This window comes from Brassica napus, chromosome A4, assembly GCF_020379485.1.
Source record: "Brassica napus cultivar Da-Ae chromosome A4, Da-Ae, whole genome shotgun sequence".
Classification (NCBI taxonomy): domain Eukaryota; kingdom Viridiplantae; phylum Streptophyta; class Magnoliopsida; order Brassicales; family Brassicaceae; genus Brassica; species Brassica napus.
Genome location: NC_063437.1, coordinates 8,595,799 through 8,662,289, shown reverse-complemented (window position 1 = coordinate 8,662,289; position 66,491 = coordinate 8,595,799). Strand labels below are relative to the sequence as shown.

At 33.1% G+C, this 66,491-nt stretch overlaps 9 protein-coding genes across 20 annotated transcripts; 3 read left to right on the top strand and 6 right to left on the bottom strand.

Annotated features, from left to right (window-relative positions):
- Positions 1–2,336: 2,336 nt before the first annotated feature.
- Positions 2,337–3,574, bottom strand: LOC106444894 (ribulose bisphosphate carboxylase small subunit, chloroplastic 1). The gene is made up of 3 exons (XM_013886318.3): positions 3,125–3,574; positions 2,828–2,962; positions 2,337–2,733 (listed from the first exon to the last, which is right to left on the bottom strand). Exons 1-3 carry the CDS (start codon positions 3,293–3,295, stop codon positions 2,494–2,496), a joined length of 546 nt encoding a protein of 181 aa, XP_013741772.1. The 5' UTR covers positions 3,296–3,574; the 3' UTR covers positions 2,337–2,493.
- A 6,935-nt stretch (positions 3,575–10,509) lies between these two features.
- Positions 10,510–11,701, bottom strand: LOC125607892 (ribulose bisphosphate carboxylase small subunit, chloroplastic 2). Its single transcript, XM_048777400.1, has 3 exons — positions 11,309–11,701; positions 11,000–11,134; positions 10,510–10,905 (listed from the first exon to the last, which is right to left on the bottom strand). The coding sequence occupies exons 1-3, from the start codon at positions 11,477–11,479 to the stop codon at positions 10,666–10,668; spliced, it is 546 nt and encodes a 181-aa protein (XP_048633357.1). The 5' UTR covers positions 11,480–11,701; the 3' UTR covers positions 10,510–10,665.
- A 2,052-nt stretch (positions 11,702–13,753) lies between these two features.
- Positions 13,754–15,290, top strand: LOC106444892 (probable E3 ubiquitin-protein ligase RHC1A). Of its 2 annotated transcripts, XM_013886314.3 has the most exons (2): positions 13,786–14,865; positions 15,071–15,290. In XM_013886314.3, exons 1-2 carry the CDS (start codon positions 13,902–13,904, stop codon positions 15,103–15,105), a joined length of 999 nt encoding a protein of 332 aa, XP_013741768.2. In that variant the 5' UTR covers positions 13,786–13,901; the 3' UTR covers positions 15,106–15,290. The 2 variants fall into 2 exon arrangements, with proteins under 2 accessions (XP_048633355.1, XP_013741768.2); XM_048777398.1 differs by lacking the exon at positions 15,071–15,290 and having other exon boundaries at positions 13,754–15,000.
- BNAA04G08550D lies at positions 15,255–15,954 on the bottom strand. The gene has a single exon (XM_013886317.3). It carries the CDS (start codon positions 15,779–15,781, stop codon positions 15,422–15,424), a length of 360 nt encoding a protein of 119 aa, XP_013741771.1. The 5' UTR covers positions 15,782–15,954; the 3' UTR covers positions 15,255–15,421.
- A 10,814-nt stretch (positions 15,955–26,768) lies between these two features.
- LOC106447711 lies at positions 26,769–27,984 on the top strand. Its single transcript, XM_013889695.3, has one exon. The coding sequence runs from the start codon at positions 27,105–27,107 to the stop codon at positions 27,888–27,890; it is 786 nt and encodes a 261-aa protein (XP_013745149.2). The 5' UTR covers positions 26,769–27,104; the 3' UTR covers positions 27,891–27,984.
- A 19,445-nt stretch (positions 27,985–47,429) lies between these two features.
- Positions 47,430–49,197, top strand: LOC106449468. Its single transcript, XM_013891225.3, has one exon. It carries the CDS (start codon positions 48,355–48,357, stop codon positions 48,916–48,918), a length of 564 nt encoding a protein of 187 aa, XP_013746679.2. The 5' UTR covers positions 47,430–48,354; the 3' UTR covers positions 48,919–49,197.
- Positions 49,198–52,466: 3,269 nt separating this feature from the next.
- LOC111213525 lies at positions 52,467–53,468 on the bottom strand. Its single transcript, XM_022715308.2, has one exon. The coding sequence runs from the start codon at positions 53,366–53,368 to the stop codon at positions 52,637–52,639; it is 732 nt and encodes a 243-aa protein (XP_022571029.2). The 5' UTR covers positions 53,369–53,468; the 3' UTR covers positions 52,467–52,636.
- Positions 53,469–56,243: 2,775 nt separating this feature from the next.
- On the bottom strand, positions 56,244–58,952 carry LOC106438319. Of its 11 annotated transcripts, none has more exons than XR_007338950.1 (8): positions 58,276–58,952; positions 58,023–58,143; positions 57,863–57,927; positions 57,546–57,789; positions 57,422–57,459; positions 57,239–57,334; positions 57,014–57,176; positions 56,244–56,585 (listed from the first exon to the last, which is right to left on the bottom strand). XR_007338950.1 is itself a non-coding variant. In XM_022716862.2 (8 exons), exons 4-8 carry the CDS (start codon positions 57,693–57,695, stop codon positions 56,531–56,533), a joined length of 429 nt encoding a protein of 142 aa, XP_022572583.1. In that variant the 5' UTR covers positions 57,696–57,789; positions 57,863–57,927; positions 58,023–58,143; positions 58,276–58,939; the 3' UTR covers positions 56,244–56,530. The 11 variants fall into 11 exon arrangements, 2 of the variants coding, with proteins under 2 accessions (XP_022572583.1, XP_022572581.1); XR_007338949.1 differs by having other exon boundaries at positions 57,046–57,126; XR_001287396.3 differs by having other exon boundaries at positions 57,046–57,176; positions 57,239–57,331; positions 58,276–58,947.
- A 5,474-nt stretch (positions 58,953–64,426) lies between these two features.
- LOC106445889 (uncharacterized acetyltransferase At3g50280) lies at positions 64,427–65,999 on the bottom strand. Its single transcript, XM_013887532.3, has one exon. It carries the CDS (start codon positions 65,945–65,947, stop codon positions 64,541–64,543), a length of 1,407 nt encoding a protein of 468 aa, XP_013742986.2. The 5' UTR covers positions 65,948–65,999; the 3' UTR covers positions 64,427–64,540.
- Positions 66,000–66,491: the final 492 nt, after the last annotated feature.

Below are 66,491 nucleotides of genomic sequence, written 5' to 3'. Positions count from 1 at the left end.
ATTAGTTTAAATATGTGTTGTCACCAGAAATTACAAGTTAAGGGAATAATATTCTCCTTCTTTACTCTCTCTCTTACGAACAATTTTCTACACTCAAATCTATCTCTCTCTTGTTCTTGGACTGTTCATCCTAGTTACTTATTTTCTTACAAATACTACGGAATAGCACAACACAAAGAATTCGCAACTTTGTGAAGAAATTAAGATGATTTATTATTACTTTAAAAATGATCAAGGGAGAATAATAGAATGAGAGTAGGCTGAGCTTATATAGGTCGTGGCTCATTTCTCAAAAAAAAAGGAAAATAAGGAAACAAATCAATAAATCTAAAAGCTACCGTTACGTGTGGTTTAAGGGATAGTGCTGAATGGGATTCTGTAACTTCTTTATATTCTGGAAAGCTTTGGCATAAACTGATGATGTTTGAGAACGTTCAGATTCGTTGCATGTTCCTTCAAGACTCCACTGAAGAAAGGAAAGAGCCGTTGGAGCTTTTGGACCAATAATGTGCATGAATCCAAATATGCAAGATCGGTCCATGTGAAGTTCAAAGTAATCACGTGTGTTTTGGATGATCTTCTAATGTCTTTTGCATTACTTGGTTCATGTTGAAAGTCTCATTGTCGCCAAATCTTGGTTTGGAATTGATTGAACCAATGTGTTGACCCATTTTTCTTAAATAGCTCCGGGTTGTTTAATTGGTGTTCATTAAGGATCATCCTGATCTAGTGTGTGATGGTGCTGCTTAGGATTTTGTAGAATGCTTCTAAAAGCTGAAAAGGTCGCATTGTTGCCAAAATTGATTTTGGTTTGATGTCAAATCCGAATCTTCCACACAAGGCAAGTGTGGAAATTTTTTGAACCATCTGAATAAATGGAGAATATTTTGAGATTTTTGTGAGTGTTTCTCTTGATATTGGACTTGTTGGATTGCAAGAGAACCATATTGTAGACCGTGATTGGATTTTGTGCTGTATGCTTCATGGTTGGGTCTGTTACTTCTTCAATAGGCTAATACTGGCAGATGGACATGTTAAGAATTATAATTACCATATCTTTCTGGATCATGCAGCTTTTAAGATAATTTCACTTGGCTTTGAAACATTATTGAGTACAGAATTCAGGACAATTGACTTATGCACGTATGTCTTGGTCAGTCCGTTGGTTGTTTGAGTGGATGTCTGATCGACCTCTGATTGAGCTAATGTTCTGAATATGTCCTTACTTAGACTAACTGTTAGAAATCTTCCATCATTTATATGGTATTTGCATTCATTGTAAAAAACAAAAAGAATTACGGTCAGTTCCATTTGCATGGGCCACAACTTGTTTTATCTCCAATACTTTATATATTTTTATTCTAACTTTAACTGGATTATTTAAAATTCATTTGATATATTTGAACTATTTCTATCGAAAAACAATATTTTTTATGTCACAAAACAATCTTAAATAGTCTTACAACAATATATTATAAATTTGAACGACTATGCCTATTCAATTAGATTTAAGAGTGCAGAACCAAAGGCAAACCAAAAATTATGTATATTTGAATGCCTAAACGAAATTTTTGTTTTGGTTTACTTTTGAATTTTTAGCTTGTTTTCCTACAAAAAATTTCTGGTTCAAATTTGCAACCCAGAAATTTTTTATTTAAGTATCATTTAAAAAAAAAATACATTTGTTCAAAAATTAAGAAAACTGTAGAAGGATATTTTACTCTTATCCGCATGCCTATCTTATATATGAGTGCGTCCACAAATTTGCTATCACAATTCACACATTTCAAGTGGGCTAATCCTTACCCTCCACTGATTAACTATGTGTGGGAGTGAGATGTACATGCATACGTTTTTTTAGGAAATCGCTTTGATATATTATATATAAAGTAGAACATTTAGTTTTTTTTTTTGAGACACCAAGTTTTTTTTTTGGAAACACTAGTAGAATATTTAGTTAACTCTTGAAAACAATTATAACAAAAATATAAGAATAGAGTTCCATATCTATATAATATGTCTTATTTCCAATGATAATATACAAATAATATGTATATAGGTCTCATAAACTCCACGTTAGAAGTGTGAAACATCAAATGATGAGATTGAAATCTTGTTGAAGCCTTACAAATTTATGGTAAATATGTATGCGGGTGTGACGACCATATGATACAATGATTCTTATGTGAATCTTTAGTGAACTAATTAACTGCATGTAACAATGTTTTCTTCGTTCTAGAAAAGATTATCATGCATAGCGTTACTTATTCCGTTTTGTAAAGTTAGTTTGACTGTTTCTTACTCTTATACCAGTAAAAATTGATAATAACCATCGGTAACCAAGAAGAAAATATGCAATATAGAGATTACATGTTCATAAATCAGACACTTGACAATCCGATATAACATGCCTCAGAAACAAAAAGCCAAAGAAAACAGACAAATGGAAATGAAATGAGTAGATATTATTTATGAAATGTCTTACAACGCGAATTAAGCACCGGTGAAGCTTGGTGGTTTGTAGGCGATGAAACTGATGCACTGGACTTGACGGTTGTTGTCGAATCCGATGATCCTGATGAAGGCGTTAGGGTACTCCGTTTTGCACTCTTGGACTTCCTTCAACACTTGAGCAGAGTCAGTGCATCCGAACAAGGGAAGCTTCCACATTGTCCAGTAACGTCCATCGTAGTATCCGGGGGTGCTTCCGTGCTCACGGTAAACAAACCCGTGCTACACACACGTGAGAATTCCAATCAAAATCAGGATTGAGATTATGTGATAAAAGATGTTTAGATCCATAAAACAAAACTTCTGTTTTTATTACCTCCAACTCGAATTCAACACAAGGAATCCACTTGTTGCGGAGAAGGTAGTCGACTTCCTTACCCAATTCAACTTCGGTAAGGTCAGGAAGGTAAGAGAGGGTCTCAAACTTCTTCTTTCCAACTGGTGGCCACACCTACGAAACGTATTTCCAATTAATGAATATTAGTTCACTTTTGTATATACTGTTTAACGATTCTAGGTATCTAAATGTACTTTTGAATAGGATTCTGTTCGAATCTACCAGTTGCGTGTAATAAAAGACAAGCCTAGCTCTAGACTCTCTAGTGACATTTACCTTCATGCAGCTAACTCTTCCTCCGTTGCTAACGATGGAGGTAATGTCATTGTTGGCCTTGCGGGTGACTGGGAATGCAGAGGAAGACTTCAAGCCGGTGAATGGAGCGACCATGGTGGCTTGAGCCGGTGACGTAACCACAGCTGCGGAGGAGAGCATAGAGGAAGCCATTACTACTTCTTCTTCTTCTTTTCTCTTAACTTACTTGTCTGTCTATTGCTTTGGTTATCTATATATAGTGAGAAGCGCAAGAGGTATGAAGCCCTAATGATCGAAGGATCAAGATTTCATGATATCGTCGTTAACTGCCACAGGATTAAAGAAAGGTGTAGAAATAACATTATCTTATCTTATCTTGTAAGAAAACGTATGAATGTGTATGGTTACTCGTCTCAACTTGAGCCAATGCTTTTGGCTCCTTCCTATTAAGAGAGGACAATTCTGACGCATGATCTACATTTCAATGTTCGCGGACCTTCTATTTATATGAATTAGTTTCGCTTAATTTGATTAGGTTCATTATTAAATTCACAATTGAAATTACTATACGAAATGTACTTGAATTATACATGTATGTCGTACTAATTAACTTATGAGTAATGAGACTACTGTAATGGTCATGTCCATATTCAAACGAACAAAAAAAAAAGAATAGTGGGTCCGATTGGTAAGTTAAAAGTAAAACCGTATAAAAACTGTTACTTTTTTTTTTTGACACGAAAAACAAACTGTTACTTAATAGTTAAAAACTATAAACTAAATCAATAAAAGTGGTACCAAAACACTAAATGTAACGTTTTTAGGTAATGCTTTGTGCATCTCTCTGTGATGGGTAACTTCCTGCGGATTCAGGTAGTTCGGTTCGACTAAAATCTTGTTGAACATAAAAAAAATTCAGTTCAGTTTGGTATTTGGGTAGTTTGGTTTTTAAAATTTTACCGAAACTAACTAAAGTTTTTGGTTCTGATTATATTTCGGTTAAAAATTTGGGTAAAATTGGTTAATTCGGTTAATTCTGTTAGTTTGGTTAATTCGGTCCAATGTTTTGGTTTGGTTAATTCTGTTAGTTCGGTTCAAAATTTTGAGTAATTTTAGGTAGCTTGGTTACTTCGATTCAAAATTTTGGTTAGCTAGGTTAGTTCGGATTGAAATTTGGGAACAAAATTTTTTTTGATACCGATCTAACCGATTACCGAACAGAACGAGCCAAAAACCATTTTCTTATAAACATGCTGAACCGAACCAAACTTCTCAATTAAATGAAATTTCGGATGCCTTTATCGCAATGATACAAGATTACCAATTATATTTAGCGCTGGTCAGATAGTGTTGTATTTTTTTATGATTTTTTAATGAATGTAAAAGTTATTAATCCAAAAAATCATCCTTACATTAAAAGCAATGTTTTATAAGATTAAGTTTGGGTTAAATGTAAGATTAGTTTTTAGATTTTTGAGTTACTTTTTGATGTATAATGTATTACATTTGAGTTACAATTTTGAGGGATTCCTTTGGTAAAATTGACAAATCAAGTGGTAATTCAACATCAAGAAAAATACGGTGTGTTAAGATTTGAGTTAGTATGTTTTTTTTGTTTTTCAACTAAAACCCCACGTTCATTTTTGGCTATATTAAACATTTTGTTTTCTAAATTAATTTAATTGTTATATATGTTTACACTCGCCGGATGAGAGAGAGAGAGAGAGAGAGAGAGAGAGAGAGAGAGAGAGAGAGAGAGAGAGAGAGAGAGAGAGAGAGAGAGAGAGAGAGAGAGAGAGAGAGAGAGAGAGAGAGAGAGAGAGAGAGCGAGAGAGAGCGAGATAGAGAGACGAGCTCTCAGAGAGAGAGAGCTCTCTCGAGAGCAGATCTCTCTTCTCTCGCTCTCTCTCGCTCTCTCTCTCTCTCTCGATCTCTCTCTCTCTCTCTCTCTCTCTCTCTCTCTCTCTCTGCTCTCTTTCTCTTTCTCCTTTCTCTTTCTCTTTCTCTCTCTCTCTCTCTCTCTCTCTCTCTCTCTCTCTCTTCTTCTCTCCTCCCCTCTTTTTTTATATAAAACTTTTATGACGGAAAAGGGTCGTTAGAATTCCGTCGAAATATTTTGGTATTTGGCAGTTCACAAAAATTTTGGTTGTTCCTTTTCCCAAGTACATTAAAATTCCGATGAAATTCCGATGAACTTATATTTTTCGTTGAACTTTGTGTTAATTGGTCAACTGACCAAGTCGGAAACAAGAATATGCTATATTCGTCAGAAGTTTTTTTAGAAAAATACTTTCAAAATTCTGATGAATATAGAATATTCTCTGCATGCTTTTCAATTGGTTGAAAAATAGATCCATCGGAATTTTGTCGGTATATTCCAATTAAAAAGAGGGTTGGGGTTTCAAAACAATTGAAATTTGACCCACAATAAACTTTATAACTTTTTGATAACTTAGAAGGAGTTATCTGCATGTTTAAGTATATAAGTGTTTATACGAGATCATATTACAAATAATTGATATTGTAAGTTGGATTCTCGAAATATGTTTTTTAAGTATATAAATGCTTATGGGAGATATATTTGTAGAGGATTTTATAACTTGTAAAAATGGAATGATTTTTAACTCACATCCTATTATACACTTAATATGTGGTTTTTTGACCTCATAGGTATCCGGTTTTACATTAATATTAACTGAATCATATCGGAAACATTTATTCGCTGGAATTCCATCGGAATATTCCGACAAAATTCCGACGACATTGGTATATTCCGTTGGTATAATTCCGATGGAAATGAAACCCCATACCGAAACACCAATATAAGTGTTTTTGTTGGAATTTCGTTTGAATATACCGACAGAATACCGACGAAATAAAGAAATTTTTGAATATTAAATAATTTTGGAATACATTGTAAATTTCTTAAGGCCAACAACCAAAAAAATACAAATATTTTATTCAACTCCAACAACCAATACATAAAAAAACTACACAATTGAAAGTTAAATATATGATTACAGATTTTCTAAATATGTTAATCTACCCATAATCCGAAGAATAATCAGACGGACATGAATCCGAATCTTCGTCAAACTCTCCAACCTCAGCATCTGACTTGAAGTGTACAACAGCATCATTTCCAAACTCGGTAAAATCGCAACAAGTTAAAAATTTCTAATCTTCAACTAGACTTAAGCTGATTCTAGAGTTTGGTTGCAATGTGTCATGATCAGAACTTCCAAATATAATCTTGATTATTGAAGTTTTGAACACTTATGGTATTCTTTGTTTTATCCTAGAGTTTGAAACTGAATACAACATAGAGTAAGGAGTGAACTCTGGACGAGTGGCTGACTCATTTTGTGCTAAAAAGACAATATTTCAAGTACTTTGATAGTTTGTGTTCTTCTTGTTTAAGACTTCAAGTATTTTCTGTTTCTGGTGTGATTTGAAAACTTTGTTTCATGGAGCTATGTTTGTTTCATTTTCTGTGTTGGAAATTATGTTTTATTTCCTGGCTTGTTTTGCTTTGACATTTTGATTAATGAGTCTGGTTTCATTTAACATTTCATTTTCTAGAGTTTTTTTTTTTTTTGGTTAATCAGATGTCGTTTGGGTAACAAGTCTAGTTTCAGTTTTTAGTTAAATAGGGTAATATTTAACCGAACCAAATTTTACCCATTTTTGGGTTATATATGGTTAGTTTCATCAAAAAATTTAACCGATCCGAAACTGAACAATACATCGACCAAACACTATTTGGATACATTTTTCAAATAACCAAACTACTCAGAACGAACCTGATTACCCAAAATCTCAGGCCTATCGGAAACATGTTTTGATACCAATTGAAAGTGTGAATGAGGCTAGAGTAAAGTGCCGAAAACATTATTTTCCAGTTTACTAGAATAAAAACAAATACAACTAATTTGTAAACCCGTAAATCAAGTACAATCCTCCTAAAATGCCGTTGTTTTCTATTGCAAGAACTCATTAGGATAACCTAATCGTAATCTAAAAATCCCCAAGAGCCTAGAATTCAATTCTAGAATTCTCTCAAAGTTTGTTAACACCTAGCGGACAGCAATGACACCAAACGCTTGATCACACAAGCACACAAATCTCTATCGGTTTTCTTATTCTCCAAAGTCCATTATTCTTTATAAGGCTCATGCTCCTTGTATAGAAAACCTAAACCTGCATCACAAGTTCTTCCCAGAAAATTTTCCTTATTTTTAAATTATATTTCTTTTTTCCTTTTTTTTCCTGCAAACAAACTTCTATTTACTTAAAGTAAATATTCAGTTGTTAAAAGGTCTTGTTTATGTAGATGTTCTAGTTCACATTTGCAACGCAGCAATGTTTTACTTAACTACAATTAAGAAATATATATATATGTGTGTGTGTGTGTGTTTTTTTTTTTTTTTTTTTTTTAGACAAACCTCGACTTTTATGGATTCTTACTCTCAATGACTGGAGAAAGTGTTTATGGAACATGAAAACAGAGCCATCCAGGCTAAACAAACATCTATTACAAGGAAACAAATACAACATAGAAGGATAGGGGCATAAAAAACGCTTAAACAACTAATGACGTCAATAAGTCCTCTGATCTCAACGACCATCGAGCTGTAAAGTGAGACGAAGCCTTGGAAATTAGAGACCACAATCAGTAATATAACTCCCAGGATTGAAGCAGCAGCAAGTGCACAATCAACAATCTTCAACATAGCTACAAAGCCTTTGATTAGAACTTCAGTGTTAGAAGAATTTCTAATCTTCAATATTAGACCCCCTGCAACAAAACCACACAAGGTAGATGATGAAATTGGGAGAGGAACAACCTCCATAAAGGAGGAAACCAGACAATAACTGTCCAACAAAACCTGATTCACATGATGAATTGATATGTGAGGCATCACTCCATTAAGCTGCCACAACTGAACAGATAATGACTTGAGTAACACAAAGGTAGAACTGCATAAAGCAGTAAAAGGACTGCATACTGCAGTAAAGGGGCGCACCAAGGCCAAGGCCAGACACAGAGACAAACCACAAGAGAGTTCAAGATACCAAACTAAGGATATCAACTCATCACCTAACATTAAGTTAGAAAATCTCTGAGATAAAACCTGGATTAATGGGCGAGAAAGAGAGACCAATGTTGCAGCAACAAACACAATGACAAGCCTGCTGGGAAAGGAACATTTAGAACTCCAGTTAACGCACCAGCAAAGAATCATATTACCAACGACAGGTACGTCAGGAGGGTCTGGCGGTTCTGGCGGAGAGAGAGCTTCAAGCGGCAGATCTGGTGGAGAGAGAGCTTCAAACAAGTGTTGTAGCTGCTCCACCGGAACCAGATCTGGAGGCTCCGGCTTAGATGGTAGTGAAGGAGGGCTCTTCGTCACTGAAACGAAAGCAGGGCCTGAGACATTGGAAATGCGAGTTCTCACCGGAGGCAACAAACTAGGCGTGGAAAACACAGAGACAGATGAAAGGCTCGACCTTTGAGCTTTCAAGAGTTCTTCACCTCTCCTTGAAACGCTTCGGGTTAACAAGGGTGGAGTCCCGACGAGGAGAAGCATAGCTTCTTAAATGGAGCTTTGGACGGAGACGATGACAGAGAAGACCTTGCAGTGTGAATCCATGGAGATCGGAGGGTGACCTTGAAACGGCGCCTTGGGCGGTGTGCCAGAGAGAAAAGGTCTCTAGGGCGACTTGCGGGGGTTTCACGTGTGTGTGTGTATCTCTTATATATTAAAAGAAAAGTAATACAACATTTGAGGTAGACATGTGTCATCACCATAATAAGTTTCAGAATCCTAAAAAAATAGATTAGTTCATCTAAATATATAATAAGTTTTTTATTAAACTAATCATAATTCATCATTAATATTCTGCATTCTTTCCTTAAATAAAAATTACAAAATTTTCTAATGTGGCTAAAGTATATATGAAAATTAATAATACAGATTTAATAAAAATTATTTTATCATCTATCATATTTGTTTTATTTAAAATTATTAAAATAAATTAAATAACCACATTAACCATATAATAAAAATTTAGAATTTTCTGTATCTGTTTTTTTTAAATGACTATCAATTATTAAATTTGTTAGAACTCTCACATTCAAATTATTGTGATCCATTGTTTAAGATTTTTGCTATGATAAGATACAAATGATTACAAAATAATATAATTAAAAAGTTTCATTTAATAAATATTAAGATTAAAAGATATATATATTAATATCTTTTAAATTAAACTATATACCATATAAAATACAGAAATATTTTAATTTTGAAATTTGTTTTGAATTTGTTTTTCTTGATAAATATTTGAACAACTATTGAAAAATTAATATTTAAACTTAAAATATTGCATTGATTTTTTTTAAAAAAATATATAAATTAATAAAATTATTAATTTCACAGTGAAAATTTTGTTATCAACGATTTAAAGTTTTTGTTATAAAAATATTTATATTTTTGAAAATGTTTAATAGATATCAATAAATATTATGAGTAAAAATATCATTTAATAGATAGATATCAATATTAAAATATATTATATATATATATGTTAATATCATTTAAATTGAATTATATACCATATAAAATAGAAAAATGATTGTTTGGGTTAATATAATTTATTATACCAGTTTAATTATATACATAATAGTTAATGAATTTTTATTTGTTCTTTATTATTTCATAAAAGGTAAAAGAACATATAATACATAATATATATATTATATAATGTTCATCTGCCGCAAGACGCGGATTTTCACTTAGTATTTGTTAAATATTATGATAACTTATTCTTATCGACATGCCCTATGTATGCACACCGTCCACAAATGTGTCCATCAAAGATTTCAAGTGGACCATCCTTTCCCCCAGTGGTTAACAATGTGTGTGGGTATTATAGAAAAGTAGAAAATTTAGTTATCTTTTTCCTTCAAAAGAATTAACAAAAATAAGAACAAAGATACATATATCTTTGTTTTCTAGGAAGTAGTTGATATATATATATATATATGTATCTTATTTTCAATGTCTACCAGTAGTGTGTACAAAAGATCTCATAAAGTCCACGTAAGAAGTGTAAACTATCAAATGATGACCATTTTATGAATGAATTGTAATCTGTATTAAATAAACATAAACCCGTATATGATACTATTGTGAATGTGATGATAAAAAGATAAATGATTGTTATTTGAATCTTTGATGACCTAACTAACTTCATCTGAAATTATATTCCTAGGTACTGCTGTTTGCCTGTTTTCTTATTCTACAAAATATACCACTAACATTATCTAACCTGTTTTGTTAAGTTATTTTGACTGGCTTCTTATCCCAATAAGAGTTGAAAACCTAATAGCCATCGGAAAGTAACCAAGACGAAGAAGCAATATAGAGATTACATGTTCACAATCACACATTTGACAATCCGATATAGAATGTCTGAGAAACAGAAAACCAAAGGGAAAAGAAACAGACAATTGGAAATGAAATGAGCAGAGATTATTATGTGAATGTCATAGCAAATTAAGCACCGGTGAAGCTTGGTGGCTTGTAGGCGATGAAACTGATGCACTGGACTTGACGGTTGTTGTCGAATCCGATGATCCTGATGAAAGCGTTAGGGTACTCCGTTTTGCATTCTTGGACTTCCTTCAACACTTGAGCAGAGTCAGTGCATCCGAACAAGGGAAGCTTCCACATTGTCCAGTAACGGCCATCGTAGTATCCGGGGGTGCTTCCGTGCTCACGGTAAACAAACCCGTGCTACACACACGTGAGAATTCCAATCAAAATCAGGATTGAGATTATGTGATAAAAGATGTTTAGATCCAAAAAACAAAACTTCTGTTTTTATTACCTCCAACTCGAATTCAACACAAGGAATCCACTTGTTGCGGAGAAGGTAGTCGACTTCCTTACCCAATTCAACTTCGGTAAGGTCAGGAAGGTAAGAGAGGGTCTCAAACTTCTTCTTTCCAACTGGTGGCCACACCTACAAATTAAATCACATTTCCAGTTGGTGAATACTAAGTCACGTTTGTATATATTGTTTTGGACATTTATTGATCCTAGGTACGTTATATACACTTTTCAATGGGATTCATGTTCGAATGCACCAGTTACGTGTAATAAAGGACAGGCCTGCAATTATTCTAGAGATATTTACCTTCATGCAGCTAACTCTTCCTCCGTTGCTTGCAATGGAAGTAATGTCGTTGTTTGCTTTGCGGGTGACTGGGAATGCAGCGGATGACTTCAAGCCGGTGAATGGAGCGACCATGGTGGCTTGAGCCGGGGAGGTAACCACAGCAGCGGAGGAAAGCATAGAGGAAGCCATTACTACTTCTTCTTCTTCTTCTTTTCTCTTAACTTACTTGTTTGTCTATCGCTTTGGTTATCTATATATAACGAGAACCGCAAGAGGAAAAGGCCCTAATAACCAGAGGGTCCAGATTTCATGATAACGTCGTTAACTGCCACATGATTAAAGAAAGGTGTTGAGACCCTTATCGATACTGACCACTATGTTAAGGCCACGTGGCAGAAATGCTATTATCTTATCTTGCATTAAAATGTATGAATGTGTGTATATATGGTTACTGATTTACTGCTGGCCTCCACTTGAGCCGATGCTTTTGGTTCCTTCCTATTGGGAGACGACAAATCAAACACATGGCCTACTCTTTAATGTTAGTGGAACTCCTAACTATTGGCTTAGTTTGATTCAGTTAATTAATAAGATCACATTTAGTATTATAACTATTACAAGTTATGAGCTACTTAGTTGTGAGCAAGGAGTACACTGTTAATGCTAACGTCGATAAACGAAGAAGGGAAACAATATTATATAGTGGGCCCGATTGGTAACTGAACACGGTAGTTAAACTGTAAGTCTGTCTTCTAACCATTGGACATGCTCTTAAACCTCAAATTTAAAGTTCACTAAACTTTAAAAGTAACATTGCTCTTAGAAATGCTCTAAAAGTAACATTGCTCTTAGAAATGCTCTTAAGTCAAATAGAGTAAGTTTTGGGTTTGAAAGTTTGGAAAAACTTAGGGTATCCTATTGGTAATTACTCATTTATTAACATCTGTAACAGTAACCAATTGAGGCAAGGACAGAAAAACCAGATGAAATGAGCATTGCGTTGTCATCGATCTCATGCTTCGTCTTCTAAAGAATAATATTTAATCTATTAAAATAGAATCTATTTTTTTATCTACTATTAACAAGTCATACTAGAACCATCTAAAAAACTACTTAATATGACATATTTTATTATTTACATTAATAATAAAACAAATATAAATATCAATTTATTTTTAAGTATAACAAATTCTATTGAGAAAAAATCTAACAAAATCCTACTAACCTTCTAAATATTTTTATAAAATAACACTTAATTAATTTCGTAAATACTAATATAACTTTATAATTCAATGTTAATTAAAAATTTATTATAAAACAAGAAAATAAAATTCTATACTATTTTTATATATATTTTGTTATATTATGTATTATATTAAAATAGAAGTACTATATGAATTAAATATGGGTAGATTTATCTATTTTATTTTTAAAATATTTTCATTTAAATAAATTATCACTCATCATTAAAATTCGTAAACTATATTACATTTTTTACAAAAATAAATTTATTAACATAGGTTAAACTTTTATATCTACAACTATATATTATTTTATTTTTTTATTTTGAAACTCTCAACAATATATTGTTTAAAAAAAATTAATATACAAAAATATAATGGTTTAATACTAACCTTTAGTTCATATACTATTTAAAAATATATTATTAGAAAACTATGAAATTTTAATAATTCATTCAAAATATTAATGATAAATCAAATTTTAATTTTAATATTTATATTAATTATAAAAATATTCTGAGAGATATATAAAAATATTACCGAAATTAAAATTATTTATATAAAATAATATATTAATTTAGTAACAAAAACATTTCGAAAATCATATAATCTCCCAGCTCAAATATAGTTGTGTAATTTTCCAAACAATTTTGACAAAATATAAAATTTAAAAATAAGTATGCAAACTTAAAATGATAATGTTTAAATTTTTCAAAAGGTATAATCATAGATAATAAAGAATAACTTCTTGAAATGTAACACGAAAAAACAAACTATGTTATAAAAATTAAAGTAATCTAATATTTTGAAGTCTTAATTGAATAACAAAAAAAAACAAAAATTAATATCATAGCATCCAAAAAATATTCTATATCAATAAAATTTATTAAAATAATATGATGGATGCTACCATATATACAATTTACTAAAATAATAGATTTATATTCACAATATATAACACTAAAATTAAAATTATATACTTAAATATTTATAATAAATCAAAAGTATACATTCATAAAATGAAAAATATCCGCACGAATGTGCGGGTCAAACTCTAGTTTTATGTTAAACTCGACGATTGTTTCTTTTCCTCTATATCTACTGTAGTTAAACAATACGGCCAATCTCTTTAATTGACTTGATCTAATAAATGATTCTAGCCTTTAACTTGAGGCAATCTAAATAGAATAAGAAAAACCAGAAGAAATGAGCATTGCGTCTTCATTCTTCTCATTCTTTGCCTTCCAGACAAAACACGACCTCTATATGAACGGAATATGCCTGGCTTAATTGCTTCATTCAACCTTCAAAGATTATCTATAAATGTGCAAGTATTTATGTCTGGTGTATAACAGTTACTTCTTCGAATCATGTCATTGAGTGTGCCAATAAGACGGACCGATGGTGCACCCAATGGCGCATTCAGGACTTTTGGCCTCTACTGGTGCTACCACTGTCATCGTACGGTCAGGATTGCATCATCAAACCCATTAGAGATCGCGTGCCCTCGATGCTTAAGGCAATTCGTTGTGGAAATCGAGATGAGACGGCCTCGGGTGACTTTCACTCATGCCGCTCCACCTTTAGATGCTTCTCCTGAGACACGCCTTCTCGAAGCTCTGTCCCTCATGTTTGATCCTCCAATCATAGGTAGATTCGGTGAAGACCCATTTCTCAGGGCAAGGTCCAGAAACGTGGAACACGAACCAACAACACCCCTACCGCACCATCGTCGACGCCACAGCCTTGACAATGATAACGATGGCGGTTTACCTCCACCAAGAAGAACATATGTAATACTACGGCCCACTGATCCAACCAGTCCACTTGGAAACAGGATTGAGCCAGCACCACCCAGGCGTATGAACCCACGTGATTTCTTTACTGGAGGGTCAGGTTTAGAACAGCTGATCGAACAGCTAACGCAAGACGATAGGCCTGGACCACCACCTGCACCAGAACCCACCATCGACGCCCTACCGACGGTAACGATCACATCAAAACATCTAACCAACGACACGTCCCAATGCACGGTGTGCATGGAGGACTTCGTTCCTGGCGGGGAAGCTACCGAACTACCATGTAAACATATTTACCATAAAAACTGTATAACTCCATGGCTAAGGCTTCACAATTCATGCCCAATCTGCCGCCGTGATCTGCCTCCTCCGGTCAACAACACCGTTACAGATTCTCAGGAAAGGAGCGATTCTACTAGAGAAGAGGTACCTGAAAGAAGGCGCCCTAGATGGATGCAGTTCTGGAACATGGGGCCTTCTAGAGCAAGGTATCAGAGGGTTAGTCCAGAAGAAACAGCGCACAGGAATACTCGAGGTAACAGGAGCTAAAAAAAAAACTGAATATTTCAGGGGAAACAAAAAAAAGTGTCTATCATTTGCTAAGAACATATGTATAGAAGCTGTCCGAAAAACAATAATAATAATAAATTCTGGCTAACGTTTCACCTTTCATGCTAGGGGTAACAGAACTATTTAAATGAGAAAGACAACTAAACTTATATCTCTGATTCTTCCTGCAGCTCAGTTGCAGTGGCGTCACTGTAATATCCTATAGCTTCTTGGACTCGTCCATTACCCAGTGGGAAGAAAATGCAGTGAGCAATTGAGGAAATGTAGAACATAACACTAAAACATATATTAATGACAAAACCTAGAGATTTCACACATGGCATGTCCCATCTGTTATCTGCAAATTCAAAGGAATAATACCAAATAACAACCACTACTTTGGATTCCAAAGTAACAAGTTCCAATCAGAATATAAAATTCAACAAACATAATATGCAAATTTCGCATCGCTGCAAAAACTAGCTTATAGGAGAGTACGAAACCCAAATAAAAGTTGAGTAGATTCAACAAAAGAGATGATTCTACTTGCAGTAGCGGTCGGCCTTCTTCTTGACCCGATCGTCGAGAGCCTCCGCAACCGAATCGAAGTTCGATTTAGGAACGTAACCGAACTTCTTCGCCTCCACGGGGAAAAGCTCATCGTACTTCCTCTTCTTCGCGGCGTCGATTGAATAGATATCGTTGTCTTTACCATCTGCTGCGGCGGAGGAAGTGGCCGGACCGTCGTCGGGAGTCATCTTTTCAACATTGGGGGCGGCGCCGTCGTCGAGCTTATCCTTGTTCTTCTTCTTCTTCTTTGGCTTCTTCTTTTTGATGGTGGCTAGATCGCCTCCTTTAAACGCTAACCTTCCACCCTTCGCCCTCTCGTAAGGATCCGACATCGCTTAGATTCGGTACCGCTGTTCTCTCTCTCTCTCTCCGGAATATTTTTCTTTGAGGACTAAAAGCCAAAGCCAAACCTTGTCTTGTGTTTATATTTTGTTTCCGGGCCGACTCTTATTGTCACTAGGGATTTAGGATGTCCGAATCCAGATCCAACAAGCATTTCAATATCTTTAATATGAGAAACATTCCTGTTTTTTTTTGTTTAATGAAAATTTAAATGATTTCTTCTAAAAGTACCCTTAAATTTACAGAAAGTTAATTCTTATTAATGGTAATTTGTCTTTTCATTTTTTTTGCTTAATATACATATTCGTTAATTTAATTTATTGTAGATTCATTAAAAAAAATTCATTCCAGCAATCATAAATTAAATTTTATTAATAGGTCTAAACTCATAATATGCTTCTGTACAAAAGAAATAAATTATTTACACTAAAACGATAATAGTATTTATCATGACAAAACCTATAAAATGCGTAACGTAAATACAAGAGAAATAAGATCACATGAACATATGAATATTAAAACTTAGTAAATCTATACTATACTAAAAGCAACATATAAAGAGCATAGAAGCTGTCCACGTCAGATTTTTAATTCTGACCAATCAGAGACAGTTTTGTGACACGTCAAATCGATCTTAATCAGATTTTTTTTATTCTTGATCCGTGAATGAGATTTGGCCCATAAGCCCAATCGTTTAGAAAAGAAGAGTAGGCAAGAGACAAACAATGACACATGTCTCTTTATAAATCTCTACGTTTTCGTTTACAAAAATGAAACCATCAAATTGGGTCAGAGAAACATATAAACCAACCTCTGTTATTTTCTTTCCAGCCCAATTTTGACCCATCCGACTCTTCTAACCTTTCGTCTTCTCCGTTGCCCTATTTTACACAGCAGATGTGTAAACGTCTGTATAATTATTGTAATCCTCATTGAAATATGTCATTAAGCTTCTCCCACTACGTAGAGTTTAATTATCCTTTCTCACCACCGCTTCGAAAACCCCTAATGTTTGATACTATAAATAAGTGATAAAGACTTCTCCAAATAGCCCTGCTTCATCCTCTTCATTATACTTCGTCCTTACAAACAGAGATTGCAATAAAGGTGTCCTCTCCAGTCATGTTTTCGGATCTGAAGTCAGGTCGTGCTTTTCAATCGGCAACCAAACCAATCTCAAAGAGGGAGGAGAGCTCATGGGGTTGACATGCTCCTACTTGATGAAAAGGTACGTTTTCTTATCTTCCATCTCCTATCTCATACTATTATTAACTACTCATACTACTTAACTTGACCACGTTCTAATGATTCTTGCTATGTACAATCGACACTTCTCCAAGGTATATCACTGTCCGGGTTTAACACGTATAAAAAGTATATGTGGCTTCAGACCGGGTTTGATACTTTTGGTTTACCTAAACGGCAGAGTATCTCCTGATCGATATAGATTCATTAGACCAGAATCTGGCTTAGAACTTAGCCAGCGACGTGATCGAAACCTGTACGGAAGTGGCGTCCCCAAATCGACGCAGTTTCAGCCGTACAGTGAGGTGTTCGGAATTCAGAGATTCAAGAATGCGAGCTGATGGGTGATGTTCGCCACTTGCAGCGCTCTTTCTTCGAATGGCTCACGGGCGTTACTTGGCAAGACGCCGGAAAGGTACGACTTTTCTTCCTCTAGCTGCCGGAAAAATCCTTTAATTTTGCTTTGTGTTTAGTGTTTGAGATTCTTAATGAAATACCAAAATTTTCAGGTGGAGCTGGTAGATGGATCGTCGTACTTAGCGCAGCCACTACCGTTCTCCATCTCGACGTTGATACGGATCAAGGTGTTAGTGACTGGCTACATCGAGTTCCAACACAATGCCGAGCTTTACTCAGAAACGTTTGTACCCATCAATGTAGTTTAGAAGCATATCAAACGTAACTGAGTGTTTGTTGCTTAAAGAGAAAAAAATAACGTAATTGAGCTTTCACCTTCAGCTTCCTCTCCATTCTTTTTTTATTATTATTATGTTACCGGTGAAATCTATTGAGAAAATATATACCTCCTAGGCTCCTAATGATAAAATATACTTATCTGATTTCGCTGAAAGCATTTACCGTACCTCCACTCCGAATTGTTCTTTAGAGCACCCAAAAACATTTCCCATGAATGCATATGACCACATAAACCAACAATCAAGTAAGCTTTTTCCTGGTGAAAAACTAAGATTATTTGGTCATTGGCTGTAAAAACGTGATTCAAAAGTCATTGTGATATTATCATGTTGGATCCTCTGTTTTCTTGGCTCTGCACAATACAGGTGAGTACTTAAGGAGAAAAAAGAAGAGAATGGCAGTGGAGTGATAGAGAGAAGAGAGGCAGGTGTGTGCTGCTTTAAGAACACTGATTTGACATACCCGATGTGTACGATCCAAACCTCCAAGTGTTTGCTTACCTTCAAATGTCCATTTGAAAGAGTTTATTACAATATAACAGTTTTCATCTTCTAGCTCTTTAAATTTGTAATAACATTTTGGCAATGTGATGACTAGGAAAAATAAAATACGAGGTCAATGTTTTTTTGTTGTATATGTTACATGCATCCTACGTTACCAAAAGAGCAGTAGTTATGTGTATGTTGATAACACAATATTTAATTCTAATATATAAAATATAATATAAATTGAGTTTGTAAATATATTTCTCGCATTCAATATCTATATTATAATACTCATTTTCAACAGTAAAATATGCAGCACTTTCAATAATTTTTTCAAAAAAAAAACTTTTAATAATTAAAAAAATCTTATTGTTGAAAATATCCCTTTGGCATTCATTATTTATACTGTAATACTCTTTTTAAACTTTCAATATATTACACTTTTTAAATAAGAAAATTTCTTATCTGTTACATTGCATTTTTTCAAGAAAAATATATTCCATTTTTCGAATAAAACAATTAAAAAAATATATCATACGAGATGAAAATTAAGCGTTGAAAGCGAAGAATTAATAGATACAAAGAAAAAACTATAATTAACATAATAGAAAATAACCAGAAGAAAATTACCAATATATCTCAACTACAAAGACACAAAAACATTGGCCAACATGGTTCCTTCCTCCCTAACTAGCTTATCTAGGGCCGAGATTTTAAACCAAACCAAACTAAAATTTTTATTTTTTGCTTAGTTTGATTCAAAAGTTCATAAAATTTAAAACATTAGTTCTCGATTCGGTTCGGTTTGGTAACTGATTAGTCCGGGGCTTTAACATAAAATATTTTCAAACAGTATGAATTTTAACCAAAATTTCAAAGTCAACTAACCAAAATATGAATAGAAACAACCATTTTCAGATGTCTTGGTTATTGATGTGTTTAAGAGTTTATCGGTGAGCTTTGGCTATAGCCTATAGATTCTGAATCTTCTTTTACATTCTGGCTGGATATGCGGTGCATGTTCCAGGAGAGTTTAGACTTCATGTGTGTTCTGAATGGGTGTTTAGACCTTATGCAAGCTGAGAATGTTTAAAAACTTATTTCGGCCAAGTCTTCTTCTGCAGGTGCTGCTTTGGAAGGGATTCACGCATCCCTTTGTCCACCTTTGAAAGGATAACTTAAACTTACTCAAGATCCATATGTATTTCCATGTCGGTATCAATAAATTCTTGCATGCCAGCCTGAGCCAATGATGCCCACTTTGAAACTTCCTCAAGAAGAATCAGCCGAGAATTTTAAAACTCTATGGCTACGTAAAAGTTCAATTGGAAGGTCTCCATTCTTTTTGAAGATTGTATCTACATTTTATTATATTTTACAAACAATAATTGTCGATCTTTTTCTTTTGTAAATATTCCGATATATGACATACAAAACAATCTTCCTTGATTATATTTTCTGATGTTATGTTCGAAATGGCCACTGTCCAGATATATTTAAAAAGGTGACTATACAAAATGGTTACTTCTATGTTACCGGATTTCTTCTATGTCAATCTAGGAAGAACTTGAGAAAATTGACATGCACATGTAACGCGAAATTAGTTATTCCTAGATTGACATATGGACACTGACTTATCGAAAGAGCCTGAAGGATAATCAATCCATATGTAATCCCTTTTTAGTTTATGTACACCTAATTTTTTTTTAAAAATCGCATAATGAACTCCCAATAGGGGGTTTTGGCTGACAATGATTCAAACCATTTAATTTCTACTTTCTGTGTGTTTTTATAATAAATAATTTTATTTTAATATAGATGAATGTATTTAATAGCCAGAAACAGTTTAAATTATTCTTATTTAATTTAAATGAATCTTAGAGTTTTCCTGTAACCCTAAATAAATAAAATAAAGAATATTTGAATTGTAAATAAGGCTCACTTATTTTTTATAGTTTTCTCGATACAAAAAGTTATTTTTGATTAATTTTATATTTTATAATCAGTCAAAGCACATATAACATATATATTCAAATACCAAATTAAAATAATTTAATTTAAATTATGACGTAAAGAAAAAACCCCGGGCGTAGCCCGGGGCAAGCCCTAGTAACCATAAGCAGAGCTGGGCGCAGATGCTTGATACTCGGTTTGTACTTGCTACTTGACTCGGTTTGGTTTGAAAAAACAAGTATTTACTCCAATCAAGTCGAGTAACAAGTAAACGGATTTTATTACTCGTAAGTACAAGTCAAGTATCGTTATATCAAGTTCATTTTAAATTTTTACCTACTTGGTTTGTTACTTGGTTTATTACTTAGTTTATTAATTGTTATCCTTTACTTATTCAGTTATTTGTTATATGTTATTTGGTTTATTAAATACTTTGTATATATTTCATTAGTTAATTACTCCCTCCGTTCCTAAATGATGTATGTTTTGGAAAAAAAATTTGTTTCAAAAAGATACATTTTTTACCTTTTCAATGTATGATTTTATGAAAAATTGTAAGTTTCAAAAAAATTAATAGTGTTTATTGAATTTCTATTGGCTAAAAGTTATGGAAAATTGTTATTCACAAAAAATAATGCATATTTAAGGGACATTTGCTAAAACCAACCCAAATATTCAAGTCAAATGTAAAAGTATACCCCACTTTCAGTCAAATGCAAAACCAACCTAAAGGAGTAGTGAAAATACTATTTAACCCTTATGACCAAACAAAAAAAAGAAATGTATTTTACGTTTCTATCCTTTGAAAGTCTACACGTAATAAAAGAAGTCTACATATATATAGACTTCCTACGAAGTCTACTTTATATACTTGTTTTGTAGTCTACACTCTAATTTGATCTAATAATTTAATTTTAAAAATGTATAAAAATAATTATTGTGATATTTTTAACTAATCATCAATATAATGGATAATATGAAGTAAATAAATTAAAATTTCATATAATCGAACAATTTTGAAGAATATATACTAATTTGGTTATCATGTGTTAGACTATGTTCATAGTTTACAAACAAAAGGTTCTAACATGTTATGTCTTTTAGTAGTTGATTTCAAAGGGTTAGATTTTAGATTTTGTTTTTTTTTTGTTTTATTAACTTAAATCTGCATATTAATGTTTAGTAGTTTATATTTTGTATAAATGAGACTTTTTGATTATCAAGCAAAACATTTAGGGTTTGAGATTTGTGGTTTAGGGTTTCGTAGACCTACAATAAAGTCTATTTATCTGAAGACGTCTTTTTCAGTCTATATTTTTCAATTTGTTTTACAAAAAATCATTATATTTAAACTAAGTTAAGTTCCTTACGAATAAAAAAGTGAAATCATATACTATAACTATTAAAAAATAAAAAAATAAATTTAATAAATCATATATTAAAATTATTAAAATAATAAAGAATAAACAATAATAATTAAATTATTATAGTAGACTTCCAAAAAGGTCTACTATGTTAAGGTAAGATCTACTCCAAAATTTTAATTTTAGTAGACTTCAAACGAAGTCTACAGTATCGTAAATTTTAACCTAGTTACATTTTTGTCTCCCTATATAAACAAAATTTATACAATCTCTCTCTAAAGTGGCTACACAAGTTTTTAAAACTCTCTCCTTTCTCTCTAAAACTTTCTCTCTTCTCTCTAAAATTCTCTCAATTGTTTCTAAATCTCTCTCATTATCTTCTTTCTCTCTAAAATTTTCTCAAGTCTTTCTCACAATATTATCTTGTCATTTTAGATATTATGATTCATGGTTTTCATCTTCTCCTTTGAAAAATGTAAGTTTTAGATCTATAGATTTTAAATGTGTATTTTTATGTTTATTTCTCACAATATTATCTTTTTTGGTAGGTATTATCACTCATGGATTTCATCATCTCCTCTAAAAATGTAAGTTTTAGATTAATAGATTTTAAATATGTATTTACATGTTTATATTCAAATAAATTTATAGATCAAGCTCTCTACATTAATTTGCTACTAGTTTACCTTATAAATTCTATTATGTAAAGTATTTTCAGATTTAAAATTATTTTCACATTTCAAAATATATAAATTTTTTCAGATCTGAAAATTATTAGACAGTGTAGACTTCTAAAGAAGTTTATTAAAGCTTGCAGACTTCATATGAAGTTTACTAAACCACAAAGTTTAAGCAGACTACAAAAATATGACTTTAATTTTTTTTTCTATGTTTTTTAATAATTTTATCTTATTTTGCAGGTATTTTCTTCCATAGTTGTTCTCTTCTCCTCCTAGAAATATAAGGTTTACATCTATAGATTTAAAATATATGTTCTAGTATTTATATTCAAATAAAGTTACATATTAAAATTCATATTAATATGTCTTTAATTTATAACTATTTTGTCTATTAAATCATATTTTAAAAGTATTTTAGATTTAAACTTATTTCATATTTTTAATGTATTTATTTTTCAGATCTATTTTTTTTTATAGAGTAGACTTCATTTGAAATCTACTTAAAACATACGGCTGGTAGACTTCAAATGAAGTCTACTACCCTTGACTTTTAAGCATATTTCATTAGAAGTTTACTCAAATATGATTTTAGTTTTTATCTTATTTTTCATAATTTTATTTTATTTTGCAGGTATTCTCTTCCAATGTTTTCAAATCATCTTCCCAAAAATGTAAGCTTTCCATATATTCATTATAAGATATTTTGTGTTTATAATGAACTAAATTTATAGATTCATACATTATCTTTTTGCTTTGTTACAAGGATGACAAAAAACCATTTTTGAAATATTTTCCAGAACAAAGTATTTTCAAATTTTCTAAATGCACACTTTTAGATATGAAAATTTTCCATTAGTGTAGACTTCAACTAAAGTCTACTAAACAATAACTTTACGTAGACTTAATAAAAAGTCTACTAAAATATGATTTTATTTTTTATCTTATGTTTTTCTCATAACTCTATCTTATTTTGCAGGTACTTTTTCCAAGACTTTATTTGAAGCATCAAGATTATGAAAAATCAAACATACTCAAGAATACTTTTTAATATATTGCTCTGTAATAACTTTCATAATAAAATATTAATTTTTAAATAATTTTTTAATGCATAATCTATAAACATTGTATTCATTTTTAGTTGTTTTCACTTGTATGATATTATTAATTTTTTGTTAGATATCAATTTTTTCACAAGATCTAACCAACCAAACAAGTAAAACCACCATAAGCTAAAATAATAACTAACACACATGTGAGACGAAGAAAATCTATACAAAATTTTCCCAAAATTTTTCAAGAATAACACTAATCAAAACAATTTGCAATAAGTATCAAATGTATAATTATAACACATTAAATTGTGAAATTCATCCAAGACCATTAAAATTTTACTAACATACACTGTAAAATAATTAAATCATGAAAAAATATGATGAATAATACACAAATACACTTTTAATAGAATTTATGACGTAGACTTCAACTGCAGTCCACATTTGTAGATTTACAAAAACGTCTACACTTATTATCTAACATATAGTCAATCCAAAAAATTTAGTGTATTTGGCGCATGCTTGATACACAAAGGCGTACAAAGTGTGTCTTAGATAACTCGATCAAGTTCCGTACTTGTCGATTATTCGTGACAGGCATAAGAGGAGTATTTTCCTATTCGGAGTCATTTGTTTTAAATGATGTTTGGTAAGAAATAGGTTAGCACCATCTTCTCAATTTTGTTGTCCAGATCATAATTTTCTTGTGTCATTTCAAAAAGTTTACCATGTGTACAGCCATCATGCATAATGAACATTCTTTAACCTTTCCGATTCTTCATCCTTTTCGAATATTTTGCCATCTAAAATGTCTTTGGCCCATGCTTCACACTCGCTCTAAGTTTCCAACCACATCCTTGAACACAACACTTAGCCACATACAGAGTTTTCGTTGTCTTATATGCTGAGAATGTAAATTTATATTCTACAGTCACCGACTTCAGCTTTGAAACAAGCTCAGCCTTACTAGCAAAACTATAAACGAAGACTTACAAATACGTCTACAATTATTAGCTAACAACATTGTCAAATCAAATGAATTATACCTTCATAATTATAAAAAAAATTCTTTTCAAAATCACTCAAACCCATTAGGATTAACTAACACACACTGTCAAACAAAAAATCTAGAAAAAAATTAATGAATAATACACAAATTCACATTTTTATAGATTTTTCTATGCAAACTTAATATTCAGTCTCTAAAGATGTAGACGTTCTTTTCAGTTTACAGACGTAGACTGTCAAATAGGTCTACTCTTTGGGTTGGTTTTTGCAATTGACCATTTTACGGGTTGCTTTCTATAGTTGAATAAAAGTTGTGATTTTGTACATGTAGACTTTCTTTTCGGTCTACAATTTAAAAAAGTTACTTTTTGTAATTGACCAGAATTCATCCAAGATTTGACTTTCAGAACTAGACTTCATATGTAGTCTACATGTTTGAATTTTTTTGAAAGAGGTTAGTTTTGCAATTGACCAAGTTTGACTTCAAATCAGTAGATTGAAATGAACGTCTACGGGTGTGTAGACTTCTTGTGAAGTCTACTCTCAAATCCGACGGGTTGGTTTTGCATTTGACCAAAATAAAAAAGTAGACTTTATACGCAGTCTACATTTTTTTTTTAAGATAAGAAGACTGCATATGAAGTTTACAATTTAATAAATTTTTGATTGCTTTTTAAACTTTTTTGTCAAACACAAAACTAACATATTCCACGAAGTCAAAGTTTTGGTCAAATGCAAAACTGACCTTTTATAGACTTCGGTGGCAGTCTACATTCTGTAGAGTTCCGTTGAAGTCTATTTTGAAAAGTCAAAAGTTCGGTCAAATGAAAAACTAACCTCTTTTAGGTAGACGTCTTAGTAAGTCTACCGAAAGTTTTATTTTTGTTGTCAAAGGTAAAGACGAAGACTACTGGGGAAGTCTGCGTTAGAAAAAAAATTTGTCTGGTCAATTGCAAAACTAACCCGTGCATTGACAAATAGACTGCATCGTAAGTCTCCACGGAGGCGTAGACATACAAAACAGTCTACCGTCGCGACACAGATCTGAAAAAAGAACGAAAACCATGTAAATAGTTACATTTTTCATGTGTAAAGCTCGTTTCCAACCTTTTCAACCGTCCAAACTCCAAATATGAGCAAAAAGAAGCATCTTTAACGATTCACTAATGAAGAAACTCGAAAATATGAAGTTTGTGATTATGAAAATGATAGTTATGAGAGTTTTTTAGATGGAAATGTAGAGGAAATGAGAGGAAATGAAGTTTTTTGGGTTAGAATGAGAAAAAAAGTGGTTGAAAATTGAATTCTAGAGCTTTAGAGCTCAAAAATGGTGGTTCATGGTGGTTGGAAAAATTGATGATGATGGCATTTTTGTAAATAAGAAGAAATGGTTAGGGTGTATTTGGTTTTTTGTTAATTTCGAAATTAATAAAAAATTAAATAAAAATGGCAATTTTGTGAATAATTCAAAAACATAAGGATAGTATGGAAATTTTATTGATGAATAGTATGAACAAAAAAAAGGGTTAGTTTTGGATTTGACTTGAAAATATGGGTTGGTTTTGAAAAACACCCATGAAAATAAAATAATTTCAAAGATAGAATAACGCATATATTTAATTTTTACTTAAGGATTAAGTAGAATTGAGTAATCGAATAATATAGTTATTATAATTTGAAAAAAAAAAGTTGAATAATAAACCGGGAAAGTTTTCTGCTTTAATATCAAATCTCTAGAAACACAAAGAATTATAAAAACAATTTTTTTTTATAATTTAGAAATGTATCAAGAGTAAAGCTCTCAGTGTTTATTTTGTTTTATATCTTATGTAACAATTTTCTATGAAACCTATATTTAAAGTAAAAGACAAACCTAATCTCAATGTTTCCATATTCCTTTTTACATGTGGAATATAGAAACACAAACTTAATATAAATAGTAAACTTCATATTTTTTTTTTTGTTTAACTTGCTCCACAAGTATTGCAATTATCCAACATTCACACCTTTAATTCTGACTTGAATTACAGAGATCAATTTATTAAACTTCAATTAATCTTCTCATTTACTTGAACTTAATTCTCGCTGATGGTTTGGTAAGGATGTCGGCCTTGTGTTTAACACCCGATACATTCTCTACTTCGATTTGTCCATTATCCACACATTCACGAATAAAATGATATCTTGAAAGTATATGATTATTCCTTCAATGGAAAACCGGATTTTTAGTTAGAACAATGGTTGATTGTTTAACAAATACGATTTTAAAACATAATAATAAGAATTTGTCCTAACTCATCAAAGTTGCAAAATAAGTATATGTTGAATTATAAAGTCTGAAATAGTTATAGTATTTAAATTAACAAATTAATGATTCAATTAAAAATTAATAATAATCAATGACTTAGTTAAAACTTAAAAAATGTGACAAATAAACAAAATTAACTAAAATTATAGCAAACATAACAAATAAGGAAATCATTATCTAATTTTTTTAAAATGAAATAGTTATATTATTTAAATTAATAAATTAATAATTCAACTAAAACTAATTATAAATCAATGATTTAACTAAAACTTAATAAAAATGACCAAAAAGCATAATATCATAAACTCATGGAAAAATGTGACAAGCAAACTAAATCATTTTTCAAATAATGTGAAGATATGTACAGAAAATCAAACATTAACAAAACTTTTGTCGAACATTGAAAATAGCCACATTCCATTTAATTCCCCTCGACATAATCCTCGAATATAACATGGAGTTCTTGTTGATCCCATTCTCTATCAAATCGTTTCCAATATTTTCAAAAGAAAATTAATAACAATGCCGGAAAATGCCAAGCACGGCCCAAGACTCTCCTTTTCTCAAGATTTTTGCCACTATGATTCCATACCGATCGAGCAAAGTCCATTACGAACTCATTCGGAACCTTCAACCCTCAACTTCGATTTCTCCATTCCCGGCGGCGTAATCTCCGGTGAATGCTCGTGGTCCGCCGAAGATTTTTTCTCCGACGGAAAAATACTCCCCACAGAAATCAAAAAGGTACCCGAGAAAGATGGAACCGGTTTGTATACGAATCCAATCGGAGATACTAAACCGGTTCTGGAAATCGGATTAACGGCGACGGGAGCCATACGCAATACGGTGCCGTTTCACGTTCCTTCTGAACCGTGTCGTCCCGGACCGGAAACGAATCCAATCAGAAATGCTCATGAAATAGAAGAAATCGAAGAAGATGAAGAGAGACCCACTGTGAATCCGTGTTGGGGGATTAAGAAAAGAAGCGAACGTCTCAATCCCGAAATTGGGTTGCCATTGCTTTCGGATAACCCGACCGGTTCGAATTATAAACAGACAGAAACTATGAAGCTCGAGGTTTCGTCTCCTTCTTCTTCTTCAAACTGTAGTTCTCAGAAACCGCTATTGAGTAAGACGAGCCATGGAGATTACAGTAACGGCGGCAATGGAGGAGGGATTAACGTGAATTCGTTTCTGGATGTGTTTCCGGGAGGGAGTTTGTTTGGGTTGGGATCGATCATTGTCGGTAGTGGAAGTGACAAGAACAAGAACAAGAAGAAGAAGATATCAGTATTTTGTCATTGGTAAGAATTTGTTTTTTCCTGGATCTCTGTTTCTCACTTTCTTTCTCTGAACGGAGTTTTATTACATTGATCATTGGCTTTCGTGGTTCCAAGTGTTGAGTTTTATTTTTAGATTTTCTTATCAATGTGTAGTTAAATGTATTATTTCTGTTAATACATACATAATGAATTTGAAGATGCTTCAGTCTTCACAAAAGAAATATAATTCTTGCTAAATTTTTTCAACAAATACTAAAAATGCCGTACTATCTAGTGTAGTAAATTCTACTCTAAAATATCATCTTAGCTTTACTATAAATGTCATTTAAATTTCTAACACATTTATCTTTAGTTAATTTATTATTTGTTTCGTTTTATTAAATCATAAATTAGAAATATAAATAAATTGAAACTTTTATCAAATTTTAAAATGTAATCAACTATTTATAACAAATCAAATTTTAAAATCTAAAACAAATGTTTAAACGGATGTAATATATCTGAAGACGAAGCTCTTAAAATCAACTTAAAACTTTAATTTTGGGTTTTATCGTTGTTGTTCATGCAACAATACATTTTGGCAGCCAGATCATGTTTATTTTGTGAGTTAGCATGCTATTTTCCCACAAAATTATTACATAGCTTCAAATTTTCACTGAATTATAACTTTATAATATATCTTCCTGCACTGAATATTATTATAAATGTATTTTTTTTTAATTAAAACTTAGAGACTTATTTCTCCACAAACCAAAATTTAAAACTTAATCCTACTATATAAAAGGGGCTATTTTTAAGCTTCCTAAAGCTATTCACATGGTCAAAATAATCAGGATCAATCAATTTGCCAGGTCATTGCGGACTGGGCTTGAAATAAAAAAAGTTAAGTTACTTTTGCAGCCCATATAAACCATCTCGCAGCCCAATCCTGAGCCGCTCTTGATACGGATCGGGTTATATCGCCGTCTCGATCCGTTTCTCTGAAATCTAAAAATCACTCATCCTCCCTAACCCTAAGCGCCGTTTCAATCCCTTTGTCGACTCTCTTCCTCTCCCCCAACTCATCCCGCATAACGCCTCAGGAGGTGTGCTATGACATCCTGATTACCAGGTTTCAGTAAAAGATTTCTTCAGATAGAGTCTTGATGCAAGCGAACGATGGTCTTGATGCAAACCAACGATGGATCTCTGATATTACGAGGATAAGCTCTCCAAGGTGGTCTCGAAGGATTCAAGACCAGCAAGCAGTTATAGAGACTGCAATGCTCAACGAGAAAGGTATTAAGGGACCATTATATATTTTACTGATTTTTTTTTCTCTGTGTTAATAGCTTGACTATGTATGAAAGGAGGCTAAATACTTTATTGATACGTATGGTTACAGTATTTATACAGAGTACAAATGAGATTAGGTATTCACTAATTACAATTATAACCCTTAGTGATATATCTCCTATACGCCCCCTCAAGATGGAGGGACATGAGTGACTCCAATCTTGCCCATGAGCTCAAGAAACCGTGGTCGAGGAAGTGGTTTCGTTAGAGCATCAGCTAGTTGATCTTTCGTAGAGAGGTGAGCAACGCGCAGTGCCCCTGTTTGAACATGGTGTCTGATGAAGTGGAAGTCAAGTGCGATATGCTTCATTCGAGAGTGGAAGACAGGGTTCGCAGCTAGATATGTTGCTCCAATATTATCACAGTAGAGAACCGGCATTTCTGGCAAGGGTATGCGCAGCTCAGTAAATAAAGAACAGACCCAGAGTACCTCAGATGCGACATTTGCAACTGCTCTATATTCCGCTTCAGTGGACGACCGAGCAACGCCCTTCTGTTTCTTGGAGCTCCAAGAGATCGGATTGCCACCAAGATAGACAATGTAGGCATTTGTGGAGCAATAATCATCAGCATCACCTGCCCAGTCAGCGTCAGTGTAAGCATGAAGCTTCATAGGTGTATCACTACGCAGAAGAATGCCATGAGAAGAAGTGCCCGCCAGGTAACGGAGTATTCGTTTGACGGCTTGCCAATGGAGATCAGTAGGTCGCTGCATAAACTGGGAGAGACGATTTACCGGGAATGCAAGATCAGGTCGGGTAAACGCGAGATACTGCAGACTGCCCAGTACGGCTCGATATTCACTAGGATTATCCATAGGTGTGCCTGACGTGAGAGAGAGTTTCGGCGTCGGAGCCATTGGCGTGGAGACTGGCCGCGCATCCATCATGTTGGTACGCGTCAGCAGATCAATGATATACTTCTTTTGCATCAAGTGCAAGCCCTTGGAGGTCCTAGTTACCTCAATTCCCAGAAAATAGCTCAAGTCACCAAGGTCTTTGAGAGAGAACCGCGAGGAGATAGTCGCTATGAACCGATCAATGAGCTTGTTGTTGTTGCCGGTGATGACCATATCATCAACATAGACGAGAAGATATATAGTGTCAGACCCATGATGAAAGGTGAAGAGAGAGGTATCAGCCGTGGAGTTCAAGAAACCTTGCGTCAGAAGAAAAGACCGAAGTTCTTGATACCACGCCCGGGGCGCTTGCTTGAGCCCATAAAGTGCCTTCTTTAGTCGACAGACATAATGTGGTCGATCCTGATCCACAAAGCCAGGAGGCTGTGTGACATATACCTCCTCATCCAAGGTTCCTTGAAGAAAAGCGTTATTGACGTCAAGTTGACGAAGACTCCAACCCTTAGTAACCGCAACATGTAGCACAGCTCGCACCGTTGTGGACTTGATGACAGGACTAAAGGTCTCTGTGAAGTCGTGACCATGTTGCTGATGAAAGCCCTTCGCCACAAGTCGTGCCTTATACCTGTCAATTTCACCATTAGCTTTATATTTTATCGTGAAAACCCACTTACATCCAACAACATTCTGATACTGTTCAGGTGGAACAAGATCAGAGGTGCCATTACGAAGCTGAGCATTAATCTCGTCCACCATCGCTTGTCTCCATTTGGGATCCTTGAGGGCTTCAGCCACAGTCTTGGGTATTTTGGGTTTAAGGGTCGAGACAGAGGCGAGAAGAGAGGTTTTGTTTATGGGTTTAGAGATATTGTTTTTGGAGCGGGTTTTCATTGGGTGTTGATTCACGTGGTGTGGTTCAGGTATTGTAGGAGCAGGTGGTGGTGAAGGTGACGGAGGTGGTGAAGGTGACGGAGGTGGTGAGGGAGGTGGTGATGGTGAGGTTGTATGTGAGGAAGTTTCGGTGGGAGTTGAGGTTGTGTTGTTGGAGATAGATGGTGAGGTTGGTGTTGTGTTTGAGGGTGGTTGGGGCTGAGGTTCAGGCTGTGGCTGAAGCTCTTGTGCGGTCTGGTTCTGCTGCAGTGGAGCCGGAGACCGAGTTGCTGGTGGAGTCGACGAGGCTGGTGAGCGTTGTTGGTGAGGAGCAGAGCACGGGGGAGGCGTTGAGATGAGTGGCCGGAGTGGTACCAATGTCGTTTCACCAAAATCTGTTTGCATGTCCGGAGTCGGAGCAGGTGGAGTTGGCGGAGACGCAGAAGACGCAAACGGAAACCTCTTCTCGTTGAACACCACATGACGCGAAGTGTAGATGCGACCAGACTCTCGATGCAGACATAAGTATGCGCTTTGCGTCAACGAGTAACCAAGGAACACACATGAAGCAGATCGCGGTTCCAGCTTGTGTTTCGCATAGGGTCTGAGCCATGGAAAGCATTCGGACCCGAAGACACGCAGTTTCTGATAGTTTGGTAACTGACCGAATAGCTTCACATAGGGAGACTCGTTGCCAAGAACCGGTGTAAGCATTCTGTTTATGAGGTAAACAGCCGCAGTAAACGCATAACTCCAGTACGTCGTTGGCATCGATGCTTGCCCAAGAAGCGTGAGACCAGTCTCGACGACGTGTCTATGTTTCCGTTCGGAGATTCCATTTAGTTCAGGAGTGTGAGGAGGGGTCGTTAGGTGTGTGATGCCGTGAGTTGCAAGGAACTGGCGTAGAGCGATGAACTCACCTCCATTATCCGAGTAAAGAGTACCAATCTTGTGTTTGAACTTGTTCTCAACCAACGCCTTAAATCTGATGACAGTGTCGAGAACTTGCGACTTTAGCTTAAGCGGATACAGCCACGTATAGCGAGTGTATAAATCAACAATGACCAGATAATACTTGTAGCCATCAATTGACACAACCGGAGATGACCACACATCCGTATATAGGTACTCAAGAGGATGAGAGGAAGCAAGTGTATTTGAATAAAACGGCAGCTTATGGCTTTTATTGATAGAACAATCCGAACAGAACAAATCGTTTGTAGAAGACAACGAGACTGGTAAAGAAAATTTCGAAACTAGAGACTTCAAAACTGGTAACGCCGGGTGACCGAGACGGGCGTGCCAAGAGAGGAGGTCTGGTTTCTGAGGTGGTGAAGCAAATAACGACATTGGAGAAGATAACTGAACCGGCCACTCATAAAGCTCATTATTAGCTCTGCCTTGAATTAATTGGTCCCCCGTGCTGAGATCCTTCACCTGAAAGTGTGCAGGAAAGAATTCAATAGAAACTCCATTAGTATTGCACATTCTATAGACCGAGATAAGATTTTTCTTAACATTCGGAACATAAAGCACATCTCGCAACTTAAGAGTTCGATGAGGAGTAGGAAGAAGTGCAGAACCAGTATGTGTTATAGGCAAGCCAGTACCATCAGCAATTGTGACCTCTTCGCCACCAGTGTAGGGCTGATGAAGAGCGAGGTTATTGAGATCAGTCGTGAGATGGTGCGTGGCTCCACTGTCTAGGAGCCAGTTGTTGGGATTGTACGCTGCCGCAGAGGCCATGTGGGCACGAGGTTGCCATGGAGCATACGAAGACACCGAGGATTGGTTTGAGTTTCCTCCAGTTCCATGAAGCTGGAGCTGAGAACAGGTGCGAGCACTGTGGCCATGGATACCACAAATTTGGCACCGTCCCTGATACGGTCGCGGTGTGTAGCCTGTGTTGTTGTAGTTGTTCCTACGGTTGTTCCAATTGTTGTTGTTGGAACCACGGTTGGATCGGCCATGACCACGACTATTATAGTTGCTATTGCCACGAGAAGTTGCAACATTTGCCGTGACCGGAACAGACGAGATTGTCTCAGACTTCACAGACAGCTTGAGCTCATGTTGAATAAGCTTTTCATGGATTTCGGTGATGGAAGGGGTCGTGTCTCTGCCAGCGATCTGATCCACAACCGTCTTGTAATCCTCAGTGAGTCCCTCAAGAATGAACTCAATCTTGTCTTCATGATCAAGCGGCTTCTCTAGCAACGCCAATTGATCAAAGCGGGTCGTAAGTCCCTGCACATACTCATCGATAGACTTAGTGCCCTTAGTCCATTGTTTGAGTTGTTGACGCAGCTGCAGTATATGACCGCGGCTGGGCTTCGCGTACGTAGCGGCAAGAGTGCTCCAGATATCGGCTGCAGTAGTGGTGGTAGCGAGAAGCGCTTGGATCGGAGGTGTCATGGCTCCAAGCAGTTGGCTATAGATGAGCTTATCCTGGCGCTTCCAGAGAGAGTACTCGGTGTTGACAGTGACCTGATCATCAGTCATGATTGTCGGTGATGGAATTTCAATAGATCCATCCACATGTCCAGCAAGATCATAACCATCAAGGAGAGAGTGCACTTGGCGGTTCCACATGAGGTAGTTCGTAGAGGTTAGCTTTGTGACGTTGGACATGTTTACGTTGAGCAACGTACGAGTATTGGAGACAATGATGGTCTCAGTTGATCTTGAAGAATCGTTGGACATGGTTATGAGAAGCAAGAAGTGGAGAAAAACAGAGGGTGAAGAAGAAGAAATGAGAAGAAGAAAAGAGCGGCGAGAAAGAAAATTCAAGGTATCGTAATTGGCTCTGATACCATGTATGAAAGGAGGCTAAATACTTTATTGATACGTATGGTTACAGTATTTATACAGAGTACAAATGAGATTAGGTATTCACTAATTACAATTATAACCCTTAGTGATATATCTCCTATAGACTATTGGTGTACATTCACAGCTGGGCTGACATAGCATATTAAGTTTGACCCTGTCTCGAACTGAGATTGTGTAATGAAAGTGAGGACAAAAGATCTTCAGATACAAAAGGTTTGTTCTTTTGTGAATAAGCAGAAATAGCTTTCATATATTTCTTTTTAAGTTGAATTTTCTAGCTGTGGTTTGGGTTAATGCTAACTAAGGTTTAATGTTCTGCAGATGGAAAAAGAGACCTCAAAGTTGGGGAAAACCAGAAAGAGGTGGATCTTGCTCAATTCCTGCTTGAAGATATCATGGAAATGGGTTAACATGATGAGGCGTCAAAGGTATTTCTTGCTCCTCCCACAATATCACTTTATGAAAAAATATTTCACTGTTTCATAAAGCTTTCCCAATTATCATGGTTCTATTTTAGACTTCTATGGCATCTCTGTTAAATGGGTTCTTTTGTTTTTACTTTATTGAAGCCTCAAACTCTATATCTCGGCAAACATAGAGACATGGGATGGTCGTTCAATATCAAAGACATCAGTCGTGGTCATTTAGACAAAAGAAGTTTCGTATCTGATAGAATTTCCACATTAGAGCTTGTGTTTGGTCTCACTCTGACAATGAAGATCCTGTTGAAGAGCTGCCTAGGTGCTCAGCTCAGAAGATCCACCAGAAAAATATTGCAGAGAAATTCAATGCAATGATGTTAAGGAGTCAGCTACAATATGTAATAACAACTATCCCGGCAAGATAGCAGAACCTGAGGATGGCAATGGTGAAACAGCTTAGGTTGAGAAGTTGTAACCATAGAGAGACTGTGCCAGGCATGAGCACTCCACCAGAAGACCTAGGGCGGAGTTCCTCGGAATACAAAAGAGTCACAAGACTGTGTTTCCTGGTTTGGAGTTTGGTTCTAGAGTGTCGAGGAATGATTATGTGCCTTCTTACGGGAGCCTTATACGTGGGTTCAGAGCATCAGAAGTCACAACGCCGTTGGAGCTAAGTTAATGGACTGAAGAAAGTTATGGGTGTAAGCTTGCGCACATGCTGTTCAAAACGAGAAGGTACAAATGGGAGTGGTGGATAAGTGATATGCTTTGAACATGTAAAGAGCTAACAAGTCTACATCTTTCCACAATTGTAAAGCATCTGAACATGTAATGTATCTTTAATTTTCTTATGTAACTTTGTACTTAATGTACTATTATTATTAAATCGATCTTCAGTCTCGAATATATAAGCATGCAACAATCATTTCCGTGATAATTTTGTTTAATTTTAAGTATGACATTGGTAAAGTCTGATTCTCCATCTGATTGGGTATTTGAATCTTACGGCTTTGTTTTCTAGCTGGTATCGAGCACAATAGAAATCATTGCATTTTCATTAAACTTTTAATTTTATAATTTTGAGTTCTCTAACAAAATAAAATTGTTAATGGTTTTTTCAACTCAAATCAACAAAATTTAATAAAATTTACAATGATTTTAGAATAAAAACATATTTATTTTTGGAAAAAACATATTATATTTATTATTTCCAGTATAAAGTAAAATTTTAAATATTTTATAAAATTAAAATATATTTTAATAGAAAATAGTTTTAATGTAAACTCATCCGCCCGTAGGGCGGACCAACTCCTAGTTATACATAATGCCATAGTTTTAAGCGGTTTATTATTCACCAAAAAATATTAACTGTTAAACCAAATAAAAAATCAACTATAATTAAACCAAACAACTTTACCCAAAAAAATAATTAATTAAACTAGACCCAACACTTCGACTCAATGTTCTTTTCTTCTTCACCCGAAAGGGTGGGCACTTCGGTTATTTTTTCGGTTCGGTTCGGTTTGGTTAGTTCGGTTCTAGTATTTTTTTTTCAATTGAAATAAACCATAGTTAGGTTGGTTTGGTTCAGTTCTGTTTGGGTTTGGTTCAGTTTATATTCGGTTCGGTTTGTTTTTGGATCAGTTTAGTTAGGTTATTCTTAGTTTAATTTTTTTAAGAGAAATTATATTTTAAAACATAAATATGTGAACTAAATTCAATGTAAAACTGAAAAAAAAAATTTTAAAAAGTCACAAAAAGTATATAAGAATTAAAACAAATGAAAGTTAACTAAAATAAAAAAAAACCAACATTATTAGTAATGTCTCTTATATCATTATTAAAAAGTTTGTAATGAATCATCTACCATGTGACGTTGTGGAGAAAAACTTGAAATTTTGGTTTTAATAAAATGTGTTTTAGGTTTTAGATTTAGATTTAACATCCACGTTTACATATATAAAAATATAAACATACAAACTTTTCTATTTGTTTTTAAATCAAATACTTTGATGATTACATATTAGGTTAGAAGAATATATGTTAATGAATGAAAAATGGAAAATATCTGGTATAGTATTAGAATTTTAGTATTACTAATATTTTTAATTTAAATAATTACAAAACACATCGGTTTTTCGGTTCGGCTCAGTTTAAACCGAACCATTCGGGTTTGAGAAATCTTCAGTCAAATGGTTTGAAATAGATGTTGATTCGGTTCGGTTGGTTCGGTTTGACTCGGTTCGATTCGGTTTTTTTTGCCCACCCCTATAAAAACCTTAAACATTTGATCTTCTTTGAACTGTGGAGTACACAACTCCGGAGGTTATATCACCGCGATGATACAACGGAACAAAAGCTGATGCGTGGTCTTGTGGAGCGGTTATATCACAGTTGTCCAATTTGATTACAGAGCTTGGAGAAGTAGTCATGTCATGGCGCAATGACATCATGTAAACACCTTGTGACGTGTTGTTAGCCTTTTATTTCTTAAGATTTGTCGGATGAAGAATGGGTGAGTTGAGTTAATAACGCTTCTTATTTTAAATTTCTTTTTTGGGTGAAGGAGTCTGGTTAGCCTAAGTCTGGTATAGTTTAAGTTTTTTTTTTTGGTTATTGTTTGATAAATAGTATTTTTATTTGAAGAAAAAAAAGATTGTAACTTTTTAATTTGGAAAAACGTTATAATATTCAATACAGTAAAATATACCACGAGATCATAACAAACATTTGATGCTATATAATAATTATCGTGAGAAATAGCATGTTTATTTTGTCGTTGTTACTTCAGCGACATGTCACGAAGCCAGATTTTTAAACGTATTGTTCACCACTAGGAAATTATTTATCAATTTTACACATCTTATTCACCACTGGAAATTATTTTATCGCCTTTGCGAAGAACATCTTCAAAAAAATTCTATAACTTCAAATATAGAGTTTTTTGCTCTAAAAAAATTTCAAAACTTTAAATTTAGAGTTTGAAGAGTAAAACTTCAAATTTGAAGTTTATTCTTTTTATTTGTATTTGGGTCTTTACAATTAACTATACATCACATTTCTATTAATAAGTATTTTTTCTGTTTATCATTTTAATTCTTAAAAATTTTATCTTTTATAAATATTTCAAAAAAAATTTAAATCCAAGTTTTACACATAAAATTAAATAAAATATTAAAATCATTTTTTACAATATTTTAAAAATAGAATTAGACAGCAATAATATTACAAAGAAACTTAATAATTTTTTTAAAAAAAAGATACATGAAGATATAATTATTTCACAAATTTAATTATTACAAAAACACTAGTAACATGGCCAGTTTGCTTCGGAACCTCCAAAATATTGTCCAAACAAATTTTGTGTAACCATAGATAGAGCATTACAAAAATAATTTTATGGAATAATATGGTATTTTGCTTGTAGTTTAATATTTAACTATATATTTCGATTTATAATTTTATATTTTAGTGTAAAATTTTATTAATTAATATTGTTGTAATATTTTATATATGTGCTAGTTATTTATAAAAGTCATATAGACTTACATTAATTATGACAAATGTAAAGACCATAATGTAAAATAGAAATAATTTGTAAAATATAAAGACCAAGGTACTTTTGGAGAAAAACATATTGAAACTTCAAATATAGAATTTTACAAATTTCAAAATAGAAAATCTTTGGGAAAATTGGCGCGTTTGCGTTTGCGGGTGACTTATGACTGGCTAACTACCAAATGCGGTAACAGTCAAATAATAAATTAACAATATTTACATTTAATATAATTATAAAAATATCAAAAATCATAAAATTATAATAAATATAAAATTTATATTTAGAAAGTTATAATTTTAATTTTTGAAAATTTATTGAAATTGTTTTTATTATAAAATTTTATAATATTAATTAAAATATAATAGATATATTTTAATATTTTCATTTTTAAAATTTTTATTAAATATTTTTACTTTTGTATATATATTGTTTTAAAAAAGAAATAATTTTTATCATCCCGCAACCGCAAACGCTAGTTGGAACCAGCTTTTGAATTTATGAGATTCGGAGAGGTGTGAAGCGGTTTAGAGCGATTTGAGTGATTGTTTCAAACCGCAGACAAACGCTACTAACCGCAAAAGCTGCGTTTGCGGATGGTAGCGGGAAACCCAGTCGGCCCCCTAGATGATCTGTGTTCGAGTTTACATATTGAAGCTCATATAATAAATGAGCTAAGCTGAGCTAGCTCATGAAAGAGCCGAGCTCACTAAGAGATGAGCTGAGTTGAGCGAGCTAGCTCATTTTTACATCCCTAATTTTCGTAGATCGCGTATTCTAAACATTGTAGATTCAATGAAAAAATTAGATTTTGTTTTCTACTTCATAGAATGTCATTTCTATTTTATTTAGAACATAATATGAAATTTATGATTTAAACATTCTTAGAACTGAAAAAAATATCACTAAGTTCATATTGGTATTTTATCAAAAGTTATTATTTTTCTAAATTTTTTTGTTTGTAAAACTATTTATTAAATTTATTTTCAAAAATACTAAAGGGTGTTATAGGCAAAAATGACACAAAATAGATATTAGTTTAAAAGAACATAATTATTATTTTTTTGCTCTAAAAAACAATTTCCCCTAACCAAACCATTAACTATAAAGCTTAATAGCTTATCACTATCACTTATCATTCTTTGCTAACAACAATATATAAAGGAAGATAATGCATCGTTGGACTTTTGTTGTTTGTCACTATCGTCATCACTGGCGAATAACAACGAAATAAACAGTCGTTAAATCATATCTTCACCCAACTTCAACCTAAATCTTCAACCAAAGGTCTAAACTATATTTTTCGTAATTAATTTTCCTTGACTGATTTTTAGCCCAGTTATTAGAGTTGGTGCCGGATTAATTGACAATACTAATAAATGCGGTTGCAAAGTTATCGAAAATCTGATACATTAGCTATCGAAGGCAATCTGAAAGTCCGACAAGTCAAGTGCCCGCGTTGAACACATACCCAAGAAACAATTGCATGGGCCACATGATTTATTCAATAAGGCAGTGGGACCTTGTAAAACATATTTGGGAAAATTGTTTTTTAAAGCAGAAAAATTGATAACTATGTCTTTTTAAACTAAGATTAATGACCTATTTCAATACCAGAACTACCGTATAATAAAAAATATACACCATCTTTCATCCTCGTCCTAAACCTGTTACTCCCTGACTTGGAAGATCGAAACCCGAATCCACACAACTGAAAATTTGGATTGGTTTTAATGGTTTAGAATTTTAACCGATATTTAACCTAATGGTATCGTTGGTTTTAGAACTGAATTTAAAACCCGATCCAAAGGAAGATCCAACTACCTAACCCGATCCAGCTCCCTAATAAAAAAATCCCCAAATCGTTTTATCCCTTAAGAACCCTAAAATAAATAAAAAATCCAAAACAACTTATTTCCTTTCCCATAAATCCAAGAGAGAGATCAGTCCACGAATCCTTGTTGATTTCTGCCTATACACTCTCCACTCTTATTGTGCGCACCTCAAACACAAAATAAGTTTTACACGAAATTTAAAACAGCAAAGAATCTGACCCATTCACATACGGTTCACAAACACCATCATGCCCAACACACAATTAAACCAAGAAAGAGGGAAGCAGAGGAGAGAAAAAAAACAGAGACTGAAGCAAGAAGCTAATGGAGAATGTAGCACTGACATGGAGCAGAGAAGAAGAGAAGAGAAATCCTTCGAGAATGAAATAGCTACATTGTGTAGAAGAAAATAAAACAGAGGATTAATGGAGAAAAATGGCGTCAATGGTTTTAACAAAAACAATAGAACAAGTAAAGAAACATTACCAAATCCTTTTAGAAAAATCCAAACTCGGTTTATATTTTTTTGATCGGGCCGTTTAGGTTTAATTAGGTTAGCTCATTGGTTAAATTTTAAAACAAAGGACAGTAAAACCAACTTTAAACCTTTCTGTGTCGATTTTACTTCGAAATTTTAACTTTAGGTGCATTCGGGCTTAGATCTTTTTGATTGGGGGTAATAGGTTTAGATAATTATATTGTGTGCAATTAGGAAGAAGTTGAAAAATGGTGTACATTTGCTACTATATGATAGTTATGGTGTAGAAATAGGTCGTTAACCTTTTAAACTAATATATATTTTATGTCATTTTTATCTATAATACCCTTTAATATTTTTGAAAATAAATTTAATAAATAATTTTACAAACAAAAAAAAATTAAAAAATAATAACTATTGATAAAATACCTATATGAACTTAGTGTTATTTTTTCAGCTCTAAAAATGTTTAAATCATAATTTTCAGATTCTGTTCTAAATAAAGTAGAAATGACATTCTACGAAGTAGAAAATGAAATCTATTTTTTTCATTGAATCTACAATATTTAGAATACATGATCTACGTAAATAAGAATTTTCTAAAAATATTTAGAATATACATTTTGCGCTTAACCTACCGATCTAAAATCTTTAGAAATCAAAATCTACACACTAATATAAATCTAAAACACGTAGAAACCGACTTCTACAGATTTACTGTAAATCTAAAACATGTAGAAATCAAAATCAACACATTACTATAATTCTAAAAACCTGTAGAAACCAATTTATACATATTAGTTGTATTCTACGGATAAGAAATCAGTTCCTAAAAATATGAAAACAAAATATTTGGGAATATTCACTTTCATATTTAAAAAAAAATCGATTTAAAAAAAACAAAAAAATCAAAAACAAAAACGTGGTAACCTTCTTCTCATGCTGTTTTCTATATTCCATTGATTGTTCACAAAGTTTTCACATTATCATCCAAATCAGTGTGAAATTGAGTGAGTTAGGGTTTATGAACTTGAGATTTTGATTTTCTCCCCCTTTTTTCGTGAATGAGATGAGAAATTATGGGTTTCATCCCAAAAAAATCGAGTTTAAAAGAGTTGAAATCGTGTTTAGTCGGTTCAAATCAAGTGGGCATCAAACTGGATATAACCGAAGAAAACCGTGAAATCGATTTGGAGTACTTACTTGGGCATGAGATCGATCGGCTATAATTCAAGATCGGTCGATATGTATGAGATCGACCTTTGCCGATCGAGTGAAATGGACCAGGTTGATCATTATATGCTCCGCATTTTTTTTGTTCTGCATATGATCAGGATCGATCGATCCGTTCGACCTTGTAATTTCGGATCGATCGATCCCGCTTGATCGAACCCATTATTTATTATATTTAAAAATTATTATAACATTATTTTTAGAACATGTATATATAGTTTAATTGGTTTGTATATCAAATTCTTCGTCCATAAAAATTACTAAAATAAAAACATGAACTCATGTTACAAATAGACCCACATTTGCAACTAAAGTATAAAACACAAAAGTTATTAAGAAAAAACATAACTATATATATGAGAATTCTATTAATTTAATAAAAACGTAAGAATATAAAAGTTTCATAAATTTAGGAATATAATTTTATTCATAATATTCTTTTGATTGTTTTATGACTGATGTAATTTTTGTGGTTATTTTGCTTTGAAAAAGGTTTTGAAAATGATGAAATTGTGAAGAAAATAATATTTTGCAATTGATTCTTATTTGATAACATTTTTATAGACTCTTAGAAAGGAAACTATAAAATTATAAATAATTAATAAAATATTTAATTTTTTTATATATTATGAATTATTTCTCAGAAATTTAAAAATCTGTATAACTAGTTACATAAATCCCAATAAGTGGTTTTATGACTCAAGAAAATAATTTGTTATCTATGAAGAATAATCTATAAACTGAAAAAATGATTTACGAATTTTATAAAATACTTCTGTATAATAATTTAAAATTAAAAACCATCAATAAGTATTTAGAAAATATTTTATAAAATTCTTATCATTTTTAAATTTTAAATCATTTACAAACCTGTTAACCTTATCGATGGTTTTTAATTTTATAAATAATTTAAAAACCAGTTAACCTTCATAAGCAATTCCTAAATTCCTATAAATGATGAGAAATTCTTCCTTATAAATGGTTTTATAAATTTTTATAAATTTTTTATGGATATTTATATATTTATTTGTAAACTCTTATTAATGATATAATAATTATTATTGATGATTTGACACCTTAAAAATGATTACCGAATATTTATATAATTATAAACTATTATATATCTTTTATAAACCATTGGAAATGAATCAATATAAGTGACTTTAATTTTTCTTACAAAATATATATTAACCATCACAGATGATTTTAAACTAATGCAAATAATTAATTTTCAAAATATATATTAACCATCACAGATAAGTTTTCTCCAAAATAAATTTCATCTCTAATTTTAGATTTATCGAATTACATATATAATAAATTTGTATTATATGATGTGTATTAATCATACATAAAGTATATTAATAATCTAACAAATAATTAAAATTCAAATCTATAAACTTTAACAATATCATGAATGAAATATTTTTTTCATTTTTAATATAAATATAAAAAGGAATTCTCTTAATATAACAACTCTGCGAATTAATGAATTCTTTTAGTTCCAACATTATTAATTTATAGAACTTTTACTGTAATAAAAGTTTCCAGCTTAACAAACTCGATAAATTAATAATGATGTGATTTTGACATTTTATTAATATATAAAAAAATATTTTTAATGTAAAATAATAAAAATATTTTATTTTACGGTATATGAATTACAAATTTTATGTTGTTCTTATTAGGTTATTTGGTGTATGGAAAATAGTTACGTGAATGTATATGAATTTTAGGTGTAGAATATAAAAATAACATCAAAATATTTAGAATTTCTTGGAAAATTAAAGAAATTTAAGTATGAACAAATACAAATTATACAATATATTTATATAATTAATATACATTAATTATTATTTTACATTTACATTGGAACGATATATTTATATATTTTAAAAATATATATATTATCTTATCTTATCGAATTGTATCATATTTTACACCGGTCCAACTCTGAACTAGTAAAATTTATTAATTTATATTTTTTTACTAATTTATGGAATATTAATTTATAGTGTTTCTACTATATTTTTAAAATCTAATAATTCTAGATCAAATAAACTAAACATATTTATTACCATTATATATAAATAAATTGTTTCTACATATATATATATATATATATATATATATATATATATATATATATATGAGCAAAAAATAATTGAAAATAAATATTTTATCTTTACTAAGTTAAATTAAAATTTATACTCATTTCATGTTTTTAAAGCGCGTATAAACATCTAGTTGGACTTGTTTAAGCAAGGAAGATATTGTTAATGATGGACAATTAACGTGGTACAACCTCCGCATGTAGCGATGTCATTCTCCCCCTCTGATTCTTTGCTCCCATAAGCTGAATTTTTCTTCTCAACTTTGTCAAAGCCCATCCATAACATTTAAAGAGACGAGTCACGAGTCCATGATCTGTCGATCATACATATCTCTCCTGTAAGCGTACGACTTGCATAGATAATGGATTTTGTTTCACTTCTAGTTTATCTGCCCTTTTTTCTTAGCTTTGAAACATGTTTGGTATTTTCCTTCTACATGTCTAACAGTCTCCAAGAGATCCCTATTGAGTCCTCCGAAAAGTTTCTCGTGTTTTTCAAATATATTGTATTATCCATGAACAGACCTCTATCCACTTTTGAGATGATGTCGTTCTTACGTCATAAAAGATAATCCATGGTTGTATATACATTGGTAACATGGATAACCAATGGAGAAGAAGACATTGATGCTAAGGCCCAAGTTTGAAGAGCTCATGGACACTAAAATATCATGTTTATTATTAATCTTCAGCTCCACATCTAAGATAATGATTATCGTATTTCATATGGCGACGTGTTAGATTCTTGTTTACCGGTAGGTCTTCTTTATATGACTTGCCGTAGAAGATAACGTATATTCTGAGGAATGTTAACTTTCTAAGCAATGGCTTGATATTGTGTTATCCTAGGATCTGAATATATGTCATCAGGTTCCTTGATAAGTATATTCCTTGCCACCCAATATTCCGATTTGACAGTGTACTATCCCTGCATCGTATAGTTCCAGTAAAATTAATGTCTTTGTCTGACTGACTTGTGGGAAAGAATTGAACCAAAGGGATATCCTCTTGCGTGATAAAGTCTCTTATCTTCTCCACCTTCAATATTTTTGTAATACCCTCAATAAAATCACTCACAATAATCATAGGATGAACAACATGCGCAATGGATCTGGCAGGTCTTGCTGGCATAGTTGGGATCCATGGATCTTCCCAAACTTTTGTACCATAACCTGAATGAATTATTCTTTGTCGTATCCCCAAAGCCATTTGTTGCAATGGTGAACTCCATCTATAATATTTTCCTCATAAATTATTGCTAGTAGAGAATATGATACTTGAACTCAGTCTACATAGCTGTTTTTACAATAGAACTAAATTGAAGTTATGAATCACACGAAATCTAATTCCTCTTTCGTACTTCCTAATTGTTCATTTTTTACATCAAAATGGTATTTTATTACTCAAAATAGAAGTGGTCTGGGGATTCTGGTCGGAACAGAACAACCAATAAAATGTAGAATATGATCAAACGTACAAGCAATCTTAGCTAAACCATATGTTGTCTGATTCTGTACTCTTAGTATATGGAAAATCTTGAAATCCAAAAATTCTCTCTGAAGTAATGCTACCTCCCCTAGCTCTGTGGAGAAACTCGGTCATGCTTTGGGGTCCTTAAGCGTCAATACAATATCCTTACAGTCAGTCCCAAAATGTTGACAATCTGTGTGTTGTAGCATTGATTCCATTTCCCATATAAATGCCTTCCGTTCTGAATGCAAAGAAGACATACGATTATCTTTGTTTCTCAACCCCAAGAGTTGTTCAAATCCTTATCCATCTATCTATACCCAGCCGAATCCATTGTACTGTGCCTCAGCAGTCCATCTACCAGACACATATTCTGCATATCTGCTCAGACTCGAAGATCCTCATGGATTGTATCAACAACCGAAGCCGATGTGTGGAGATTCAAAGTGTTCTCAGTGATATCCTTGCTCTCTGCACAGACTTCGAATCTATCTCCTCTATGTTTATCTCTCGTTCCTTTAACCTGGAAGCTGACTCTCTGGCAAAGAGAAGTCTTCAGGATCTTGTAAACTCTAGCTCTGGTGGCTAAACTCTGTTTCTGTTTCTTCCTAATTAATGAATGGTTTGATCAAAAAAAACTTGTATATTACTTGTTTTGTTCACTGTTTGAGTCTCATTCAATGGTGCATCCATAATTATTTTAAAATTTTGTATTTTACATGTAGAAACATCAAAGTTTGGTTAGCTTACATGGTAAAAAGAAGTATGTGCACCCTTAGTTTCTTAGGTTCGATCCTTGTCTAATGTATTTTTATGTTTCTCTATCAATAGTGCACCCATAACTTAAATGGGCTAGATTTGTCCTTGGTTTTAGAGTTTGTGTCAAACCATGCATGGCATTCAGTGTCAGCACGTGTCTAATCAACTTCCTAAATGTTTGTTAATGGTCATATACTGGTGGAACTTATGTACACGTCCATATATTGTAACATAAAAACAATACAAGTTTAGACTTTTATGCTAGAAAAATCAACTTTATGCGTTTGTTGAACCACAAACCATTAATTATTAATATTTATATAGCTAAACAAAACAAGTATTTGGTATCTTACGTTCTCGAATTTGGTAAGACATAAAAAAAACTTGGTAAGACCAATTCTCCTTGAAAATGATCTAAATTGGTAGGACTGGTGACTTGGACATGTTCATATTCTACTCTGACATATGTGTACAAAGGTTTCTGGCTGGAATGTGAGAATAAATTACGTTTCAACACTTTTTCTTCCACCGGAATAACTAGATTGCAAGTACATGTACTTTAAAAAAAAATTAGCCAAATATAGTCATAAAATACCAAAAATACATGGTCCTAAGCTCTAATGCTCCACTCATACATTCTTTACTGTGCACTAAGAGTAATGTGTATTGAGGTTTTCACAATAATGTTGGACACGGACCTAGCATAGAAGTTGGGCTAAAAGGAATAAGGTTTCAGAGTGTTCAGATAAGTCTTGGAACATTTCCCCTCAGGACGAAAATATTGAAGATCCAAGGTCGTCGTTCCACGAAAGAGTGATGGTGATTAATCGAGCCCGAGCTCAATGCTGACCTTAGACTCATTCTAGAAGAAAGAGGGAAACCCGAGATTTCCGGGGTCCGGTAAGAAGACCAAGGCGAAGATATAAGCGAATCTAAATGAGAAGGATGAATATAAAAGGAGAAAATAGAAAGTCATTAGCTCAACTAGAAAAAATCATGTCAATAGTGTCAGAGGTCCCCTAGGACAAAACTAATATTACATACAGTGGTTTTGGGTTTAGAGGGGAGGGGGATTATGGGCTGACCCTGAACCTCTTGATATTCAAAAAAAAAAAGGAGAGGAAGAGTAAGATGAAGGACACGTTCACAGGGGCGTCCCTCGGCACAGCGAGGTGAAGCACAGGCTTTGGGCCCCCAAATTTTTCTGGGCCCCCATTTGAAAAAAAAAATTATTATATATATATTTTTAAGTTTTATGGTACAAAAAAAGATTGTCAATGAAGTTAGAAAGTTATCCTAACAAAATATTATCATTTCAATGGGATTCAATAGAAAAAAAAATAGTTTTGATTAAATTTCTTCTCATTTTCAAAGTTTTTATGTTTATGTATGGACCCCCAAATTTTTTTTTGCTTGTGGCCCCAGTTAGTAGAGGACCGCCCCTGCACGTTCATCAACACACACATAGTAGACATCGACCTCTCCCACATATATTCATTGATCTCTCTTTTGTTCATCACTTTTGTTGTTTATTCTTGTTTATATCATCGATCTTGTACGTCGATAGCTTCTATATTAGTATTGTTTTGTCAAGTCATACTTGATTACATTGTTGTGCTTGGAATTTATACATTTTTTTTTCATTTATACAAAACAATCACTCTCAAATACGTAATGAGAATTTTAGGATTCACAGATATGTCAATTTTTTTATAAGGAATTAGACACATGCAATATGCTTCATTGTTCTTACAAGGCTCCATTATTATTATTATCATTAATATTATTATTATTATTATTATTATTATTATTATTATTATTATTATAACACTGTTAATTTCATTAGGGCTTCATTAGTTTACAAATCAATGAAGTGTGTGTTATTATTTGTGACTGATACAACAACTAACATTAAAGAATTAATCAAATCATTTTCTAGATATAAATAATATTTTTTTCCTTTTATAAAGAATATTATTTTAACATTTTCACATCAATTCAAATGATTAAAATTCAATTATATTTTATAATTATATGTATTTAACTAATAAATTTTGAAATAAATAAAATTATTTATAAGATCAAAGAATTTTAAAATCATTATTAAAATTATAATATGTATAAATATCATTAAAATTTAAGTGATATTTCTTGTGTAATAAGATAAAGTGTCAAAATGATATTTTTTTATGAAAAGTAACGAGTTATTATAATTCGTAATTAGGTGAACATTTAATCTGTTTAACTATTGGAAATGTGGACTCGACCCCCTTCCTACGACTACAACTATTCAAAGTCGAATCAAAATATCAGTGCTGAAGTCAAAGTCTTTCCTACACCCAATTAAAAAAAAAAACTTAAATTCCAAGTTAGATTTTACTTTTCTAACTTTTTTTCGTTTTACAAAGTTACTTTAACATATATCATATTATGTAATCTACTTTAATGTCTCATATTAATTTTTCGTAATCTACTTTAATGTCTCAATAAACTAAAAACCGTGTAACATAAGTCGACAGTTCTATCAAAATTTGATAATTGAAAATGACTGAAAGAATGTTAAAAGTACAAAAACAAACAATGAATTTTGTTGACGTAAATGACGTGCATATATATATATATATATATATATCTTGTGCATCACAATTGTTAAGACATTCTTCATAAAAAAAGTATCAAGCAGCTCTGGAAAAAAAAATCAAGTAGCTTATTTTCGTAATCCTTACGATGAGCCATACAAACAGAGGAAGCTTGATATCGTCTCACAGTCTTCATCATTCGGAAGAGAGAGTCCCTCTTCGATCAGAGTCAGACCAGTCCTGTCTCAATTCAAGTCCAGAGTTCGATTTTTGCCTCCGTCAGAACTCGAAACAACGGTTTTCTCACGCCGATGAGCTCTTCTCCAACTGGAAAAACCTCTCTCGCACTGCGTCTGCCAAGGCCTCCAAGAAGAACGAGATTACTTCTACGGAAAGTAAGCTTGAAACCCTAGCTGTAAAATCGGACACGATAGATTCTGACTCAGATGATCCAAGTTTTGGGTGTGGTTTTTGGCTTGTTAGAAGCAAATCTGTCGGCTACTCGATGAGAAACAAGAAGACAAGTTCTTCTTCAGAATATCATCGGAGCAATAGTGATCCACAGAAAAAGAAGAAGAAGAGTTTGCAGAAGATGAATTCTACAGAGATTAGGGCTTCAAGATCCATGAATAGTTCGGCTTTGAATGTCCCATTGGCTGATATGTTTTGCTTAGGTCCTGTTTTTTCCGGCAGCCGGGATCGGAAAATATGAAGAATACTTTTAGTAACCTCGGATTCATAAATTTGTGGAAAAGTCGCATATTCTATTTCTAACCATTAGAAAGTTAATAGTGCTTGTATTTGAAATGATTTTTTTATTGCTAATAAACTTGGAGTATGAATGACTAAATCGAATCTTGAGGAAGATCGTCATACTCATGCATAGCTTCCATTTTATTCAAGTTTTGATATATTTATTACATCAAGTTATAGAGATTGTTGTAATACGGAATATATATATACGTAAGTTCTATTCAAACTTTTAGCTACAGAAAAGTATTTGTATATTGAAGAAAATCTATTTTGTTGAGAAGAAGATAATTCAGAAATGTGTTCTTCACATTTCATTGCACATACCGGCCAAAAACATCAAACCGACAAACGATTAATAATATAAATACTAGTCAAACTGGATACAACGATCGATTAAACGTGTGATTTAAAAACCTTTGACTAATAAGATTGACGATTGTTGACTGATGGATGATCATTCTTTGCTGAAAAGTAGACTGTTTACTCTATTGCGGATTGATGTTAGAACTAGGACCCGACAAAATATCAGGAAGTTTTGACTCGATATCTATTTTGATTCAGACAAAACAAATCCAAATTTTCATAACTTTACAAAGTAAAGAAAATACTAATATGCAATATCCGTAAAAACGAAGCAAATCACAAATATTAATATTTATAGAAACATATATTTGATCTAGTATGTCATATGCATATATATACACATATATTTAAAATTATATATATATTATATAATTATTACTTTATGTAAGTTTACAATATTTATTTATTAAACTGATTACATAAGTTATTAGAGTTTTTAAAATATACTATAATTTTTTTTGGATATCCAGAAACCAAAATTTCAGATAGATACAAATCGAGTCAGATCAAATAATTAATTGTTCGGATAAAACATATCGGATCATGAATACCTCCAAAAACTTAGATATTCGATTCATGTCCGCTCCTTAGAACATGCATTCACTTCCCGGTATATCTTTTCAGAACCTGACTTGCAAAATAGGTTCTTTTGGGACAGCTACTACTAGATGATAGATGATTAGAATTATATATATATATATATATATATATATATATATTGTTTATTTCTATATATAGAATAACATAACTCTTTTTTTTGTCACAAGAATAACATAACTAATGTTGACAAAACGAACAATTTTTTTAGTACTCATGGTCAAAAGAGTCGGATTGGTCCAATTTCTGAAAGCCCAAAATACACGTCCAACTAGTTGAAAGAACATTGAATTCCCTTGAGAGTTTAGTCCAACTTAATTATTACGCAAGAATAAATGTCTGTCGTCTTTGTCAAAAGAAATCAACAAACCAATACGGGATTAGATAGTTTGTGTAGCATTACAAATTTTTCATAGACTTTGTTTTGGAGAGACGAAGATTTAATTGACTAGTACAACAAAGGTTTGGCAGTAATTTAAGTAAGGCATGTTGGATTGTTTGGGTGACCTTGTTGTACATTATTATCATCTAACTTCCTAACGTGTGAAGATTTTACGACCCACAACTCTAGCTGTGTGATATGTGCAATTTGTTGCTTCATACAATCCTTGTAAACATACCACATATCTTATACTTTGCGCGGGAGAGGGTACTTCTGTTTTCTTGTTGTACATTCATAAGTTACAGTCTTACGAACGTCCTTAAATGACTAAGAAAATGTTTGTTGATTGATCGGTTTGGGTTAAGGACAAAACCGAGAGGCTGATATAATTATGAGTTTCTATATATTTTTAGTTAACTAATTTGGTATGAATGCAAAGTCAGTTTAGCTAGTTAATGTTGTGAAAATTTGTTCGCATCAGAAGGTTCAGAAGAAGATGTCTACCCCAGACGCTTGAGTCTTGACCAACTTACTTTTCCATTTTTGTTTTGTCGGCCAAGTTCCATTAAAGGAAAAGCTCAAAGGGACTTACTTTTCCATTTGATTTCATCTATTCTAATACAATATTTCTAACTTAGGATTGGCAAACAAATATGATCAATTCTCTGCTCAAAGACTCGGACAACTCTAATACAGACGAACTGGTACTTTTAATCCGATCGTCTCAAAAGAGCATTAGCAGAGAGTGAAGAGCATATCAAGGCAAGTATTCATTTTAATACGTACTCTGGCTTTATATATTTATCTGTTTAGGTGTATGTTAATTAAATTATTATAAAAATGAGGATTTGAATTTCATGTACGGATTGATGCGGATTCAAAGAATTCAGAACATGCTTATCCACCATACCAGCCACAGAATACACCAACCTTATGATTGCAGCGAATTTGTTTGGTTGATGGATCGTAGACTTCAGATTCAATATAGTTGATATGGTTGTGTAGTAAAGACATATGCTTGTTACCTTTGCATTCAGAATAGGATGCATTTATCTAGTCTATAGGGAGCATGTTTTAATTCACGACATATCCGCACTTTGGGATAAGACTGCAAAGATAATATTTCTATGATTCAGAATCCGATTAACATGGATAAGTTTTTCAACAGAACTGACGGGAATAGCATCTCTCCAATGAAGATTCCGGAATTTAAAAATCACACATACTAAAGGCACATAACAAGATATCAAACTCTCTATTCAAGACAACACAAATTTTTCATAAAAGTTTTCATTTTGTTGGTATTTTTATTCAGATGGATTCCAATACCACTTCTAATTTAAGTGACAGAATAATTTTTTGGTGTACAAAATGATTACGGAAACTTGTCACGGAGAAACAAGTATCCTCATCTCGCAAACAGAAGAAGAATTAGTAATATTTTTTCAGATTTTATTTATTATGAATGCGAAAACTAATTTAAAGGAGAGAAATTAGGCCTAATAACTAGGATTGTGACGGATTAGGTATCCATACAATTTTAAGATATCTGGATCCAGATCTTTATCCGCTGGATCCATAATTTTACTATCTTTATCCGGATCTGGGGTTCGCGGATATCCGAGTGTCGGATATCTTTCTAAAAATTATAAAAACCGACTGATATCCGGATCCATATTTGGATCCTTAAAATAATAGAAAAATAATATTAATATATATAAAATATTAATAATAATTTAAAAATAAAAATCTATATAATATTTTTAATTATTTCTATGTATAATATTACAAAATATACATAAAATTTATATATACTATTACAAAAATCAAAATATATTAAATAAAATTAGTTTTATATATCGATATTACTATTTTTGAAATAGTTATTAATAAAAATTTACGGATCCGAATATCCGAACTAAAAAATCAAGATATCCAGATCTGGATTCGACTTTGACAGATCCAACATTTTACAATCCGGATCCGGATTCAGCCTTTCCGGATATCCAGATTTTCGGATCGGATCTCGGATAAAAGTCCCATGCCTACTAATAACCCAAAAAACACAAATTTACTAATTCTCCAAAACCACTCACTCTTTCCTGCTTTCTCTTCTTATCTCTCTTTCTAAATCTAATTTCTATTTTTTTTGGTTATTTGGTCAGTTTTAAATCAAGAATGTATGTTTATTTTTTACAAACAAATCAATCACAAACGCAACCAAAAAAAGAGTAAAAAGAAAGAAAACAAAATCAAGAATGCCATCTCATCAATCAAAATGCACACAAATGAACAAAGACTCGTGGGAGAAAAATCAAAGCACTGGAAAGCGAAATCAGTAGACTTGTCTGTAACCCAAAATGCTCCGGCCACCGCCAACGGCTTTTCTCCCTCCGACTCCGACGCCGTTAATAGCCGAAGCGGCAGCCATTGAAATCTTCTTAAGATCCTCAACGTTCGCGTAGCTCTTCCGCGCCATTCCCATCAACCCTTTACTCTTCTTCTCCCCTGCATTCGCCGATTTGCTCCCTCTCGCGGCAATGCATGATGAAGAAGCCGATCCCGTCAAAACGCCGCCGTTTCTGCTCTTCGAAGACGGCGGCGGAGGAGTCGTGTTGTAATTAACCGGACGGCGGTTTTCTTTACGTATCACGGCGGAGAAATCAGGAACCGACTGAGCCAAAGAAGAAGTCGGAGCAGCTTTTCTCGTTTTGGACATGGGAGAAAACCCAAACCGAGTCTGCTTCTTTATCTTCTCTGGTGTAACTACAACTTCTTCTTCTCTTGAAATTACGGAATCACCCTCGAACCTCACTTGTTTCTTCTTCGGCTCTGCTTCTGCCTCTTCTTCTTCGTCGAGAAATCTCTGGAAATCTCGTTTCATGCGAAGCTTCGATTCACGCAACCGTGAGTATTCCTCGTATCTTGGTCCCCTCTCGAATCCGCAGAAACTGTCTAACAAGAGTTTAAGCTGATGTGTGTCGGAATTTTGAGAGAGAATGAGAGACATTGGATCAACAGAGAAGAGCAGCGGTTCCATGCTTGGGGTTGAGATCAAATCTGCCATTAATGAATCGTTCTCTTCCTCTTCTTCTGCGACAAAAAAAGAGAGATTGTTTTGTTTACTCAAGAGTTTGTTGTTAGCAAATACTTCATTTAATGTATAAAGAAAAAGGGTTTTATTATTACTCTTTTGACTTTCGCAACGGTCCGATTGATTCAGTAGTAACTTCTTGTTTGTGTTTGACGATTTTACTTACTTACGTGTAACGGTCTTATTTTGGTAGTGTGGGACCCAAACGCACATTGATCAAACGGTCATTAATTTTTTTCTGTACAAATTAATCTTTAGTCTTGACCCAGAAAAATAATTAATCTTTAGTTAAATTTAAATTTTGCAAATTATATCTAATAAATCTCAAATCACTGATCTGGAGGCCACAAAATTACAAGTTCATCATTTTAGTCTATACTAAGTGTTTTATTTGTGTGTATGATGAGTATAATCTTCTTACAAATATTTATTAATATATGTGTTAGCAATTCAAAAATTATTATAATTAATTATTGTTTATGCGCTTGAAAATTTACTAATAATTGAACATCAAAACTATTGAAATATACTATTTTTTTTAAAAGATAAATACATTTTATTACATAAAAACTGAAAACATCATAAATATTTTAGAAAATCCCTTACGTTGTGATTTTTTTTCTACTTTACAAGTCCAATCTAATGACGTCCAAGTTGGACGAACTGTAAGATACATTGCTCTAGAGTTTTTTTTCAAGAATGTATGTAAATGTGTTTCACAAGTCGATACGTATAGTTACGGAATGTTGGTTTTTGAGATGATCAGGGCCAGTGCTGTGCGAAGGTTTTCGGTGCTCCGAGGTGAGTTCAAAAATATATTTTACATGATATATTTTTAATATATATATATATATATAATACTCAAAAGTTTTAAATTATTACATAAACGTTTTTTAAATTTTCTTCACCAAAATTTTATAAAATTAAATTTTTAAATCATGAACAAAAAGTATGAATTTGTAATATAAATACAAAGATATAAATTTTTGATTGAAATGTTGGTAGCTGTCAAAAATGTAAATCTTAGCATTTAAATTAACTATAATAAACTATATATTGAAAATATTATATTTTCTTTATCAAATTCTTATAAATATAAAAATAAATCTAACTCATAGCATATAAAATAAAAGACCAATGTGATCAAATATTTACAGTTTTTTAGAAGTACTAGAGATTTTACCGCGCTACGCGTGGTTTGTTTGTTTATAAATTAATGTTTAAAATATGTAATTTTAAATTTTCATATATATAAAAACTTATCTTATATATTGATTATAAATGTATTATTCTTTGTGATTAACTATTTTCTATAATTTTTAACTGGTCAAAATTCAGTAATCACAATTTATTTATTTCGAAGTTTAGAATTTACAATTTACAATTATTACCTAGTAAAAATACATTGAGAATGTAAAAAAATAAATATCTTTTAAATCTTTTTTTGTTATCCAAAACATTGATAATTTTGAAATAGAGGGAGTATAACTTAAACATAGAAGTTTAAAATATAGTACTTTTATTATGTGCTATATTATATCATTTATTTGTTTTAAGATGATATTTCAATTTTAAAATGTGTTTGGTACTTATTATTTTGTAAATCAGTATTTATTATAATACTGTGAAACCTGTGGAAGATTTCATTATAACCAATTCCATGCTTAGATACTACATAAAGTACTTTGGATTGATTATGTGCATTACACATATGCAGATATATTTGTCATTAGTATTGTGTATAAAATACAAACCTTGCAATATCGTATGTATGTTAGAGTATAAACATACTTCGATTATTATTTTAGACTCTTAAAGTTAAATATTAAGCAGTTTATGATGGAGGTAGTATAGCGAGAAGCCAAATGCATCAATTGGTAATGCTCTAACCTAAATTGACCTTTACACAAACTTAATTGGTATAACATTATAAATAAAGATGGAAATCTAATAGTATATACAAAATAGACTGGAGGTAACAATTAAAGAAAATCTTCGCAATGTAATTTTTTAGATTTAAAAGTTTTTTTAATAGCCAAAACTTTCTTTTATAAATAGTAATTGCTATTTAATTATTTTTTCTTAATTTTTGTCCAAAGTCCTAATTTATTATTAATAAATTAGTTAAATAATTTGTTTTTCATGGCAAAATAAAAAATTGAGATTTAAAATAAAATTTGCAATTATATTTTGATATAAAACATGTTTTTGATATTATCTAATATTTTAGGCGATTAATAATATTATATTAATATATAAATATATAATAAGATTTATTAATTTATTGATCCATGGTTTAGAAACAATCGATACAATGAGCTGGTGATCCTGGAATTAGTATGGTTCAATGTCCAAGTCGGGTTTAAAAATATTGACAGCATGGATAAATTTTTTTACTATTTTGTTTATTTTCTTAGTATTTTTCTTTCTTATAATTATTAATTATTCTATATATATATTTCTTAGTTTAGCAATCTTTTGCATGATATGGTACAATGTTTGATTCTGAGATTTCTAGGTTTGTTAATTTAAGTGAGGAGAAAAACTTCTATTGTTATGGCTTGTAAACGAAAAAACCAGAACATTAAAACCCCATTGTAATATATTTAGAATTGTTGAAAATGTTTTTTTATTGATGGATCATATAAACAACCAATTTTTAAGGCTTGTTTATTATTTTTAGTTTAGAAGTGTTTATTGGTGTCATATAATTGGCGTCATATAAACAACCAACTTTTTCATATTTTTTTTTATTTTTAGGTTAATCTGAAAATCAAAGACTCTGTCAAGAATTTTTTATTTTATTTTGTGGTTATCTGGTGCTGATTAATTAATAAAGAGTTCAGGCTACACAGAGAATGATGATCTCATACAATCACTTAAAACATAGATGAGTTATAAATCAAGGTGATATTACCCTTACCCAAACACAGAATTCTTTTCACCAAAATGGAAACTCGATGTCATATATGGTTTCATTCAACCCTGATTATAAGCAAAGTGGTATATTTCCAATTTCCTCTAAGTCTGGTGTATTTGCTATGAGAATATTGAAAATAATGTGACTACAGGGATGATAAACAAAGCTTTAGTATGTCTGCGGGAGTTGAGTAGAACTTCGTAAGTCATTCCTTACTACATCATGGCAATCACTTGCTCTTGATATAATCTGCTTGAAAAAGTATCTTGCCTATCAGAAAAAAAGATGAGCACAAAAGTGTGAGACTAAAGTAAGAAATTTACAAATGATCAAAAAATTAGATCACATACCTCAATTGTTTCCTATGCTAGCTACTACAGATACAATATATGCGTAAATTCCTATTCTTTTTCGCTAAACTACATTAGACAATATATAACTCAGCTCTAATATTAGTGCTATATATGAACAATATATAAAGTCTCATCTCTAAATGTCCCCTGAAAACAGTAGAAACTCAATCCTACGTTCGTAACAATAAAACAATCATACAGGTAATGGTCTAAGAGTTTCAGTTTAAAAGAGACCTCAGGAATAGAACAAACACCCTGTGTATAGTTACTGTTTGTAACCTCATAAAAGTTCATAGAGTGATCTCACAACTTCTAAGAAAACTTTCATAAGCTTTGAATCCTCACATAATTGCATTTGGGCTTTGTACATGTTTCACCTGTCTCTGTTTGATCGTCAGTGTCCGTTCTTTGTTGCAGGAACTGGCGAGTGTGCATTCCCTTCCGAACCATCCATCCACCTGATTCACCAATAGAATCAGTTGAAACTCCTAGAGCAACACTCATTGCCCTGTGAAAATCACAAATGATCAATACAACTTTCTCAGTGGAAATTTGAACCAAGAACCTTACATCTTCTTTATATCCCTCTAATTCATCATTGCTTGATAGGCTTCTGAAGCTATCCTCCTTGGAAAGTATTGACCTTATTTTCATATAACAAATCTGCTATAACACGAAATCAAGAATCTCATAACAGGATTGAAGCAATACAATAACATAAAGTACACATAACTTATATAGAAAATATTTTACCTTAAATCATTGCCTCCTTGGATCTTCTCAATTGTAACCTGCACACAACAATAAGCAACAATTTCTTGTAATCATAATTTTTTTTCTTACTAATGCTTTAAAATAAAAAGTGAAGAGAGATTACATTCAAGACAGCACCAGAGTTGGAAAACTTGAGAAGAAGGACGACAGTTTCTGGCTCTGTGTATGTAAGAAAATATGCAAAATCAATGGAACGCTTTTCTAAACCATTTCGAAGAACTTTAAAACAAATTTTAGAAGATAAAAAACTCATTGTAGCATTCCCGAATTAACGTCCTTTGATGGATTTTATGCTCGATGTTAAAATCATCCCTTGAAAAACCATGATTATTCACCACAGCGAGCACCTGAATTCAACGTAAGTTAAGAACCATAGGGAGAACCATAGTGAAAATATAAGATTTGAGCATGAGACATAACCTGGACCCCAGTCCATAAAATCAACTCGCTGTTCCATGTGTCTATGCATCCCCATTAACTGAAACCTATACGGAGAAGAACGCAAATCATTAGACAAACCATGTTGATTGCTAATGATAAGTGTGATAGTCTTCCCCGTGAAAGAAACTGGGATACATACCTTGAAGCAAAATCTTTGTTTGAGATTGAAGTGACGTTTGAGAATCTCATTTGCATTGTCTTTAAAAGCTTTACGCAACGAAGAACCTTATTTAGAAACTGTTACAAAGAGCCATTCATTACTGCAGAAGACAAAGATGTGTTTTAGAGTGCACCCGATGAGAATCTCCATAGAAAATTACAGCTTTAAAATAGAGAAATATTTGTTCTCTATTTTTTGATAAAAAAAATGAGTTTTTTTTTTTGTGTTGTACCTTTCTCAGTGAAATTGAGAGAAGATTCTCTCAGGGTCGACTTCAGCATTGGCATCACTAACAGTGCTCTGACTCTTGTGCTTCTTCTGCTGGCGTGGTTGGTCGGCGGTGAAGCAAGCGATTTTCTCCTTGGTTTTCAAAAGCACGACTGATACAGATGGCTGACTATCTAGACAGGTTGATCTTACGTTTTCACCAGCAGAGTCATCATCACTATCGTCACTCCTTCCAAGTATTACCGGAGCATTGGCCACTATAACCATGAAGACGATGAACGGTGGCGGCAGAGGCGATTATAAGATTCATACGGGGAGATTGTCCAAGACCGAGCAGATTGTCCAAAACCGAGCTGATCTCTCGATGTTGGAGGTTGAGGATGTGGATCCAGACCGCCAAGTCCCAAAAAAAACCTTTGTCCTTTGATTTCCCGGTCGTGGCTGCCGGCATGGTTTCCTGTGGCAAGCCTCCATCGCTGCGTTTAGATCCCATCGAAATCCTTCGAGATAGAATAACACTTCTTTTAGGATCACCGGATAACGTGGATTAAGAGAGGAAAAGCAAAGGGTTTCACGATTCGATCTAGCAAAACGGGATCTGGAGAAATGAAAAAGGGAAACATCGCCTCTCGGATCGCGAAAGGCGTGAAGAAGAACCAAAGCAACGAAGCTGGGCTTGATGATGTGTCAAAAAGAAGTCTCCTGATTGGCTGATTTAATTGTCCTACGTGGACACACTCTCTGATGCTCATATAACCCTTTTAATATAGTATAGATAATCTTTATAGTTTTATTTAAAATATAGCAAAATGATCACAAACATAGTTACTTTAAACAGAAGTCCAATTTATATTCAAATAAAAATCTAACTAAGAGAATATGCTAATTACCATGTAAAAGTAATTTTTTTTGTAATTATGACCCTAAAATTTCTACAAAATTTGGGGGTCCTAGGAAAATACATTTTTCAAAAGTCTCTAAGCACAGCTCTGATCAGGGCAAGGAACAAAGAACATACCAGAAACTCTGATCCGAACAACAGCTCGGCTTACATTTTGGATTGCATCTATAATAATCTTGAACTGGGATTGTGTTCAGTTATGTCCATATGTACAAAAAGTCGTAAAGGTGATGGAAGGTAGCTTGGATTCTCTTAAAGCCCCTCCTAAGCCTCTTTTGCATATGATACGCAGAATATTGCATCTCATCAACTATAAGGTGAAAGCTCCTCAATATTTACTTAAGTGTGATTTCATGAATGTTAAAAGTCTATAATACCACAACGTATCCAAGTATGGTATTCGGTTAGGTTCCAGTTTTGTATTTTTTGGCTTCGTGAAAAGATCCAACCTAAAACCAAAACTGATTTAAATTAGAAAAAATTGCTAAAACAGAACAAAAAACAACTACAATGTTCATTTGCCATAAATCTCTTTTTAGTCTATTTTAGACTGAGATACTTCTGAACAATTTTAAAAATTTATATCAATTATTTTAAAAATCAGAAAAATATGAAAAAATATTCAAAATGTACATAAATAAGAAACAGTTATATGAAAAATAATTTTGTTGATTAAATATTAATAGATTACAATTTTATATTTTGATCTACGGATGATAGAAAACATAATCTACTATCTACGGGGAAGTAGATTATAAATTTGGTTAACAACATAGATATCTACAACTCGTAAAACATAATATCTACCAATAAATACAATTCTACCTTTGTAGAAGGGCAAATCTCCAAAATAGCACATTTCTAAGTTTATATCACAAAAATAGCACTCAAAAACTAAAATGACCAAAATAGCATTTTATCTTTTGAAAAATTTAAATTTTTTTATTTTTCAAAATTTGAAATCTTATCCCCAAAACCTCACTTCTCAACTCTAAACCCTAAAATCTAAACTCTAAACCCTAAACCCTAAATTCTAAACCCTAAACCCCACCCCCTGAATGCTATTTTTGTGAATTTTGGCCTTGAGTGCTAGTTTGGGAACAAAAACTTGATTTAGTGCTATTTTGGTCTTTTTCTCTTTGTAGAATACGCTAGCTGCCATTTCCCTAATTTCTGAAATACGGTAGATTTCTATTAGAGGAATTGAAGTTGAACAGAAACGATCAGAGCTCACACTCTCTTGAGAGAGAAGAAGATGAACTCAAGATAAGAAAATGAATAATGTTTCTGTTAATCGTAAATGAAGAAGATACAAGCGTTTATATACATCATAAGCTATCCGGTTTATACCGGTTCTAACTAACCAAACCACAAACCAACTATACATACTCTAATACTCCCCCTCAAGATGTAAGGAACTTGCATCTTGGACTTGAAAAACTTGTGAACTAGGGAATCTCAGGTGGTCTTGGCAGAGAACAATAAAGGAGATCAAGTATAGACTTGAACCAACCAGAACCTGCCACAATAATATGATCAATAAAAGCAAAGGCTAGGTTCAGTCCTTGTATAGAGAGTGAAGGAAAACTCTGTTCCCATTGCAGAGCATGAATAGTCGAGGCTGCTTGACTTCCACTTGAATCAGTCTTCAGAAAGTGCAGAAAACCTGAAGCAGCAGAGAGATGTAAAACAGGAGATGCAAGCATATAATGCTTCAGCTGTTTCAATACAAGACCAGTGGAAGAACTCTGCATTTGCAAAGTAATAAGTAGCTTAATGAGCTTGTGATAGCAAGAATCAGCAGACAAAAGACCTCCACAGTGTTGAAGACCAATCAACAAGAAGCAGTAGCTGTCAAATGATATGTCCCTTTGCTGAAACCAACTAACAAGAAGAAGCAGTAGCTCTCTCACTCTCGTGCAATTCAGTGATAGACACATCATCTTTCTAACAGCATGTGTGTCGTCTAACGCTTCAAAACGCATCATCTGCATTGGATCAACTTCACAGCCATGGGTGACCAGATACACAAACGTACTATGCATACGACTTGCTAACCGTTGCTCCCCCTGACTATAAACATTTTGATGCCCAAAACTAGCTTCTAAAACCTTTTGCAGTCTATAAGCAACACACCAATAGACAGTTCCAGAACCAAGATGCCTAGAGACTGAATGTGTTAACCAAACACATACCAGTTCAGAGAAGCTACACCAAGAACAATAGGTGAAGTAATTCTCTGGTGGTCTGCATAGAGAACCATTGCTGAACTCACACTTGATCTTTGAGGTTGCTTCACAAAGGAAAGCTGATAGGAATGACTTAGCCAAAGAACAAGTTTGAACCAGTGTTGGAGGATAAGAAGAAGCCATTGAATCAAACGGAGATGCTGACGTCAAAGACGATATGAGATGCTGATGAATCGCCTTGAAGAAACAGATCCGTTGATCAACAAGCAGAGAATGTAACTGCAAGAGAATCCAGCTTGACAAGAAAGCAGAACAAGAATCACAGACGAACTCTGATCCAAAAGAAAACGCGATCAACTCTGATCGGAATAAGTCGCACAAAGGCGAATCAAGCGGAACGAAGCCGCAAATACGATCAACACTGACCGAAAGAAACTCGATCAACTCTGATCGGAATCGCACAAAGGCGTAAACAGCGGAACAAAGCCGCAGAACTCCACCGCAAAACGAACGCCGCCGCACAATGAACTCGCAACGAACTCCGCCGATGGAGAAACACAATCGATCGTCAATCAATTGGATACGGAAGCACGATCACCACTGATCGGAAACAAGAAGACGCGATCGGAATGAAACACGATCGGAAGAAAACGAAGCTCGGACGGATAAAGAACGATTCTAAAGTAACTCCAATCAGGGAGATTGAGCTGAGAATCAGTGATATCAACCTGAATCGGAGAGATGAAGCTTAGAAACGAAACAATCCGAGCTCAAATCGATGAGATCAAGCTCGATTCAAGAAAACAAAATATGAACCAGAACGTGATGTGATGAAGATGATGATGAACAGTGAATCGAAATCAAGCGGAAGAGGATCAGATTGGCTCTGATACCATATTAGAGGAATTGAAGTTGAACAGAAACGATCAGAGCTCACACTCTCTTGAGAGAGAAGAAGATGAACTCAAGATAAGAAAATGAATAATGTTTCTGTTAATCGTAAATGAAGAAGATACAAGCGTTTATATACATCATAAGCTATCCGGTTTATACCGGTTCTAACTAACCAAACCACAAACCAACTATACATACTCTAATAATTTCTTTAACTATAATTTCCTAATATATCTACGGACATGTAATCACAAAATCAGCATATTTGCCAATATTCTATTAAAGTATGACTTCTTTATCTACCAATATACTTATTCTACCGCTACTGGGTTACGCAATCTACTATTTTATCTACTTTCTACGGACAGTAGAATGTATATTCTACCAAGTTCGAAATGTATATTTTTCCTAAATCTTTTCAAAATCTGTTGAGAATATATTTTCTAAATCTATAATTTCCATAATTTTCGTGTTTCCTAAGTTATCTTTATTTTATAATCGTGTTCTTCTTGTTCGTCACAAGGTTTCTACAATTTTTTTTTTAAACCGCCAATTTTTTTGAATCTCTTGTTGAATATGATGCATATTTATGTTTCTTGTGGGTTGTAAAAATTTGATCCCGTAAAATATGGAGATTTGTTGTTAGTAAGGAAAAATAAGGTAGAGTGTTAGATTTGGAATCGACAAGTTCCTTTGAAAGCCTAAGAATTATGGCTTTCGAGAATTGAATGAGATTATTGTTCTTGTTAAACAATAGACTTATAACTTGTTACATAAACTTTAATTTCAAAAAAACTAAAATCGAACTTGTTTAACACTAAACTTTTACTTGTTAAACACTATGTGAGTTAAGGGTTTAGGGTTTGAACCTAATGTGATTTAGAGTTTAGGGTTTGAATCATATCTTATTTAAGGGTTTGGGTTTGAACCCTACGTGAACCAATATTCATACGATTTATTACAACAATGAATCAATAAAATAGTAGAACCCATACGAGTTAAATCCTAACTCGATGAACTCATACATTAGAACCCAAAACAAGAACCTAACAATGTATCCATAACGTAACATTTAAGCACTTAAAGTCGTTGAGAGTATTGAGGAATTAAGACAGCGGAACATACAAATCTGCGTCTAAAAAGAGGACGAAACAAAAGATGAAGTAAACATGGCTCTAACCTATTAGTCGTGAAACCCAGAGTATAACTTGTCTGAATAAGAACATGAAAAAACTTGCAATCTCTCTGCTTTTTTTTTTTGTAAAGAACTATAATATCTTTTCTGTCTTTGTAAGGTACTATACTGAGATGCTGTTCAAACATAAATTTCATTGCAAAATCATTCCAGTTTCGTTTCAATAGCTTACAGAGAGACCCACATGTTCTTACTTAAGATACAGAAGAAATGGTTCTATAGAAAAAGCTGCAGGTTTATTGGAGTAACCATAACTCATACACGATCATGTGAAAGGCATCGAATCTAACTGGTGGCGAGTTCCCTTGAAAATACTTCTGAATCTGCAAATCAACAAGACCCTAATCGTATTCTTGATCAGAAGCAGCGATCCCTCTTACGCTCTAGCACCAACGTCGTGACAAGTGACAAAAAAGTGATCAGCTCCTAACGTTCTGTTCCAATAAGGATACTTTGCTATCAATCCATCAACGTAGTTCTGAACAATCATACGATGTTCCCTGCAAATAAAGCATCAAACTTCCCATGAAGATTGTTTAAAGAACCAAAATTTAAAGTGAATCAAGTTAGAAAGATTCTTACTCACGCATGTTGTGACAAGAGACATGGACGAAGAAGAGATCTGCCTCCTCTGGATCTAAGGTGCGGAACTGACTCTCCCTGATTTTCTGGAAGAAGTAACCCCCACTGCTGTATTTTTAGGTGAAGGAACGTCGAGACTAATTGCTGGTGAATTATCTCTGATTAGCTCCCGAGGGGCAAAGGAGATACAATGATATTAGGGTTACTCGTTTTTTGATTTGGGGTAAATGAATATCCTTTTACGATTTTTTTTATTTTTCAGTAAACATTTTTTTAATAACTGAATCATAATAAAACGAAATTAGATTTAAGATAGGGGTTTAATTGGGTTTCCAGAAAAAAATTATACTATATGGACAATGTGTTATTCATTTTATGGCAAGGGGACAATGTATTTGTTGTTTTGTTCCATTTTTACAAATTTCCCATAAAATTTTTACATTTCATAGACGGAAAGGTCTTATTAGACCAAACAAATCATATAGTGCTGTCACATTTTTCCCACAATTTAAACAGCGGTCGACAGGTTCACTAATACATCAGACCATATGGATAAGGGTATGGTCGCATGAACATCAATACTTCCTTCTTCAACTCCTCTAAATACTACGAGGGAGACACCAAAACCATTATTTGGTTCAGCTCGAACCGCGATTGGTTTTCCCCAACCGAAATCGTTGTCGTACACTTCAAACCATGGGGAGCTTGTGACCACCAGATAAGTATCAGCCTTTTTAGGTCCACCACTTATTTTTGGCTGTGGGAGTCTAACATTTCTAACCCAAGTCTCCGCAAAAGTCTTGTAATTTTCATTCGTTAAAGACCTTACTTGCTCATTTATTTGTAAAGCAGCCCAGCCTAGCCCTTGATCCAACATCTCTCCCACCCTTGTTGTAGCCATCGCTTGGTGTGTCACATTACCAAAACACGCTGTGTCGAGAGGAGGGTTAAGCCTTCGTCTCATATCCGCAGCTACTATAATATGAGACTCTTCTTCACGGTTTAGACGACTATGTTTGATAATAGATAGCCATAGATGTGCTAAAACCGCTTGAAGAGATGAGATTTTTAGATCCGAAGAAGCTAACTCTTCGTTCGCTTTCGCTTTGAGGTCTGAGATATTCTTTTTCGTAAAGTGAAAAACCCGTTCTTCAGATGGGATTTCACATTTTTGTGGTATCTTCGTTTCTGGAACCGGAATATGGATAGGATAATCGATTCCCTCGAGGAACAAGTCCTTGAGAACAAGAGTGTGAATATGAGAACTTGAACCGTTCAGACAGATTGTGGACCAAGTGTGGATGAAGTTCCAGAAGGAAGAACCATCAGCCACCATGTGATTGTAACCGAAACTGATGAAAACTCCATCTATCAACTCGGTAACTTGCAATAATAGCAAAGACTCAGAGATGCCGTCAGAGCTTTTGAAATCGTTTGCGGGAAAGAAGCACCGTGTGAAGTTGGGAACAGAGTCGTGAGGTTGAAGGAAATCGTTGATAGAGACGAGTTCGGCTTTGGCGTGAATGAATTTGGCGCCTGAGCCGTCGCAGTCAACGTAATACGACATTGTGTTGTCTTCGGGATTATCTATCTTGATGAGACGACCAGCGAACGGGAAATAGATCTCTAAGGCAGTCGAAAGAGAAGCTTTTAGTTGAGGGATGATATGGGTTTCCAGGTCGGGTTTGGAAAAGAGAAGACCTCTTTGAGGGTACGCAAAATTAAGAAGTTTGAGATCATACGGAGTTAGATGGATCTTTGTCCGACTAGACTGGTTTGTGTTTTCCGGTCTAACCATGGCCGAAGAGACAAGGATCACGTCTGTCATTTTAGATTTTGAGTAACGAGTAAGAAGAACTCCGAAGATGATAAGCCTTGTGGGATAAGATATGTCATATATGATTGGCAATGTCATGAATAGTCAAACAAACGACATCAAACTAATATTAAAATATACAAGATATTTATTTAGTACGATATGTCATCATAATAATTGCCAATTGCAAGTCGGGTGTAAAATTAATATTTAAATACAAGATATTTATTTAGAATGATTTTGAAAATCATATATCATAAAATACAATTGAACAAGGATCCGTTAATCTGACTTCTTCTAGGGATAACATGTCTGATAGGGATAATAAACTAGGTTGATCAAAAAAAAAAAGGGGATAATAAACTAGCCTATTGGAGAGGAAAGATGGTACAATGGAAACGAGTTTGTAAAACGGGTGCTTTGTCCGAGTTCAAGAGATGAGAAAAACTATTGATCAAGCTGTTCATGATAGTAGGGTCTCGACTAGGGGTGTTCAATTCGGATATCGGTTCGTTTTTTTTTTGGTTTTCGGTTAGTAAAATATAACTACCATTCTAAATCCATATTTACTTCGGTTCGATTCGGTTTATATACCGTCGGTTTTCGGTTTATTCGGTTTTATACCAAAAAACATAATTATTTA

Coding starts and splice junctions, on each gene's coding strand:
- LOC106444894 (XM_013886318.3), bottom strand. CDS start 3,295: ATGGCTTCCTCTATGCTCTCCTCCGCAGCTGTGGTTACGTCACCGGCT. Junction 2,963..3,124: donor GAAGAGTTAGCTGCATGAAG/GTAAATGTCACT, acceptor TACGTTTCGTAG/GTGTGGCCACCAGTTGGAAA. Junction 2,734..2,827: donor GTGTTGAATTCGAGTTGGAG/GTAATAAAAACA, acceptor ACGTGTGTGTAG/CACGGGTTTGTTTACCGTGA.
- LOC125607892 (XM_048777400.1), bottom strand. CDS start 11,479: ATGGCTTCCTCTATGCTTTCCTCCGCTGCTGTGGTTACCTCCCCGGCT. Junction 11,135..11,308: donor GAAGAGTTAGCTGCATGAAG/GTAAATATCTCT, acceptor TTTAATTTGTAG/GTGTGGCCACCAGTTGGAAA. Junction 10,906..10,999: donor GTGTTGAATTCGAGTTGGAG/GTAATAAAAACA, acceptor ACGTGTGTGTAG/CACGGGTTTGTTTACCGTGA.
- LOC106444892 (XM_013886314.3), top strand. CDS start 13,902: ATGTCATTGAGTGTGCCAATAAGACGGACCGATGGTGCACCCAATGGC. Junction 14,866..15,070: donor AGCGCACAGGAATACTCGAG/GTAACAGGAGCT, acceptor TTCTTCCTGCAG/CTCAGTTGCAGTGGCGTCAC.
- BNAA04G08550D (XM_013886317.3), bottom strand. CDS start 15,781: ATGTCGGATCCTTACGAGAGGGCGAAGGGTGGAAGGTTAGCGTTTAAA.
- LOC106447711 (XM_013889695.3), top strand. CDS start 27,105: ATGCCGGAAAATGCCAAGCACGGCCCAAGACTCTCCTTTTCTCAAGAT.
- LOC106449468 (XM_013891225.3), top strand. CDS start 48,355: ATGAGCCATACAAACAGAGGAAGCTTGATATCGTCTCACAGTCTTCAT.
- LOC111213525 (XM_022715308.2), bottom strand. CDS start 53,368: ATGGCAGATTTGATCTCAACCCCAAGCATGGAACCGCTGCTCTTCTCT.
- LOC106438319 (XM_022716860.2), bottom strand. CDS start 57,695: ATGAGTTTTTTATCTTCTAAAATTTGTTTTAAAGTTCTTCGAAATGGT. Junction 57,312..57,421: donor CAAGGAGGCAATGATTTAAG/GTAAAATATTTT, acceptor TATGAAAATAAG/GTCAATACTTTCCAAGGAGG. Junction 56,586..57,045: donor TGACGATCAAACAGAGACAG/GTGAAACATGTA, acceptor TTTTTCTGATAG/GCAAGATACTTTTTCAAGCA.
- LOC106445889 (XM_013887532.3), bottom strand. CDS start 65,947: ATGACATTGCCAATCATATATGACATATCTTATCCCACAAGGCTTATC.